Source organism: Polypterus senegalus, chromosome 12, assembly GCF_016835505.1.
Source record: "Polypterus senegalus isolate Bchr_013 chromosome 12, ASM1683550v1, whole genome shotgun sequence".
Taxonomy (NCBI): domain Eukaryota; kingdom Metazoa; phylum Chordata; class Cladistia; order Polypteriformes; family Polypteridae; genus Polypterus; species Polypterus senegalus.
Window position 1 is genome coordinate 57293332 of NC_053165.1, and position 72089 is coordinate 57365420.

The 72089-nt window shown below is 37.5% G+C and overlaps 1 protein-coding gene across 1 annotated transcript; it reads left to right on the plus strand.

The window, feature by feature from the left end:
• Positions 1–11533: 11533 nt before the first annotated feature.
• hic2 (hypermethylated in cancer 2) lies at positions 11534–58653 on the plus strand. Its single transcript, XM_039771545.1, has 2 exons — positions 11534–11790; positions 55921–58653. The coding sequence occupies exon 2, from the start codon at positions 55948–55950 to the stop codon at positions 57610–57612; it is 1665 nt and encodes a 554-aa protein (XP_039627479.1). The 5' UTR covers positions 11534–11790; positions 55921–55947; the 3' UTR covers positions 57613–58653.
• The last annotated feature ends 13436 nt before the right edge of the window (positions 58654–72089 follow it).

Sequence of the window (72089 nt, forward strand, 5' to 3'; positions counted from 1 at the left end):
TATTCTTTTGTTTTAAATACTAACTGCATCTTCATGACCTCACTTTATGCACGTGCATTGATTCCGTATTCAGTTAGGTCATTGGGTTTAAGGATGATTGATCAATTAAATTTCTATTATACTGTATATTATATAATAATCACATAGATTTATTATTATTATTATTATAACACTAAAACAGATAAATACAGGATATAAAATGCATTAAATAGAATAAAAGACAATAAACCAGAGTATAAGACTAAATTCAATGCTAAAAGAAAGCCTAGAAGAGAACATCATTTGTAACATAACACACAAATTACCCTGAGCATCTGGACAGAGAGGAAGTCTGAAAGAAGAGGCAGAGTGTCAGGTTAAGTTAAGCGCCTTCCTAAACAGATGAGTTTTCAGTTTTTTTTTTTTTTTTGGTTTTTTTTTAAAGAATGAATGGAGTCAGATGATCTAATTAATTTAGGGAGGTCATTCCAAAGTCTGGGCGCTATTCAGCTGAAAACACTGCCACCCATAGAGTGCAGATTAGTGTGGGGCACAACAAGATTGCCTGAATCAGAACACCTTAGTGGTCGAACGGGATCACAGTGATAGAGATTTAAAATATAAATGAGAAATTTGCCTTAATGATATCAACTTTAAGTGCACCGGACAGAAGAATGAACCCAGAAATAACTGGCAAGATAAGAGTTTAACAATATTAGGACTGCATGGGGAGTGGCACGGTGCCTCGCAGTTAGGAGACCTGGGTTCGCTTCTCGGGTCCTCCCTGCGTGGAATCTGCATGTTCTCCCCGTGTTTGCGTGGGTTTCTCCCCACAGTATTTTCTCCCAAAGATATGCAGGTTAGGTGCATTGACGATTCTAAATTGTTCCTTGTGTGTGCCCTGCGGTGGTCTGGCGCCCTGCCCGGGGATTTTCTCCAGCCCCCCCGTGTTAGGATATAGCGGGTTGGGTAATGGATGGAGGACTGCATGGCTCCGTGAAGATGCGGACGTCGGGAAAATTACAGTTTACAGTATATCCGAAATGGAGATCACCCACGCCTGTACTGTTTTTCACAAAACCATTGTATATTAGCCCAGATGTAATCAAAATTAGAAGCTGGTTTGATAATTTTAGGAGACGATAAATCACAAGAGTTCAAATAGTTGCTGTACAAGTGGAATAAAAACATCAAACATCTTTAAAGCCATTCTTAAAGGACTAAATAATCGAACAGACTGCAACGTAAGCAAATTCAGTCACAGTTGGCACCCACCTTGGGTACTGTCCATTGAGTGCCCCTAACCACTCTTAAAAATAAAGGTAACAAAACGGTTCTTCAGAGAAATGCCATAGGGCAACCAGTCTTGGTTTACAAAACAACGATTCCAGAAAAACTCTATAGGTCTGTAACAGACTTCATACATAACCCCGAACAGATGATTAATAGAGTTGGGAAACTGCAATGGGTTCATGATTTTTAAAGGACTTTTGCAGCATACAATAAACAACACGGGCGAACTTCAGGTTTTCTTGATCTATTAATTTCCTAGGTAGCCCACCATAAAGTGTTATGTTTTGTCCACATGAGGAACCTTTTTAAACTGAAAACAGTAAATTCCATATGCAAAGAACTCACAACAGAACAAAATGGGTCAGTAGGGTCATAGTGTTTGAGGATGTTTGATCACTGAAATTTTGAATACATATTATTGATTTTAAAGATATATTAGAAAAATAAATAAATAGATAAATTAGAAATTGATCATAATGGTATCATCTTTAAGTGCACCGGACAGAAATGAGTAACAAAGTTAACAAGATTAGGAATACACAACTCTATGACTTTCTCAAGCAGTGGTTTTCCAAGTAACCACACAAACCAGGAACTAGACTGATTATTTGTAAGAGTGTACCATCTAGGACCTCTAAAATAAGTGTGAGTGAGACATTGAAACTCCAGTGTGCCCGGCGTTGAACTGGCATCCTATACTCATAGTAGGCATGATACCAGGTGAATCTCTGCCCTTGACATTTTATTGGAATAAGCTAGTTTGCAAAATGAAAAGAGATGGCAGTTTCACATGAAAACAACCTCCAGGTTAGTTAAGAAGAGGCCTTGGAGTATATAATTCTTACCAAATTGTTTTATTGAATTGTGTTTCATCATCTCATTTTGTTATTTGAATAAAAAGTATCAGAGTTCCAATAAATGATTTCACTAAAGCAAAAAATCAGAACGCTTTCCCAATTTCAAACAACAGATAAAATAATACTTATAAACTAGTGGATAATAGTGATGAATGTTATTCATACCAGTGGTATTGATAAACTAATGCGTAAAATATATTCGTTTAAAATTTCCAGTGCAATTCAATTTATTTGCAAAAATGAACGTGTCGGTTAATTGGGACATTTTATAACTGAACTGGTGCTTGAATTCCGAGTGGAGACTGAGAAACAGAGCAAGGAAGTAAAAAATCTTGTAATGCAAACATCCCAACAAACGTAACAACCGAGAAACATGTATAAACGCAGAATGGGCAGCATTTTCCATCTGAATTACCATCATCTCCCGGTAATGTGTGTAATTAATCTCAGTAGAATATTCCGTTACGGTCGTGTTGTGTCTGCGATGCTCCGCTTTGTCTCCAGGCGCGACTTAAACACATGACGTGTTGCCAGCTCATTTAAGATATATAATCTCGAGAAGTGGGCGCCTGATAATTAAGAGACGCGGGCGGCACAAACGACGCTATGATCACGACGCTTGTCGTGCCCTTTCAAGAATTTAGCGAAGTCCTTTTGTTTCTTTTCCATTTTGTCTTGTCCACCGCGATTGTCCTCACGAACGGACTGGTGATCCTCGCAATCGCGATCAGCAAGGCATTGAAAAACGAGAACAGGTTCCTTTACATGATGAGCACATGCGTGTCCGACTTCGGCTCGGGGGCTTGCTGGTATTACCTGGGGCTTCTCGATATCAGGGAGGGGCCCATGGAGGGCGAGAGCACGTGCTTCGTGTGCCCCAGCTTTTTAGGGCTGAGTCTGCTAGTGATTTTAGCCGCCCAAGCGGATAGGTATTACGCTGTAATGTACCCTTTCCATTATCACCGAAGAATGTCGCCGATGGCCACTAAGGGCCTCATTGCTTCTCTTTGGATCCTGGCCTTTCTCACGCTCACAGTCAGACTGTTAGTTAGTTCACAAATAGCAGGGCAAATTTTAGCTTTTACCACATTAACGTGCAATTGCAGCACCATGGCCATTATGATTGGCTTAAATGTTAAACTGTTTATTGTTGCCAAATTTCAGTTAGACCGAGAAACCCCATCTCCAGAAAGGGAACAGACGAGATCTTCTGTCTACTTCATAGTCATTGTAGCTGCAACTTTTCTCGTGATTTGGCTGCCGGTTTTTCTGGTGGTGCTCCTTAGCAAATTTACGCCACTAAAATATCCTACGTTCCGAAATATTGCGACGGACCCTTTTAGGATTGTCCCAAGATTAAACTGCCTTCTCACCCCACTGCTGTACATAAGAGGTTGCAGATCTCTAAGAATGGTCATTTCACATAAATTCTGCAAGTGCGTCCCCTGGAGTCACAGGTGAGTGGGATTTGCGGACAGGGCCGTGTTAGAAATTAGGCCTCGTTATTTTATTATTATTGTTATTATTATTTTTGAATAATTCAATAAATAGACTTTTACTTTGCATTGTACTCCAGCTCAGTAGGATCTATTGTTGAGACGATTAGCAGCCGTTTCATGTGTTATTAGCAAATGATTTTCGCCATTCAGCTTTAATTGTCGCAATGCAGCGCCTATCGTTGAATGTTCACGTAGTGGAGCATCTCCTCAGACTTTTTAAACCAGAGGCCTCACAAAATGTTATAATACTAGGCCAGGCCCCCGTGCTGCGAAACTGAACATGATCTTGATTCTTGGTTTTTGCTAACAGCAGCATGATTTGGGACAGCAGTCCAATTATTCAAAGCAAATGCTTATTGTAAACTGTTGGTGAATATGCCATCAAATATTACGTGATAAATTAATAATCTTTTTTCTTGGCATATCACCTCCGTGAACTGAAATATTTTTTAAGCACCATCACCTGTTTGATCCTAACTTGTAAAGTACTAAGGCACAACAATAGATATTTCTTTAATCTCACCTTCCTAATATATCATTTGGGAATTTTCTCCAGGGATTTTTGCCCGGGTCCGTGTTTTTTTTTTTCATTTTCTGTGTATATGTCAAATGTTTTTTAAAATTATTTTATTGTAAAAACAGTAGTGCGATTTCGTATGAAATGAAAAGTCTTTCAATGCTTTATATTTAAAATATAAAGTTACATTTGAATCCAGATCAAAAGCAGGAGGAAATAACTCACGAGTTACTGTAAATGTTCTGGTCAAAAAAGAGAGAGAGAGTTCATAGTTGGTTGCAATTCAATGTAAAGGCCGAGTCTACTCCATGGCTGCGCATTTCTAATTCTAGATCCTACCCTGTATTTTATTTTTTAAGGACGTAAATTACCGAATATTTCCAACTCCGTCAGAAACAAAAGCTTTCTGCTGTTGATATCAATGACACTAAAATACAATTTCAAATACATGCATTTTATTAATAATGATTGTTAACATTAGTTTATCTTTCTAATTGTATATTATTTTACACTAGTCTGCCAATTTCTAAAGTTGTTCAGAAAATGATGTCATAGCAAACACATTTGCATTACTTTGGAAGATGACTACTTTCATGCAACAGCGCATTTTCAGCTACGCGTATAAGTGAAAACTATGTGAGACCATTTAAAGCAAACCAACAAAGGAGATTTTTTTAAGAACATTAACCACACCTGGAGTGCCGCAGTACAATAGGTGACATTTGTGCAGGGATGGATTTGTGTTCCGGCAGCATCGCGTGAAAGGCAGGGGCCAACTCGGCGTCATCCCACGGCTCAGACTTGAGTGAAGTTATTTAACTATTGAAAGGAGTTGGACATTAGTGCAAGATTCCGGCTGTTAGCTTTGTAAGTCGTTCTGCAAGACAGGGCACACAAAAACTCGTTAAGAATAAATTATGAGCAAAAGCTAGAAAAAAATATAGACAAATAGAACAGAGACTGACTCTTTAGGGACCTGCATATCTTCGATTTATTTGTATTGTGGAGAAAGTATATGGACAGCATTGACGAGCTTTGTTGGGCTGAATGGCCTGCATTCGTCGGACGTTGTTCTAATGGTCAGTCAGACACCCCGGTAGTAAGTATGTTTTTGGGATGTAGTAAAGTACCCTATGACACAGGGGAAAAGTACATGGGCTACAAGCCCCTAAACTACATACATGGGGGAAACAGCGCTAGAACAGAACTGTGTATATTTAGAAGAAACAAATGTTGGGGTTCAATTACAATATATTGATATTGATTTAGTACAAATCGCATTTTAGGACCACTTAAGTTACCGTGCCGTAATTTTCCTACATGTTATACAGGACTATCAGTAATAATTATTCAGTTGTTCATAAACCTGCTGTAAGGCTTAAGAGGTATTTTATCCATTCCTGTATGTCCGATTCTTTTACAAGATTTAAAAAGAAAACATCAAACACTCTGCGGTGGGCTGGCGCCCTGCCTGGGGATTGTTCCTGCCTTGCGCCCTGTGCTGGCTGGGATTGGCTACAGCAGACCCCCGTGACCCTGTGTTAGTATAATGACTGACTGACTGACATCAAACACTGCCTTCTAAAATTGAAAAGTCACTGAAACAGCAGAGGATTGGAGCAACGAATTCGATCGCAGGTCTGTGGGATTTACAATGCCAATTACGGCATACATTTCGTATTGGGTTGTCTGCGATGAACGAAAAAGTTAAGCATCGTTTCTAGTGGGATGTGTCTCTTATATTTTCCCTCCGCATTATTTAAAATTGCTAAAGACCTGCGAATCACTAAGTACTATTTGAATGGGGTTTGAACGGAATTTTTTAAAGAAAATGTACATTAAAATACAGCTTTGTTGGGAATGCTTAAAAAATCACATAACATCATCGAGAGGTTTAATCCAAGTTGTGTAAGTTATTTAAACATAGATAAGTAACTGCAATATTCACATTGTCACTTATAATGGCTATATAATATACTATATATATATATGTGTGTGTGTGTGCTGTGTTCTGTCATTGTGCTATCTTTCTTCGATAAGAAAGATTTTAACTGATAAAAAGTGTAAATGAAATTTGAAAGTAAATGTGCTCTAAAAACACAGCTAACTGCTTTTATTGGTAGTGCTTAAAATATGACAAAATATCTTATTCTTAATCAAAGCTGTGCAAGTTATTTAAAGACAGGTAAGTAGTTAAAATGTTTCCAAATGCAATTAAAATGTATTTGAAACGTAAATGATGAATAAATGCCAATGTAGTAAAAATATCCTGATTTTCCCCATTATTGTTTTTAGGCGAATAGGATCTGTGAACAATTCAGCCACAGAAGGGGCCTGCAAAACATAATAAGAAATAAGTGTGCTTCTTCCGAGCTATAGATGTGCGTTATAGTCCAAGTAACCTGCAACAGACTGCACACGAAAAACCCATGCTGGAGTATTTCATTTTTATTTTTATTTTTATTTTTTTTTTGCAACTGAATGTTAGACAGAGAAACTGAAATAACTCACAACTTGTACCCAAACAGCTGTATAAAACTGAGACAAATCAATAACAAATCAAAATGATGAACTGAATAACGCTCTGAAGTCAACTGTGGTAGGTCATTTCAAGGAAAAATAATATTTCATTTTTATATGAATGACATTTGTACTCTCAGACACAACTTTGTTAATTTTGATTGTCAAATCACACATTACAGTGACATTATACATAACCTAATGACACATGAAATGTATGAGCAAAAGTTTATCAATAAACGTTTATTTCAATAAAAATCAATGAAAAATGATATGCGTTCAATATTTTGAAATCACCCAGCAATTCTCATGCTTTTGATTAAATTTGAAACTTCTTTGTCACGGTACCATTAAAGTAATTCTAAAATTCAGCTCACTTATCCCTAATGTTGCAAATGGCTGATTGACTGATTTTAAATTTATTATTAACATATGACTGCAGATCCCTAGTTTCGGCAGCCATTACTTTACTGTCATAATGGTAAACTCTCTAGCTCATCACTCATACTTAAATACTAACTGGTTATTGAAAAGAAAAAAATCTTTTTTCTAATTTGCAATTAGCACAGCTGAAACCATGTAATTCTGTTCAATAAAGACAATAAATTACCTTGTCGTGGTTTTCAAGTAAAGTTTAATTCTGGATCCAAACATATCCAAAACAAGCAACTTTCTCAAGGAAAATGTTAGTCTATTGTTATTTTCCAACATGAATGTTATTACATGTGGCAGAATGAAAAGAAACAGAAGATTTCATTCAAAGATGTCCACTGTTTTTTTGAAGGAAGAAGGCAAACTGGTTAAAAATTAAGCAGAAGACCCACGTATGTATAATGAACGTATTCTGTATTTTTCTCTGCTGCTGATTATATTTATAATGTGTATTATTGTATAGACTTCCTTATAAAAACATCTAAACGATACTAGAAACACGAAGATGTGCATTAAAGACAGGAAAAAAATAATGATCAGAAATGCAGTGGTCTCAATTGAGATAACTTCCAGTTGTCATTTTATTAAAAAAAAAAAGAAAAAGTCAACTCGAGAATACGTATAGTGTACTTCAGGAAGTTGCCGAAACTGCAGCGCACGGAATTTAATCACAGCATTCAAAACACACCCCTGTATTTCTGATTTCCTAACCGCCGACCTGAGAACCGTGGAGTTTGCTCATAAGTAGCCACGTCATCGCGACTTTTCGCAGGATATGCCGCATCTACTGGATGCTTTCCTCCTTCATTCCAAAGAAATGTTGCTTAGGTTGACTGGGCCGGTGTTGCCGAGATCTCCAATCGCCATATGACGAAATGAGCCGTTTCAGAAAATGAGTGAATGGAATTTTGATTCAGAGCGAACTTTAAACGTTATTTGATTGCAAACATAAAGTGCAATTTCTCGGGACACCACAAGATGTCAGAGGACTTCTTATTTTTTCACGCTGGTGGATCGTACAGTCTAAAGCCACTGCAAAAGTGTGTACTGTGGCAGATCAGTATCGAAAAATAAAAGTTACAATAAAAGTTACACTATCATTTAAGCTGTGTACGAACTTACAGTTATAAGTACCTGTATTTCAGAAACGTTCCAATTATCTTCTGTGATTTCAGCTATAATTACCCTTTATTATTCCACGAATTCCTCCCATTACACTTATTTTTCAAATCATAGGACCGCGGGGAGACCGCAGCGTGTCGTATTCAATTAATGTGTTTCGAATATATCCGAAATGTGTAAAAATGTTTGATGAGATGCTTTTTTTATGCGATATTAAACTGCATTATAGACTTTCATGAATTGCGCTGATTTTGACTTTTCGCGGCCCTGGTTTATATAGATAGATAGATAGATAGATAGATAGATAGATAGATAGATAGATAGATAGATAGATAGATAGATAGATAATGTGTGATGTATTGGCGCCCTGGCCAGAGCTTGTGCTTGCCACGAGCCCGATTTTACACGCATAGCCCCCCTGTCCCCTCCACCTTGTTCGAGATTATGCGGATTATACGGTGGATAGTTAGATCACTTCCATGACTGTAACTGAAATTTATACTGAGGATGTATAAGAAATAGTAAATGATTACCGTACGTTTTCAGTACAATTTATAGTGTGATATAGCTGGAAATTGACAGTTAACCCCACTATCATGTAGGATGGAAAAAACGGCAGTCGTTAAAACCTTTCCAGGAGTTCTGGAATCATTGATGTAAAGCCTCGGGGTAGAATGAAATTTGAATTTGTTGAAAAGAGCTGGAGGCGGTAGGCGGGTGGGCCATTGTCAAGGGAAGCCTGTTCTACTGTACATGATGTCAATTTCCTGGGCGAAGAATGGAATCGAGCTGCATTTGCGGGCTTCTCGGCATCCGATTACGCGTGCGCGAAGAACGGCAGCGTTTATAAAAAGAGTATAATAACCCAGCGTGCACTAAATATAAGACAGTGCGGGAACCGAGTAAGGATATCTTCAGAAGAAAGTGATTGCGAGTACACTGTTATATCTGTGAGTACCGAAGTGCGCGTCAGGAAGTGGAGAGAGGATTCACAAATTCAAGGAAACGTGTGGCATCATCATTATTAGTATAAAGCCATGAAGACGACAAGGAGACTGTCGTTCAGTGGAAGGACTTATGCCATCTAAAAACAATGGTGAAAATATCCTAATTAAATTTCTTCCTAAAAACAAGGATATATATACATACACACATATATAATTAAGATGTGCTGTTATTAAGAAAAACTAAGTCAACATATGAAGAGGTAATAAAAAGGGTTTTCCAGTACTGAAAAGGAGCAGTGTAAAATATGTAAACTCTAACTTTTTGTGGATATGCTTACTAAAGAATTATACACATTCCTCCTTATATTAGTGTATATGGCATACAATATATATGAATTAACAGGAATTGAAATTGAAGTAATTAAGTTGATCTCAACAGCACTGCACTGTATAAAGTAATGGAACTGATGTGTAGGTTAATTGAGCAATTATTTATTTATAGTTTATATACATGTACTGTCTACAGTCAGACTGAAATACTAAATATAAATTAACTAGGGCGGGACACTGATCAGCCTCTGCCTACTGGCTTCAAAGACTAGGGTTCAGATCCCTGCCTTGTCACTGTGGGGTTGGAGTTTGCACTTAAAGTTCTCAAAGATTGTTCCCCCATATTCCAAAAATGGATGTGGGCTGATTGGCAAATCAAAAATTGGCCCCATAATGCACTCACCCAGGGTTAGTGCCAACTTTGTACCTGATGCTTCAGAGAACAGGGTTCAGTTCACGTGACCTTCACCATAATAGATGGGTGCATTATTTGTAAGCCATCCATGAATTTTGAACTAATAGGAAAACAGGTAATGATTTTATCTTACTGCTCACATAGTTAATGACTAAAGAAGTGATATTAAAATCTTTTATTTACTAAGTTGGTATTTTGCTCCAGAGACAAACTTAAAATGGGTATCTGAAAATAAAAATACATTTCTGGTATCTCATATTAAGCGACAGGGACTCAAGAGTGAACTCTGTGGTTTATAGTCCAATCACAAGTGAAAAACTGCATGTTCATAAACCCACTGTTGTCTTCACGTATGACCCCAAGCAATAAATAAGTGCATTTGAGTATAGGTTCAGGTTCAATCTGGCATTAGTTTGAGATCACCACAAATGGCATTACGTAAGCAAAGAATGATTAATAATTTGTCATAAATAGATGGCCACATGGAAAAAATCCTTAGCATGTTGCACTTATGGTCACACCTGCCCTATCCAACACAGCTATATTTTGGTGTTGCTAATGAAAATGCCAATGAAACTTGCAAAAAATCTTTGCAAGCCTTAAAATGAAACTCACATAAACAAAAAGAAAATCAACAAAATTCTAGTGTAACATAAGGGAGCCCAAGCAGTTTAAATCACTTTTAGCATTCCAATTATTTTTGTAAATGTATAAACAAGCCCATATTTGCATGTAGTATTATTATTAATGAAAAAAACACAGACACACCCACCACTTTGTTGTGAAATGTGGCGTGCACAAGCCTATCTGCATAGTAATGAATACAAAGCAAGAATGGCTAGCACCTACCATGTCCATGCCACTGTACACAAATACTTGACATGCCAATGAACATGATAGCATGGACAGTGAGGGGTCCAGAAGGAAAATGAGAGTTCAACACACAACAGAAAAAAAGAGCAGCTGGAATTAAAATAGGGGTCCCTGTGTGTGAGTAAATTGATGACTAATAATGATAGATAGATAGATAGATCCAATAATTCTGCGCAATAGTCCCTTTTTAATATTTGATTTCTACCTTCCCATTGATATTAACTTTAGATTTTCCGTGAACCGTTTTCTGCACTGTCGTTTTGACGTGTACATTAAAATGATTTCTCTTTCAGTAAGTCGTATTTTTCTCTAGCGTATCGATAACAGATATTCTGTTATTATTCTTATAATACAATTCAGCCTTAGGTACGCTTCTCCGGGCACGGACGACATTCATTGTGGTTGGATTTCCGACTCAATTGGTAATAAACTGTTTTACAGAGTGCTTTTTTTATTTATTATTTTATTGATTTTATTATCATTCTTCAATTATTTCAGAGCGTCCTGTGACCCTTTCAAAACGAGCAATATGATTAAACCCATTTCTAGTCTCTGTGGACTGGGTGCCTCAAAGAAGACGTTGTGGAAATGAAAACCAATTAGACTCATAAGCGCAATAGTCCAAATGTAGCAATCGGAGCTCATCGATATTAATATAAGACGTCGCTGGGCGGGCGGGCGCGCGCGCATTTAAAAGCCTTTCTCCTTTTTAAAGTGCAATCCGCAGCGCGAGTGCGTGTCGCTGAGATATCAGTGAGGAAGTTGGCAGCAACGAGGGATGAAAAAAGACGGGTAGAGAGAAAAAGAGAGAGAGAGAGAGAATGAGAGGGATGGTCCGGCGCCGGCTGCGGGCTGTTTTTTCCCCCTTCCTTTTTTTCTCCAGTTGGCTTCTATTCAAATTTGGGTCAGGGGTGAGATCTCGACGTCACAAGCTTGCAAGATGGCGCTGGGAAGGCTGTGAGATGAGAGGGTGGTAAACCGAGAAAGCGCTTACAGATGTATTAAGGTACCTTAACGTTATCTTTTTGCTTGTATTTTTTGTGTTCGGTGTTTGGGTGTGTGTTTCCTTTGGGCTCGTTTCTGCTGTTTTCGGTGGAATTGGTGCTTTTTGGAGTAAATGGTGGGGTTGCAGTCGTCGTGCCAACAAAAAAGGGTCTTGTCTTTCTGAGTGAGTGCCTACTCGGGGAAGCCAGTAATACCAGCTTGGCAAGATATGGCCAGGGCTTTGTGTCTTCGTGAACCTGCGGCAGCAGCAGCAGCAGCAACAGCGGCGTCGGCGTCTCCCGGATCTTCGAAGCGTTTCGCGGTCACGTTTGTTTAGAGCTTCTATTGCATTTGAAAGATAGCGTCCCATCAGGAAACTGGCATAATATTCTATCCTAATACTTTAAGTGCCGAAAAAAAAGGAAAAAGCGGAGCCTGCTGTAGCTTTAAGAAGGGGGCAGTTTCCCCCCTCTTGTTTGGCTATCCGAAAGGGAGGGGGGTGTTTTTCACGTATATTATTTAATAATATTATTGTTATCGATAGGCGTTCCTATTTGATTCTTCACTATGTTTTTTATTGGAGTCACTTCGCTTTAAATATGAGTTCATTTTTTTTATTGGCGACGCTTGAATTGTATTGGGATAAATAACACATAATAAGCAATGGGCGCAATTCGATGAATCAGGTAGAGTATCGATTTTTTTTCATTTTTTTTAACTCGGTTACAACTTAAAAAAAATATTGTGCATGTGCACTTTTCTTAAGAGTGCTCGAACCGCTCCAATTTATTTGAATTTGTACAACTGCGCAAATAGAATGCTAATTCTTTTGTTCATAAAAAAATAACTTGGACGTCAATTTTGAAACCCATCCAAACAGAGAACCGCTCGATTTGAATACCTGGTAATAAAAGATAATTGTGCCCTCATTAAGAAAACAAACTCGCATTTATTTCCTGGTATTTAGAGCATGACCTTATGTATCATTTAGTTAGCTGAACCTTTGGAGAAAACGGAGCGTTGTGTGCGATGCTTACGATTCAGCTGCCATTATTTACTACACGCGGGTATTATTAATGTGTAGACCTAGCGTAACTGCCCTGATATGGACAGGGCTTGTGTGTCTATCGGGAATGTGGGCATTTGGATCCGTGCAAGCTCGCTCTTGTGTCTGTACGGGTGGGCAGACACCGGCGTGTGCGGCTGGACCTCTGTGGCTGAGTTGTGGAGCTCCCTAGCCTCACGTTTAAGTGAATGGTCCTTTCACTTTGGGACATGAGTATCTCCGAGACTTAACAGCTTTGTTTTATATCACCCATTTCTTCTGTTGTATATAGTCTATTCTGCTTCTGTCATATGTGTGGTAGCATCACTGTATGTGTGTGTGTCTAACAGGTTATATATCTGCAGAGGGGTGTGTGTGTATTTTTGGAGGAGTGGGTGTGTGTATGTATGCATGTGTGTGTGTATATAACAAATTAGTGTATGCTTTCTGAAAAGTATATGTATACATGGATAATTTTTATATGCATGTTCACTACCATGTGTCATTGATTATTTTGTGCCCAGTTGTATGTTCAAGGCAAGGTCACTTTAGTATGTGTATATATTTATATACATAAAAATTAGTGATAGTATATAGGAAAAGAAAAGCTGTATTGTCTTATTGAGTTATTAGTGTATATGTTCTTTTAAATACTCGGTTAAAAACTGCATATATACTGTGTATTATGTAGCACACTAGGCTGTTATGGTGCAGTGCAATTAAGAGTCAGAATAGAATATTGTGCATTGAATTATGTCCAAAAGTATATTTATAACTTGTGGTTACCTATATAATAATGGTTTGTGTGTGTCTATATAGACACACACACACATATATAATATGAGAGACAGATGTGTTAAATAGCGCTTTACCTTTTTGATGTCCCATTTTCTGGTAGGACAGTGCTGTTTCACTTCTGTAATCTGAACACAGATAAACATGTCTGTGTCAAAAATGGATGTTTAAATTCAATTTCATGCATTTTTTTATTTAATGTGCAAGTTGTTTGGTATGTGTTGCTATAATATATTTTATTATTGTGTAGAATCCGTATTTACTGCCCTCCTTTTACAGTGAGGTGTTTTGAAGATTATTATTGGTGGACTAGTATCATCACATGTGCAGAGGAAAGTGAAAGTTTCACTTTCATGTCCAACAAACATGCATCCATTTAGCTTATCAAAGAAAGACCGTGTGTCAGAGAGAGTCTCCGTTTCTGTCCCGTTGTTACAGTACAGATTTCATTCATGGCCTCTTAGTAGTTTGCCTTTTTTTTTTTTTTATTATTATTTCCTGACACTTTTGTTTTTAAAGAGTTTTGCTTTTCAGTTTAAATGACTGAATTTTATTTGAATTGATTTGATGGACTTGGAAATTCCTCTAGTTTAAGATGAAGTTAGTGTGGCACTTTGTAACTGCATGTTGTGATTTGTATTTAGTTACTTCCACCAGTGCCACTGGAAAATTGACTTGCAGATTGGCAACATTGTCCTGAAAGCATTATTTTATAACCCTTTTTCTTAATGAGCTTGCATTTGAAGAGTTGATAGATTTGTTTCTCTGCCAGTTGTGTCTTTATACACTTGTAAAGTAAAGTGAATTGGAGTCGTGTTCCTCAAATTGAAAAGCGGTAACCCTTGTTCTTTGTCAAAAATTAATTTTTTGTATTTCTAGTTTTGCAGTGTGTTGGGTTTAGTAATGCTGTTAAGGGTGAGAGATCAGAATTAAAGAAAAACACTTTTCCAAGAAGGCAGTTTAAAGGAGTTGAATATACAGTAACTACACCATGGCCTAAACTCGCATCTCGGGCACAGCTAGTAAACTGTGGTAAGCTTTGTCAATGAAGATGTTCAGAAGCCGAGCATGTGCTGCTAATGTTACCTACACTTGTTTAAGGTGGTGTTCACTATGAAGGGTGCTTTGTAAATTGTTGATTTAGTTAGCTTACCTTGGAGTTATGGTGACAGTAGAAATATGGATACTTTCAGAGAGAGAATGGAAGTGACGCCAGACTGGCAGCAATTGAGATGTGTAGAAGTGAGCAGGATGACGGGAGCCCAAGGTTTTGTCCAGATTGTGCCTTGGGTCCAGTTAGTCTCTCTGTTAATGTTCCATGACTTCCTGCCATCTTTATGGATGTGCTCAATGACGTTCCCAGCTGCATAAGCCTTAATAAGCATAGATTTACTGTCTTTTAAATATGTTAGTGGCTGCAGAAAGAAACATGAAGTGATTTTGCATCTCCCTCTAAATGCAATTATTGGAGAGTCTCATCCGTGTTACGTTTTGTCCGAGAGGTCATTACTAATGCAGAGAGTTTCCAGTCTCAAAGCAGGTTGCATTATGTTAAAGTAGCACACCAGTCAGGCAATTTATAGTGCCCAGTTGGGGGTGGGTTAAAACAATGGAGTGTTGAATCACAGTGCTATCTTCACTTGCTGGCTAAAGTACTTGTAACAGACGTTACTTATGCAGATAGCTTAAATACTGAAATCTTTCTTTCAGGTTATTATTTCAAGTAAATCTAAAATGGCCAGGTAGTAATTGGGTATATAGTATTAGAAGATTTATAACTGACCTCTCCCTCAGTCTTTTTAGTTCTTTCTTTGCACAGTGCATATTCTGATGGCTTTCAGAGCACTGAGCACCTTCACCTCTGGGCTTGTCTACATGTTGTGGCTGTGGCGATGACACTGTTTTTCTTTGCTCCAAGTTCACTTTGCAGTGACTAGGTCCAGGATGCCTCGGGACATGCGTGTGTTAACATGAAGGGGAATTCTGCTTTGTACACGTTTTGCCTCCCCTGTACCTTTTTATACTATTGTATTTATTTTGTTCCTGTTAGCGAGAGTGTATTGTACAATTTGTATTTTAAGAGGTGTGAGACATTAGTTTCTTGTGCCTAAGTGAACGTTATTTTTGTCTTAATTAGAAGAAGCTGGTCATCTTTACAACAATTGAATATGCTGGTGGTGTTTCCTTTTTATGAGACCACAGCTGGAGGCCGTCCGAGTAGTGCTTACTGTCTATCCTGCAAGATATTCTCAGGTTTTTCCCGTTACTGGTATAGGTTTGACTTTATGTTCAGCGTTTAGCTGGCAGCTGGTTTTGTGCCTTTTCCAGGTCATCGTGTTGCCAATGGACTTGTTTCCATGTCATTAATATCTTTAAGTTATATTTAACTATTTTTTTGCGTTGTCTTGATTCAAACCACCACATTTCTGCACCATGGCCCTAAGTGACTGCAAATACAGAAGCAAATGCTTTTATTTTGTCTTTACAAAGTCATTTCTGCAGCTTTGGTTTCTTATACAGTTATTTTTACATGGTTGTTGGATGACCTTGTAAAGTCTGCTTGTTTGTCACTTCTTAACTATCTTCAGCCTGATAAACTCACAAATAACATTAGAGATGTTTACTTAAACAAACTAACTGGTACGTCGGTGCTGATCTATGTTTCTGCCTAACTGCAGACATCTCTTTTCCAGAGTGTCACTACTTGGGTTCTGCAGAAGAATGACTTTTGCAGACCTGGCCCCAACTACTTTAACCAAAAGTGATCTGCAGCCAGTCCCTTAATCTGCAAAATTTAACTCATCTGTTTGTGTATAGTTGTACGGGGGGATTATTTTCATTGTGCAAAGCACTTTATGAAGCCCTATACTCGCTCCTCAATCTTGTTTTTATTTTGACAAAATGCACCGGACATCTTTTGGGCATTGTGGTAGCCGCACTTTCCTTCTGTGGAAATGCTATTGATATTCTGAGAAGGGAACTCATTTCTGTTGTACTATAGGAAAGTTCTTGATTAAGGTTTTTAAGGTAACTGTTGTGATTGGTGATAAAGTGCATAATGTTTGGTGCCATTAAACAAACTCCTGTTCTCTACCCCTCCCAACACACAAGCCCGTCTGATGGTTTTTCACAGCTATTGGCAGGAAAAGCGTAACAATAGGGCTTCTTCCTACCCAAGTTGAAAGTGCAACTTGCTGGTGGAGTTAAACCATGTTTTATTGGGGTGGGGGTGGTGGCAGTAGCTGAATATAAGTAGTAAAGATACCAAGCTAAATTAAAAATTTAGCATGCATATAGTTAAGAAGGGTGGAAACTAAAGACGGTAACTGTGGCTGAAAGAGGATGTGTGTCTGCGCGCACGTGCGTGTGTATATGATGAGGCTGGCATGTCTGAACTTATTTGCTCAGCTCTGTCATAAGTTAATGATGGATTGTGATTTTCTCCAGTTTGCTTTAAAGGTAAATGTCCAACTCTGTCTTTCTTTCTAAAACTAACAGAAGTGAGAAGTATATTTTTTGAACTAATCCTTCAACCTAGTTGTTATGACGCTGGCCCAGTGTTTTTAACCCCGTTGCTGTGTTTTTTTGTTTTTTTTTTTTAAATATAAGCTTTTTCAGCAAATTCATCCACGCGCTGGTTTAGTTATGAATTAGAGGCTTGAATGGACACCAGTGGAGTGTTGGGGGTTACTAAATGTAAAGTTGGCCTTGCTAACTCTTCATTCACCTCAAAGGCTAAGGTGATGGTCGGCTTGCAGGCACAGTCCGCTAAGCCACAGCCTCTAGTCAATAAGTGTGCCTCTTATATTCTATTATTCCACACCCACCTGAGCATTCATGTCACAGTGCATTTTAATGAGGACTTCCTGTTTGGAGTCCTGAATGAGCAGCTGTGGAAGGTGTTATTTTCTCTCTATCATCCTTTCCTTAGTTTGTACTTTGTTTTGTGGATGATGTTGGAATAGCTTATACTGTATTGTAGAGCATGCAGGTTAAAATCAAATCAATGATGTTTGTGTGTTGTGAATCTTGTTACACTCCAACCAATATTTGGCTTAAATGACAAATTTGTTCTACTTTAAATATACAAGTAAATCTGCTAGATGGTCTACAATGTTTGATAACCAATTTTAGTTTAGCCTGTTCCTTGGCATCATGAGTCATTATGGGTAAGATGGAGCTCACTGGCAAGCATAAAATTTTGTGGTTTGTTCTACAGAATTGTTAATCATTAAGTGGCTTAATAAAAAATACATTTGTTAAATATAATTTTTCTCTTTTTTTTTGCTTTCAATGATAGCCAGACCAGGGTTGTTACACAAGATGTCTGTTGGCAAATGGTGGACAGATCGGCATAATGCCAGGAATTTTCCCTGGGGTATAGCAGCAGAAGCTGGCAGTTTTTTTATTAATGTACCTGTCAGGATGTAAAGCTTTTTATTCACAAGTGGCCCATGGAGGCCAGTGAAGAGAAAAAGTTCCACAATATTATTGAAGAATACCACACAAATCCTTGCATAGTAATAAAGTAGCTCTCCCTGAATGGTGCTAACCTATTCTTTTTTGGGATACACAAAGTTTTGTTTATTTTTAAGGTGGTCTTCAGAATCCTGCTTGAGACGTCATATCCTTCGAAATGAAAAAGTACTAATAGCATGTGAATATCAAATCAGTAAAATGTTAGAAATGTTTATATTTTGTCTCCATTCCCGGGCAATTCTAGTACAGGTAGTCCCCAGGTTACGAACATCTGACCTACCTACGCCTTACGAATGGGGCCACAGCTGTGATGCATGCACCTCAGTAACTGCCGTGCTGTCATCTTTGGTCTGGGGACACTGCAAGCGGAGGCTGGAGGGGGTTGATTTCACTGCTCGCGTAGTATAGTGTCCCTCGGGCGGCTCCCTGCGGCAAGCGGTGACCTGTGGTCCATAGTCACCGGGGCCACAGCTCGTGTCCAGGACGGAGGCTTGATGGGGCGGTTCACTGCATGCCCACTACACCGTCCAGTCAGGAACAGTAGCTGCAACGAAGACAGGATGGAGCGGAGGGAGGTGTTTCACTGCCTGCCCGCCACACATGGCTGCCCTGTACGTTCTCGTTGGGCGGATGGTAATGCTACAAGCGGTGACCTGGTTGTGTCTGAACGGAGGCCATTGAGGATGAACGGGGCGGCGGGGGGTAGCATTGTAGTGTGCCTTGGGTGGCTGCCTTGTTGAATGGGGGTGATTCACTACCCACCTTTGGCCGCACTGTGTTCATTCTAAGTGGGCGAATGCTGCAGGCAGCATACTATAGTGGAGGTGACTGTGAGGTGGGCTGTTGATGAACCACTCCTGTTCATTCTCAATAGTAAGCCTGCTTGTACTGTTACTGCATATAGCAGGAAGTTGTCTCTTGTCAGTACATCAGACGTGTTGACGACGGGTGCCTTCCTGCTGTGATAGCGTGTACTGTGCTGTGCAGAAGAGCTCATCTTAAACTTTTGTCATCACCCTTCAAGAATGTCTCTGAAACACAAATCTAATGCAAGTGCTGATGATACAGTAAAGAAGAGAAAAACCATCACCATTGAAAATAAAGTAGAAACAATAAAAAGGTCAGAGAGGGGTGAAACTCCATCATTCATTGGCAGAGCACTTGGTTAAAGTCGGTCAACAATAGCATTTATTACAAAAATGTACCTTCAATAACGTAAATTCAACTTAAGTACAAACCTACAGTCCCTATCTCGTACGTAACCCAGGGACTGCCTGTACTCTGTAACCTGGAGGTTTGATTTGTTTAAATGTTTCTAGATGGATGCATTACAGCAGACACACTCCAAGCTTTTATGTAATTTCTGAAGATGGACATATTTTCATGTGGATTGGTATTTCAGAAAGAAATCTGTTAAAGCATGAAACACCTGCTTATATTAAAGGAACACGTGGAATGTGGGAGCTTTTCTTGTTACACAAGGTGCTTTATGAAGTGATGGTTATATAATTGACACATAACAAAATTCTTTGTTTTCATGACTATTTTGGGGAATGAATAAAAGACAAAATAAGCACCACTGTTGATTAGCATATTTTAACATTATCTGTTTTTGTCACGCATTTACTACAGTCTTTCATAATTATAATGGGTATTTTTCTCTGTAATTTGAGAACTGTAAAGGTTACTTTAAATTATTCATACTAGCTTGCACTTTTGGAAAACCCTTTATGTGGGTTTTTTTTTTTTTTTAAACGTTCATTTTATTTTGTTTATTTACTCATGGGTTGAGCTTTATTAATAGTGTACAGTATTTGTGCCATTGCATTATGCATGCCTGCATACATGTTCAACCCTGCTTTTCCAGAGCCTTTCCTAGCAGTACTGGGCCCAATAAAAGCAAGAACCAACCCTGACTGGGGGTCGGTCAAGTCCATAACAGGGCACTGTGGGTTAGCAGTTAGAAGTGGGGGGAAAAAAAATTACATTAATTTCTCAGGGAGGTATGTATGGGTGAAATATGTATATGAAAGAATTACAGTGAAAGTTATCCTTTGCGCACTGTATAGTTTGATTTCAGTAATAGTGTTTCCGTGTTATACCTTCCATTCCGTACCATGCCTGGTTTTTGTTGAGAGAGCTGCAGGCGCAGGTAATGAGGCCTTTTACTGGACCTGCTGAACCCAAGCCTGCAATTGTGGGCAGTGGCCGTAACAGATACCCCAGAGTAATTATATGCGACGCATCGGGTTACAGCAAGATGAAAGATATTTGGAGGTTAGCCCAGCAGTTCACGTGCCCCTTGAGGCTGTGCCCTGCTGCAGCTTATCACATGCGCACGTATAAAAATTGTTGTGGGCTTTCACAGTGGAGGATGAGCCTCTTGAATTTCTTCATTGTGCCACAGCTGTGCATTAGGTTTTATTTATTTATCTGTTGTTTCTGAAGGGGTGCGGCTATGGTGGGGGTGAAAATAGAATGTAGAATTTTCTTGAAACTGGTCACTCAATATGGCTTTATGGCTTCTGTCTACCATTAGTGGATAGGAAAATGTAGTGCATGAATTTTTTATTAAGGCTTGAAAAGGATCTTTCCAGTGTGCACGGTGTTTGCGTGAATGCAAGCAAAAAAAAAAAAAAATCCCTTCCTATACCTTCATGCATTTTAATCATAATTGCCAGGAGAGTTCAAGCACTAGGCTTACTTTTAAACCTGCCTATGTAAATAGAACAACTTTACAGGACTTATGTTTGTAATTTCTGGACATGCTATGTGAACAGACAGATCAACTAAAAATTGCACACATCTTTGCTATTGGCAAGTGGCGGTGATCCCCTGACACTTAGCTGTGTTTGGTTGGTCTACCATGCACAGTGTAAGCCAATGTCATGTTATGCGACTTTCTGTCATGCGGTATATCAGATCTGACGAATGCAGTCACAATAACTGATCTCATTGCTGCACATTTACCAACCGGTTGTTGATCTTCCAATGCAGATGTGACAGCCAATAGGTTGCATTTCTGATGGTGTTGGCGATTTACAAAGATTTTAACAGCTGTAGCGAGATCAGCAGCAATCTCTGCCCTTTGTTTTTTTTCCTTTGTCATGGTATGTAAAATACAAGACATCAGACAGACGAGCTGCTCTTCTGTTTGAGGTTCACAGCTGCACAACAGAGCTGGCGGTATACAAAGGGTTAATAGTGGTGGTGTGTTCAACAATCTCAGCCTTTTTTCCATTTTACTTTGTTTTAGTTCATAAAACACAAGACATCTCAGAGACAAGCCTCTCTATTTGTGAGGTTCAAAACACAAGTTCCTATTTTCTATATATTGTACTTCTCGCTGACTGCTCATTGGTTCTTAACTCTTGCACACACAGAGCCCACCCTTCCAACCAAAAAGAAAATAAAACCTGTTAGATTTTATCCAAGCCAGTCACAGACTAGTTGGTCTCAGGAGTTTGGTATGTCATTATTGGCTTCACAGGAGTGCGCCTCTCACTGACTAAGATTATATAAATGAAGGTAATGACTTAAAATCTCTGGAAAAGTTGTCTAATGTGACAAAGCCTTCACCCAAGAGATCATAGCTTAAGTGTTAAGCAGTACTGACTGGCATCCATATTTTGTAGTTTCCTTGAAACTCTGTGGTTTACTGTGAATATCATGACTGTTTATTAATTTAATATAGAAATCTGTCAAGTTGTTTTCGAAGAAAAATATGTTGGAGACCTTTCAAACAACCAGCATTTCTGGTTATGCCTACACTTCAGGTATGGCTAGAGGGTATACCTTTTTTTTTTTTTTTTTTTTTTTAAAGATTGTGAAAGAGGTTTGTGGTAATTTTTAAGTTCAGCACTTTTTTAAAGTTGCTGTTCAACTTTCTTTGGTTCATTGAGAGTGGTAAGAATTTTAAAAAACATTTTAAACTGAGGAAAGATGTTATTGGCATTTTGCTTAAATGTCAATAGGGCTGCAACTAATGATTATTTTAGTAGTTGACTAATCGTTCAATTTATTTTTCAATTCGTTGATTAGTCACGATTATTTCATGCCTGACTATTTTGATGCCTGTGACCTGTGGTTGCACATCCTGTTTTGGGCTCCAGTGCATGTCTTACCTCATCTGCTCATGTCTGTCAACCTGTGAATGTCACCATGATGTCTCTGCATTAACACGATTAAAATGAATAATTATCAAATAGCCAGTGAAACATATGGATTTGAAAATAATCAGATGTTTTTATATTACTGTGACCATCACAATAAAAAAGAAATACATTAAACAATACAAACTAAAGTGCACATAGTCTTTTTTAAAAACAAAAAAAAAATGCATTTTACTTAACCAAAAAAATACATCGTTAAAACTGAAATTTTTTTCATATTAGTAATAAATGACAAAATGTAGACATAAGCTATATAATGTGTAAAGCACGAGGTGCAAAGATCAAATAAACACTTTCACAAAAGGTTCAAGGATGAAAGAGACAAATATATGTGACATTTTGAAGAAATCATTGTATGACCTCAATAGTACCAATCTGAAAACATCATTACACTAATGCAATATCATTTGAAAAACGAACAGATCAGGTGTAAATTTGTTTCCTGTAAAAGTTAGCTTTTTTTACTTTTATTTTCTCAGTCTCGTTCACGCTCTCCCTCCCCTCCTAATCTGGCCCTAACTAACAGCGCCAGCATAAATTCTCAAGAAACGCCGGCATCACATCTCCAGGATGCTTTCGTTTCAGATGCTCCTGTATCGCGATGATGCTGCCATGAAAAGAGAGACCCGTTTTACATAATCTGGATTCAACTTTTTTTTTTATTTCTCGATGAAGTGTTCCCTCACTTTAGAAAGTTTCTGTCTCAATTTTTTTCCCATTTCCTTCCCCCTTCACTATCCGACTCGCCATTGCAACCACATTTATTTTCCTCTACATTCTTCTCTTCAGACGTTGTTCTTCGTTGGTAGGGCTGTGTGCAGTCTTGACACAGAACAACAAACGATACTGCCCCCCAGACGTTCATATAGTGCATTGCAGTTACAAAAACCAATGTGGTTCTTTGTAACTGGAGCCTCTATTGAAGGTTCTGTTTATGATGCTTCGACAATTTTTTGAGTCGACGTTGTCGATTACGTCGACTAATTGTTGCAGCCCTAAATGTGAATTATCTATCTCATGACAACAAAGTTCAGCCTTGTGTTTAGGTTAGTCTGACTTAATTTCCTTTTAGATGACCGTTTTATTTTTCGTCAAATATGGCACAAGGAGAGAGAGAACTGATTTCTTTGTACATCTGTTAACACATTCTGGAAAGTATATAATATGGTTCTACCTTGTCAAGGATCTGGAGGGGTGTGAAGATTCTTGTAGGGAAGCGGCTAAAAAGTTTCAACCTATCCTGTGTTTGATCAATGAAAGTTAAAGCTGTTCACTAGTAGACAGTCCTGTTTCTTTATACTTGAAAGTGCATTAGTATGCTGTATATATTAAACGGTATGAATCCTTCTTTTTTTTTTGTTTTTCTTTGCGCAATACTTGTCTCTAATGGAAATGTTTTAGGTCCATCAAAGTTGAAAGGAATTAAAATATTAAAGTTGTCACTTTAAGACTATGGATTGAATTCTTTGTTTTTTTTGCTGGACATTTCTCATTTTATCTGTTATTCATGAAGCATAAAATATATTTTTTTTAGTCATTCAGACCACAAGGCAGCTGCAGCAGTTTTAGCTTAAGGGTCACAAAGGCATCAAATATTATTTTGTTAAGTACGTTTTTGAAATGAGGATGAATATGATGTGTCGTGATTAGAACAGTTTGCTGGAAAAATGTATTTCTGATATAGGTGAAAATGCAAAAAATGAGGAAAAGCAAATGATCTAACCTAACAGCTTTCTAGTTCAAATTTGACTCCCAAAACAATTCAAACTGGATAGAATTTGAAATGTACTTGTGTCATACTTTGATGCTCTGAAAATCAGAATCAGGAATAACATACAATTTTGAAGATTTTCTTAAGTTTGAGGGGGGTGCATGAACAGGAACCTCTTGGGTTTTCCATATTATCACCTGAAGCTTTTCTGAAGGTGGTAGTTTCCATTTGTGTGAGAGTACTTAGTTTCTGATTTTTACTGTCACCCAAGCAAATGTGTTTAACTATATTCCTGATGGCTGTGATGTACTGCAAGACCTTGAGAAGTGGGGGTGCACTCCGACGGTCTTTACGTGCTGTTTTCCTCACCAAAAGCAGTTTATTAGCTTGTGGTTTGGATGCAAAACAAACCCTCTGGTTTTGCTTTGCCACTGTTAGGAATGTAAAGAAAGTGCCCCCTTCTCCCAACCCCCCAAAATTCTCTCTGAAATTGGCATATAAATACTGAAATGTGTCAACTTATACACTCCTTTAAATTATTTCTAGCACACACTAACTGTCCTTATAGTTTTGGAAGCAGTAAATGCAGGAAATCCTGGGTTTCAGATTTGTCTGTAAAAGTCTTTTTATTTCATTTTTTTTTTGTGTAGCAGCCTGCTCAGACTTGTCTTAGGCATGTGAGTATGGGATGGCAGGTGTCTGTTTTTGTCCCTAAACCCCCAAAACAAGCTCTTCCTAAGGTGCTATACTTCCGAATGGAGATTCCTCATTTTCACTCTTTATTTGTATACAAAATAAAGGTGTATTTCCTTTTTCTTTCCACCAAAATGAAAGCTTTGAATGCTTGCTTTTTATTTATACTAAGAAGCAGAGAGCATCGGTCTGAATAAATTGAAGTTGTTTTTTAATTATAAAATCCTTTTTCATAACTATTGCTCCCCTTCACTATCCTTTTTTTAAATTAATAATGGGTTGTCTTATTTAATCTATGCTTCTTCCCCATCATGGACTGTGTCCTTGCCTTTCAGGTTGTCTAAAACAAGGATGCTTGTGTGTGTGTGTTTTTTTATTTTTTTTTATAATCTTCTTTTTTTCTTGATCTGTATTCATGTATTTCCTGAACCCACCTAATCAAATGAATGATCCCAAATGTATATGCATATACATTTATACATAAGTGTTTCAGCCTTGGATTGTTAGTGTGGGACTAGGTGAATTGTGATTCTTATTTGGGGGGGGAAATCCAACATGATATTTAATTTTAAGACATGGAGGAAAATCCTGCTACCCTATTTTAAAAGTTTTCATTATTACCAATGATATCTCATTATGATGTTTGCTTAAGGATTGTCTGTGATTTGTGCATTCTTTGAGACATGATGATGTGACCAAACCACTGTAAATCACAAGCATGTTAGTGTCTCCTAGGTGAAAGGAATTAATAAAATTTGACAAACTGACCGCTAATATAAATGCCATACCAAGCTCAAATAACAAAATTAAGTCTTTGTTCATCCTCTGTAATGAATATGGTTATAGTTGTCTGCCCATCCATTGTTCCATTCTGTAATCTGCGTATATTGTTCGGGATTGTTGGAAGCTTTTACATATCACAGCAGCACCTTATACTAGGCAGCAGCCATCCCTTGATGGAATGTCACACTTGTTGACATCCTCACATTTCCTCCTACATGGACATTTGCAGAGAAATAATGGAAACTTCATAAAGGGAAATCTAGCAACAGTTATGGCAGGTAAAAATCAAGGCAAATTTTAAACCAAGGGAGTTAAAATTGTGTCTGATGCTAGTCTTAAATAAAATAAATAAAATGCTCTCTGTGCTCATTTAAAAAAGACAAATCTGATGGTTCAGTGTCTGACCTGTATATTAATAGCAGCCTTGAAGTGCTGCTAGTGTGGCTTTAAAAAAAAAAAAAATTGTATTTAGAAAATAATAATTTTGTGATGCCACTTTGATTTTTCAAAGGCAAATAAGTGACCATTAGTACCACTAAAATTTCATGAATACAGTAAAAGCATGTACAACAATTGTACTGGAGCATCTAGAATGTACCCTTTTTCCTCATGATGCCGTTACTGGTGTCCTGGGATAGACTAAAGGCATAAGTAGTAGTGAGTGTCTGTTTTCATAGGAATTCTGAAATACTTAACCTTCTACTGAAAGATTAATTTCATGAAGGTAGCCTTAGCATTTCAGGGTTGGACAAATCTGTAGTCCAAACACCCAGGACTACCACTTTTAAATTCCAGACAAATAAGCTTTAGACTTGCAAAGGCTAGTGAACCACCAGGTGCTCCTTACTATTAGCCCAAACACTGCTGGGTGTGAACATGCTTTTGTGTGCCTAAACCTTACCTTTTACCTACATGAGGACAAATTTTAATGCAAGTGCATATATAGATCACTCGTTGTGTACTATATATACACTATAAAGAACATATTGCACCCTGAAGGTCAAACTGCTGATGGCTTTTGATAGAGACACTATTTGGACGGGTCAAACTAAAGTCTGAAAACAGAATTTGAGAATACAATGTTCATGCAGTATTTCCGTTTATTGTTGATGATATTTTTCTGTACATTGGAAAAAGCACATTTAAAAATTGTCTATTTATTAATATGTTCTATTCCATGATGCTGATTGTGTAGAAATTGTAGTAGAAAAATGCAATGCATTAGTTTACAAAAAAACTTTGCAAATAAACATTGCTGTAAACAACTGCAGGTAACCATCCACCTTGTATATAAAGCTGAGCTATCAAAGTGTACCTGGTCTACCAGAATTGCAAAGCTGATAACCCAGCAGGATACCGTATGCGTTTAAAATGTGATGCTTGGATGGTGACAAAAGTAAAACGGAGAGATCTGGAATACTTAGCCCTCAGTAGTTCGTGGCAGTTCAAATTTGCTTTGTCAGCTAAATGTTACCTTTTCAGTCAGTGTTTATTTAAGCAGCTACTGTTTGTTGCATGAACTGATACAAATCTCGGTCTCACAACACCATATGTCATAAACCCGACAAAGTGACAAATGTTACAAAAACAGTAAACCTTTTTCTAACGATATGTGATAAATGAAATTACCCTTAATAATTGTATTTACTACTTAATGTGGTACTGATACACTATAATGTTGGGCGTTTGACTTTTTACAGATGTAAGCAGTATTTTCACATTGAGAATTGAAAAATTTATATGTTTAGTACATGCACTTGTTAAGAAACTGAGTTGCCCATGGTGGTCATAATTATTTATTTATTTATTTCTTTAACTGTATGAAACTGATGCTGAAATCTCGCATACTATCTTATAAAAAGAAACGTTCAGGCCTTGTGTGCATATATTTTTAATTTGTTTTACGTATTGTCAGTTTCCTTTTGCAAGAAATGTTGATCTTATGGTTTTATATGCATGTTAATATACTTGCCAGAATCTAGTCAGGTGCAGTTCCCGTGTTCTGAAATTCTCAAAGCCTTGCCCTTAAGTGTTCTGATGGACATAAATGAATACTTGCCAAGTTGTGCTTTTATGTCTTGTGTGTTTGTTAGGACTTGTTTAGAAGCTCATTAAAAAAACAGTACAGAACAGTGGTTAGTTTATTGACTTGCATGATGCATCTTTTTAAAAAAAAAAAAAAAATGCTTTGTATAGTATAGCTTTTTCTTTCTTTAATGCCAACTTAAATACCCTCAACAGATAATCCTGTCAAGTCACAATTGAATTTTAAAAGGCGGTTGCTGGTGCAGAGTTACTTGCTGGGCCTCTTATCTTTATCCCCCCCCCATCCCCCACCTAAAAGTAGTATGCTAATGCCTGGCATATAATGTGGCCAAGGCCTTGTTACACTCCAGAGCTGAACAGTCATATCACACATGCACGTCTTAGGAGTGCTGCTTAAACAGAATGCATCTTTTTTTGGAATGATGAGAACTGGACTTTGGGTTGGTGATCTCAGTGATGATGAAATAACTCCTATAAACTGCCAATCCCTAGTGGTATCAGTTGCCCACATAACTGTAAATATCATTGCTTTGCCTGTATTACTTTGAGGTACTGTGTTCATTTTCAGAATTCAGAAGCTTGTGTTCATGGTTGAATGCTTAAATTCAATATTTGTCGTGTTGTGGCTTTGTCCAGAATGCCTCATACACACTGTCAAATTTAAGATGTGTTTGCTTTAGATAAAACAGTATTTTGTTATTTATATTACTCTTAATGCTACATCTTAAAGTGAGTGTCTTTATAATTGCACTTGTATATGCTTGCTTGTTTTATAAATTTTATTGTTTTTATATGAATTGTTGCAATGTTTTTTTGGCCACCTGCCTTGGTAAATGTGGGGGCTGAATCTGGACATGGAGAGAAAGTGTACAAGATAGGTTTTTTAATGGGTTTTGTGAACAAGCTTTGTAAATCCTTCTTGCCCAAAACACTAAGGTTTGGTTTTACATACCCTCCTTTCCTTTGTGTGTTTATGCCACCTGTTGAGTCTTAATACTTTTTGGCTTCAGCTCTCTTAGACATGTTAGTGCAGTTATTTCCATTTGACTTGATTTCCAGAATGAATTTTTGTTTTCATAAAATTGAAGGAAACCAGCACGCCAAAGTCTTTTGTTTTGTAATTGTTCTTGTTTTAAATAAACGAAACCCCCCAATAATTATATGCCTCATCACACCTTGGCACAACATGTAGAGGCCTCCTTCCTGTTTTGGAGCAAATGTCTCACCCTTGCACCTGGCATAAACACTAAATGCATTATTCTTATTTTTCAGGCAGGAGGCTCACTAAGGCTGCAGTTTTCTTTTTTTTTTGTATATGTGACTGTGTGTTGGTGTGTGGTTTAGTTTGCCTTGCTTGTCAAACAATCTTAAAACTTGAACAAAATTCTCATTTGATCCCATGCGCCCAGGGTCATCCTTGCCAGCTGGCCCATTATTCACATGACTCCTCGGGATGTGCGCTGTCACTGTTTACTCCCAGTCATATGCCTTTTTAACATTCCCCTTCCCTTTTTCATGTATCTTTTCATTTATATTGCAGGTTGCTAGGACTGGGCAGAGTGGTGGAGTATCTTTTCGCAGCATATTTCCTGTTTGTTTTGTTATGTACTTGAAAGTGGGTGATAGAATTTTTTTAAAGCAGATTCAACATTGTTAAACATTTTCAGTTGCAGTAAAACCCTATTATCTTCTGTGCATATAGTATTGGAGGAAAATATGCCTGTCACCATTCTACTTTGTTGTATTCATCATCAGCTTTTGTCCTTTGGTTTTAAGGAACATTTTAGCAGTGTTAGAGGGTAAAATGTGTCACATGCACAGCTTTTCAGTTTCTTCATCTAGCTTTAACTCTGGAAAATAGGGAAACGTTAATATCTGACACTTGGCTGAAAAAAGAAGAAAAAAAAAACTCAATGACACACTCCCAACATGCCAGTGTTGTCTGTAGTTGTCTTTCCCATCAACACTGGGCACAAAGCAGAGTCAGCCCATTGTAAGTCATAAATACCGTTTATGGATACCAAATTGTGACACGTTTCTTTGTTGTAATGCTGGCTCCTTGGTTACAAAAGAGTGCACCATTCCATATCTGTCAGTAGCATCTATGCTGTTTGGCGCTCATTTTTCGTTCTTGTTTTCCTAAAGCAAGGTTTTTGAATTCTGAACAGATGTGTGGTTGGATTGCCGCTTCTTCCAAACTATTTGTAATGGGAAGCAAATTCTTAATCAGCACCATCCAAAGAGTGTTAAGGCAGCATATTTTAGAAATAATATATATAATGTGTACTTAGATTCAAAAGCATCCACCATTTCCCGTTGCTATATACATTGTACACCTGGAAATCTTTCATTGGCCAGCCTTAAAATCTGTGATTGGTGCTTTTGCATATGAATTCTTACCAGAAAAGAAACCAGTTCCCCATGAGGGTGTAATGTATGTGTCCTTTATTGACGCAGCATGTCATTCGGTTTCCAAGAATTTGATTCATATAGGTTCACTTGGACATGCGTACTCATGTTGTTATCTTAATACCCCAACATTTTGTACATTTTCCCAATGCTTCCTTGTATTTTCCACATCAAGGGTATACATGTATCTAGAAGTCAGTCTGCTCCCAAACCAACAGTGTTTCTCCAACATTTCTGTAGTATAAACAGGCTAATGTTGTGCTAATTCAGTTTGAAATGATTTATCTTCCCACCTTCATTCATAGGCATAGGAATTGGAGTGCAGTATAATTGTGTGAAGTAGATGTGAAATTACTTTAATTTGAGTGTGAATTTTACAGCTACAGTTAATGGATGATAAAGCTATGGTACTTCCAGGACTAGAGAGCTATAGGCTGAGAGCAAAGAACAGTGGATGAGAGGAATAGTAATGCCACCATTGGAGCAGTACTCTAAGTGAAGCACTAATGTTTAACATCTAACTCACTTCAAATATGCTGCAATAATGTTTCAAATAGGCTGTGTTCATTTCCAAAGATTCTTACACCACTTTGGCTGCTGCAGTGTGAGAACTTGTGTGACAAAATGGTTAAAAGTAAACATGTCACATAACACAATCTTCCCCATAACAAACACCAACACCACCCTACCCACCCACCACCACAACTTCTATAGAAAGTTTTACTAATGTATTGCCTTCTGCATTAACGGGATGGCAATTTGAAAAAGGTACCACCTGCCTAATGCCAAATTTTTGCCAGCCGATCTGTGTGTGTTTAATAAGACATAGGATGAACAAAGTATTTGCTGTGGCATAGGGATGTTTGATTATGTTTGACTTATGTACCCCACAGACGTTGCAAGATGGCAGCTGTTAGGTCTTTTCTCAGGATAGCATGTTTCATTTCACCTTTGATATAATGAATTACATTGGAGTGTTCTCCCTCAGTTACCAGATCTCATTAAGTGCAGTTTAAAACTGTATTCTAAGAAGCATTGTAGAGTTTCCCTAGCCTTATGGTATGTTGTTTTAACAACATCGCATGATTTTCTAGATCTGACCATGTGATGAGCTGTCCAGGTAGTTGTTTTACAACTTGTGCATCTTATGACAATTTGACTTATGGCCTCTATTGTGTTTCATGGGCAAGTGGCAGTTTTCACTGTGATAGCTCTGTATGCCATGATTCATTCTTCTCAAGCTCAGTTTATTACCTGCAGTGGTTTCAACTACATTCAGTTACGTTTGTTTTGCAATTACAGGAAAAAAAGGCAATTGATCTCGACACAAAAATGAAGGTGATCAAGCAATATGAGGGAGGAAAGAAAGCGAATGCAATTGTATGTGACTTTATCCCATTTTAACCGGTGTGCACCACATATGCTCTACTGTTGCGTTCTGGCTTTGAATCTGGTTAACCTCTGAAGCTTCTGCATTTTTACTCTCGATGTGTTGCTTTGTGTGGACTGCCACAAAGGAGTAATGATACGACACTGATCTCCTTTATCTGTTAATGTTTATTATTAAGTCTGAAATGTTAAAACTGAAAACATACGAGTGCTTAAACTCTGCTGTTACAACTCCTTTGATCACAGTTAACACAATAAAAACCCTGGGAGAGGCTCACGCTGATGATGTAACATAATACAGACAAAGAGAGGATTTGTGAAGGGGTTAAATGTTTGGCACCCATGTGAGCAATAGTAATGAAGAAAAAAAATAAATGAGAGAAAATTTACACAATGTGCTAAGAATGATGTTGATAAAGGATATAAAACAATATGACTTAAGGAACTTCTACATTACTATACATACGGTCAAGTTTAAATACATATACCAGTCTGTCTTGCATCCAGATCTACTTTCGACCAGTCTATCGAAACCGAATATGGTCGTAAGTTGACGACAACCTGTGTTTACAATCCAATCCACTAGTTTTTATGTTCCTTAGTCTGTTGTAACCATACCTTATTTTGAATGACCAGAATGGAACTTGGTTCAGTCATGAGCTGCCATAACCATATCTAACAAGTTATGATGAATTCAGTGTGTTGCTATCTTTTTGGACGCTAATGTTGGCACTCATCTCCTTTGTGCCAGTTTTATCAGCCTTTATCTGCCTATAGCATTAACCATCAACTTCCATTTCAAATTGTCAGTTGGATTTGGTTTTGGTGGATACAAGTTTGATGATGTTGTGTGGGTTAATTGCAAGAATGGTAGCAGCCTGTCACCCATAATTCACTCAGAACAAAGAAAATCTTTATATAGTGGTGTGTGTGTGGTGGTTTTTTTTTTATTCCCCCTCATTAGTCTTCAACTGAACTGCTCACACACAATTGATACCTGGCTGTACATACCATGTGATTGTGTCACGGATGGAGTAGTATGTTCTGCTACTCCAGCACAGTGTGCAGATCATTTAGTGTTTTGTTTTATGCATCACAGTTCAGTTTTGATACTGGATGAGACGCATGAGACTAGAGCTCTGGCTGCTCAAAATGCACCGTATTGTATTTACTAGACTATGCATACTACTTTGTATTGGGCCCATTTCAAAAATATGGGAGTGGATATCTGCTTTTTGTAACATACATCATTTCCAGATCAAATGTAACAGGATCACCTGATCCTTATTGCTTATGAAGTGGTCACAATGAGTGTATGATAGATGTGCTCAATGTCTGCTTTATTCAAGGCAGTAGAAACAATATATATACACACACAATTTTTTCCCTTAAAAGCCCATTTATCCATATGAGCGTTTTTGAGGGGTGGAAGCTATCTGGGCAGCATTGGGTAAAAGGCAGGAACAACTGTGTGGTTAAAGTGCCGTTCCAAAGTTAGTAGGGTACTTTGGTAAAAGTGCCACTTCAGGACACCAAGAAGAGAGAATTTGAGAATCTTGGTAACAGTAAGTCTAGACTGCCACAGTTGTATTCTGAAATGAACAGTAGTGCAGTGTGAACAGCAAAAATAGTAGCTCTAACAACCACATGCTTTGCTAAAAGTAATAGATCTTTATGTTGACAATAATGGTATGTGTATTAATAGATTGATCCAAAGTTTGTTGGCCCTGTACCTAAAAGACAGCCTTCAACATTAATTTGTTTATCCTTAGAATTTGTAAGCAGTCCTATCCCGCAATCAAAATATCAGTTTTGTATTATACAAGTAGCAGCAGAGTCATTAACACCCATGTACCAGTAGCATTTAGATCTGCTCTAGTCTTGTAAAATTGTTTTTGGATTGCCTTCGACAAAATCCGTTGATTGCCTCTGTGAAGTATTGATATTTATTTCCATTGCCCATAAGAAGCAGTGGAGATGAAGTACATGTCCAATAGTCTTTGACCAGAATGGAGAATTAATTATTGAAGATGAGTCCAGACTGATCGACATAACGCTAGTCTTGACAACAGTAGTAGGTGGTCAGTGGCCTGTGTCCTAATAATAAACATAATCTTTGAAGTTCCACTTTGCAAGTCTTTGGCCTGTGGTCGAAGGCATTAATTGTCTGGAAAACTTTGGTTTTGATACTAGTACAACATTGTCACATGATCGACTTGACCTCATATAGAAATGTTTCTTTTGGTCCCATAAGTTCCTCCCATCAAGTGGTGGTCTTTCTGCAATTGTTGCCTTGTGACATCTGTAAAATAAAGATGATGCTATGATGTGTCATGCTAGCCACCTTGTATCATGAACACCAACAATTTGGATGTCGTCATACTTCCTTGGTTGGTAAGGCATTTGTCAAACAAGTTGTTAATCTACTGACCCTGTAGCGTTAATGATATTGAGAGCAAAGAAGTAATTGCAAAATTAAGTCATTATTTTGGATTGCATCTTTAAACATATAATTTAATACAGTTCATGAATAATGTATTAATTATTGATATCAGTTCTGGTGTAATCAACGCATACATGAAATAGTACATTAGATATAAAAGGATCATCGATGTATTGATTCTAGAATAAAGGGAAGCCAGGAGATCAACAGTTCTCAGATTTCTGTGATTCACTGTATTTTATACAGTGAGCACAGGAAAAGTGGTGTTAGGGTCACGTTCGTTCTCAATTCCACCACAAAAAAACCATCACAAAAACACAACATTTTACATGGAAACTATTCTGATTTCTCTATGTTACAAAAAGATTTGTGAAAAATTTTGTCACTTCTGTCAACTTCTAAAGACAAATGCTGCCTCTCGTTAAAGTACGTTGAAGAGGGGAGCTGAACGGGCTAGTCATATAATCACTTCATTGGCTGTTTTCCACATGTGTATGAGCGGCATATGGTTGCTATTGTGAAAAATGTTTTTTTTTTTTTTTTTTTTTTTGGTGAGGCTGTATTGTTCAATATTGCCACTCATAATTTACTGCAGTCTATACCTGTTTGCAATATAAGCATCTATCAGTAGATATAGTAATTGATTACAAACTTGTACTGTCAAATTAGCAACATGGTGCTAGTCCACTTAGCTGCATGATGCTCTTGGATTTACTCTCCTACTTATAAAATTGCCTTTGACAGCTACTTTTAGGTTTTGCAGATAGCTTATTTAGTTTTGTTTAAACTCTTTTGCCTGCAGGTTTACTTGACAGCCCTTAATTCTTATCCTTTTTGTATGCATATATTTGGACTAGTTGTACTCTTGCATCTTTGTTCTTAACCATGCAGTATGCTTGAAACACTGTAACTGAGTTTTACAAGTTTCATGGAATCTTTTATATTCATTTTATACCATGACAAGTGAATTGTATAATTTAATTAACAAGCAGCGAACAATGCTTAAATAATTATGGCAGTTCTAGCCAGTGTAAACCCTAAAGCACACACAAGCCATTTGCATTGTGTGGGTGTTTATTAAAAAGTAATAATAATTCAAGTTTGAAATAAATACATTTCTGGTTAACATTAGATTTACTTGTAAATTGCACCACAATTGTTTTTCACTTATGCTTCTGCACATAGCAAGCCATTTTTCACATAATGCTTTCCTTTGATTAGCCAAAACTTGAATGAGATATCTGCAATATATAATAGTGTGGTGCTGCGTTAGTGTGCATCTACAGCGAAGAAATGGGTTAATGGTTTTCTCCACGTTGAAAAGGGTAGAAGGTTAAAGACGCAATGCTGTGTCTGTATGGCCCTCATTAGGTGTGCCTGGCACACACACAAAGGTGTTAAACTCCAAATCTGAAAGCATTTTTGTGTAGTAATTTGACAAGGATGTGTCTGTCGTTTTTAGTGTTTTAATATTTTGTAATGGAGAGGGGAATCCTCAAACTCCTTTTCTGTTACTTGTAGGTGTTTTGGGGTTGTTATGGTAGAATGATGCTTGCTTTTCCAGTAGTAATACTCTTTTGTGATTGCAGTTCTAAAGATGAGTCAGAGGTGGAATGATACGTGATACCTACCTGTACAGTGCTTTGAGTTTGTATATCCACAGCCTCTTCTGCACAAATCCAGAAACAGGAAGGGATGATTGCTAGGTTACGGCAAGGTGTAAGCTACCATGCTCTATATAGTGTGTGTTTTGTTTATTTGCATAGAAAATGCAATAAGGTGCACATTTCTTTTTTTTTTTAAATGTGTGTATGTCTTTGTGTGGAAAAGATGCAGTGCATTATTTAAAAATGTGACATATTACACTTCTCTGTGGTATATTTAAAGAGTCCTTACATATAAATGTTTATATTGGTGGTCTGTGGATTACCTGTATTTACATATCTGTGGAAAAAGCTCTAGTGTGTGCAAGACCTTAGGCATCAATAATCCTTGTTGTACATCCCAACAAGTTTTTTGAGTGAGATTTGTGATTGTGAAATTGCATTGCAAGCTGAATTATATAGTATATAGTATAGTATATTATGACTAGTTAAAATTTCATTGTAAAAATCATATTTACTGTAATGTTTAACTCATAAACCTTAAGTGTTTTCTTACATGAGTCTGAAGGAAAAAAAAACCTTTTAAATATTAAGTTCCTATATTTAAAACATTGTGGCTTGAAAGGTGTGTTAACACTGCAGTTCTCGGAGAAAGGTGTCAAGCACTCCACTTCATGATCATGAAGAATGTTCAGGCTTTCAGTCACTTGGCTTTTTTCTTACATCCACATATGTACAGCCTCTAACTGTTGCTTAACTTAAAAATCTTTAGGTTACCATTTGACTGGGGAGGGAATTGAAGTGCTAGGAGTATTTTGGTCCACTTTAAAAACGTTGTTTTCCATTGTTTGCATTTTCCTTTGAATCCCTTGATCACATTGCTTAAACGTTTCAGCAAAATAGTGACAAAGCACTTGCTAATCATTTCAATATCACATTGAATATAAACATTGATTCCATTTGACCAACATATGAAGATCCTTAGTGTTTCTAGGGACAGAGAGATAGCACAAGTGTGCACGCTTATGCATGGTAGCGACATAATGTGTTCTAGCCTATGATAGAACAGGGCAGCAGTGCTAGACACACATGCATTGACAATATAAGAAATTTCAGTAAGCCTACCTGATATATTTTTTTTTTCTCAACCATCCATCTCCCTTTCTTTCCCTTTTCAACATATTAGTTGTATGCAAGCCTGTTTGTCTAGTTGGAAAAAGAAGATGGTGGCAAACTATAACACAGCTCTTTAAGTAGCATTTTTTTTGCAACTTGCGGTGTTAACCGGCTTCACTCAGGAAATTTAAGAAATTGAGCCTCAAATAAAGTGCTTTTGGTGAATTTGATGTATCAGAAGTACTATATAACTAAGTACCTTTCTGTATTTTTTCAACTGCTACATGCAATTGCCAAAATGCAAACAATTCTGATGTAGGTCAATTCCTGCTTTTCTTAGTGACATAATTTTTTGTTAGTGATCCTTACAAAACAGAATTTTACAGGAAGCTATATTCATTTGAATTAAAAAGGGTATTCAGTAGGAGCAAATTAATTAAGTATATATTATCATTATTAGATGTTTAAAATTTTCACTTGTTACAATGTTCACTGAAGCATTTGTTTTTTAGTCCGTTCTATGGTCAAGCTTTTTTTATGTCAAAAGCCGGACTAAGTTCTAATATTTGTATTTTACTCTTAACTTATTACAAACAAATAACGTTTACAGGCTGCACATTTACATGGCCCATGTAATGAACTGAACATTTTAAACATTGTACAGAAAAAAACAGGTGTAAAGAAACAGTTTTGTGAACTACAAACAGTATGGACTATGGAAAGCATCTTCAATCAGAAAGGCAGATTGAGTTCTGGAGGGTCTATAAAAGGACATTGCCAGTAGTACTGCTATTCAGGTAAATCAAATTTTATTTGCCATATGCAATTTATACATACAGAACTATATGCAGTGACTGTGTTTTGAGAAAGATGTAAACAATTATGCATAACTTTATTAAATTTATAAAATGTTGATTTATGTTACAAAGGTGATTTAAAGTTGATTCTTTCAAAGCCTGAAAACTGCAAAAAATCTATACTCTCCATTAGCATCAAAGCCTAAAATCAGTGCTGCCCCATTATATAATGGATATGAATAAATGTCTGCTTACAAAGAAAAAGTTTCCTAACTTTCTTAGTTGAGTATTGTGCTATTCTCTTCTTATCAAATTCTGAAAAACCAGCATCTCCATCAGCTATAGGAAAAAAAAAAAAAAGATTCTTCATTCTGTTCAATTGTGGCTTGGCTGTGTGTGTGTTTTTTTTTTCTTTTGTAACTGCACCATGTCTAAAAAATCTGTTGTTGAGAAAAAGATACAGAAGCACTGTAGTTCACTGAGAATAAAATTGTTATTAAAAAGTGGATGAGGCAAAAAACCACAGCAACTGCTATCTTTTAACATGCTTCATTTGTGGATTGTCTTATTTCAACTTTGTGAGCATCAACAAAATCCTCTCGAGCAGCTCACTGTTTTGCATGTAGCTCACCACCTCATCTTTTTCCTGTGGGAGCTGCCCCCCGTACTCAACCCCAGTGCCATTTCTCTGCATCATTACAGCTTCAGCTTGTACAATGGTGATGTTCTTCATGCAGCATTCATTTGTATTGACTGCATGCCATTTTTCTCTCCATGATCATAGCTGAAGAAAAAAAGAATATGCTGCTAATGAATACCCCCACTCTCTTCAGCTTTACTGCCAACAAACATTGACAAATTTAAAAAAATGTGTTGGCTATTTGTCTTTTTTCTGTATCATTGCCAAGTTTCACTTGAACCTGTCAAACTGTTTCTGAGAGTTTGGGCTATTTCTTTTTTCTAATGGAGATGGTGGATTTTACTCTTACATCAATACTTATTAACACTAGAATTACAAGAGCCTACGAAAAAACTCGTAATTCCGTCCCACCTTAAACTGCTTCTTAAATCCCTTCACACCTCTCCGCCAGCGTCCTTTGTTCTCTAAATGTGCTGATAAAGAGAAGCTCGGAGCAGCCGGCTATTCCATCCCCCACCAATTTAGAACGTGCACGAACTTCTCTCAGCTCATGCCTTGATTGAGTATCTGGGAGTGAAGTGGAGTTTTAGAGTGGAAATAATAGATCGTTGTTTGGAACACACGCATTTCATGTCTGTTCCGTTTCTACAGTAATCTGTGTCAACACATTGTTAAAACAGAAACTTTTTTATATTCTAGTAGTAGATGACAAAATGTAGGCATAAACTATATAATGTATGAAGCCTGAAGTCCAAATAGCAAAGAAACATTTTCACAAGAATAACACAATTGCACTTTTATTCAAACATATAACTGCAGAAAGAAAAAGCCGCCTTAACATGCGACATTGACACCAGTTTATTATAACTGACTCCGTGGTTCAATAGATACAGGCCCCGCTTGGGAATCAAAGGGTCACGGGTTCGATCCTGTGCTCCTCCCTTTTGAGAAGTAAACTGCTCTTAGTCTTACTATTTTTCAGTAAATGCATACATTTGATTTCAGTCTGTAACAGCCGGTGCAATTTATGATCTTTGTAAAGGTTAGCTTTTTTTTTATTCACTTTTCACTCTCTCAGTCGTTCAGAATCAATCCATACAACCCCATCTGACACGGCTGTTTTCACTAAAGACGCTATAGCTCTGCAGTGTACCACGATGCATACTAACACCCGTCCCCCCCCGGTTCTGACACACAAACGCTGGCGAAGCTGCCTTCTTCGTATCTCACCGTCACTTGCTTTTCTTTTTATTCAGTTTTATTGAGTGTTCCTGCCAGTCCCCGCATGTTGCTGTATGCTTTTTCTTTTGCACCCCAGGACATGCAGAAGAAAGAATGGTAAAGACCAGTAACTTCGGCGCTATATGCAATCATCAGACACTCCCCATCTGCCCGTGTCGCTCAAACACAGGAACATATATTGGTGTAAAAGTATAACAAAAGTGCACTTTTATTCAAGTGCACTTTTTCCATCGCCTTTTCCTGTAAGAAGCAGTGTACACACTTCTCTCTATGCTGTGGTTTCTATTACACACCTGAAAGAAAGACAATATATGTGAAAATATAATCGCACTAATGCAATATTATTTGAAAACGAACAGCGTCAGATCGGGTGTGAATTTATGCAGGAACTGGAAATTCTCTGATGCGGGACCTTCCCCCAGGGAAGAAAGTACAGTGTCAGGTGCTCATTCAGTGTAATAGAAACCATAGCACAGAGAGGTGTGTACACGGCAACAAGTACACGTGTTGTAAATGTAGGAAGGACGGTCCTTGGGTGTGTGGGAACTGTTAATATTTGAATGTGATGATTTTATATAGCACGGAATGAAAATCTGCACTTCTTAGCATTGCACCATGCAAGATGTCGATCAATCGCCTACTGTATCTTGCTTTCTTTTTTCTTCGGTTATACAGGTAGTTTTGAATAAAAGTGCACTTGTTTTGTTTGCGAAATGAAGTGTCTGCGTGCACTTTTCGTGGCATTACACGGTATTTTTGAGCATGCCCGCTTGAGCAGTATAAAAGTATTGAAAAGTATAACAAAACAACGGGCAGATGGAGAGTGTCTGATGATTGCATATAGCGCCGAACTTACTGCTCTTTACTATTCTCTCCTCTGGAGTACAAAAGAAACAGAATACAGACGCGCTATAGCTCTGTGCTGTACCACGATGCATACTAACGCCCCCCCACCCGGTTCTGACACACAGACGCTGGCGAAGCTGTCTTCTTCGTATCTCACCGTCACTTGATTTTCTTTTTATTCAGTTTTATTGAGTGTTCCTGCCAGTCCCCGCATGTTGTTGCTGTATGCTGGATATGTTCATATGTATTGTCTTTTCTTTCAGGTGTGTAATAGAAACCACAGCATAGAGAGAAGTGTGTACACTGCTTCTTACAGAAAAAGGCGATGGAAAAAGTGCATCGTGGTACACTGCAGAGCTATAGCGCGTCTTTAGTGAAAACAGCCATGTCAGATGGGGTTGTATGGATTGATTCTGAACGCGACTGAGAGAGTGAAAAGTGAATAAAAAAAAAAGCTAACCTTTACAAAGATCATAAATTGCACCGGCTGTTACAGACTGAAATCAAATGTATGTTTTTATACTAAAACAGTAAGACTAAGAACAGTTTACTTCTCAAAATGGATGAGCGCAGGATCGAACCCGTGATCCCTTGATTCCCAGGCGGGGGCTGTATCGATTGAACCACGGAGTCAGTTATAGTAAACTGATGTCAATGTCGCATGTTAAGGCGGCTTTTTCTTTCTGCAGTTATATGTTTGAATAAAAGTGCAATTGTGTTATTCTTGTGAAAATGTTTCTTTGCTATTTGGACTTCAGGCTTCATACATTATATAGCTTATGCCTACATTTTGTCATCTACTACTAGAATATAAAAAAAGTTTCTGTTTTAACAATGTGTTGACACAGATTACTGTAGAAACGGAACAGACATGAAATGCGTGTGTTCAAAACAACGATCTATTATTTCACTCTAAAACTCCACTTCACTCCCAGATACTCAATCAAGGCATGAGCTGAGAGAAGTTCGTGCACGCTCTAAATTGGTGGGGGGATGGAATAGCCGGCTTCTCTTTATCAGCACATTTAGAAGACAAAGGGCGCTGGCGGAGAGGTGTGAAGGGATTTAAGAAGCAGTTTAAGGTGGGACGGAATTACGAGTTTTTTCGTAGGCTCTGGTAATTCTAGTGTTAAATACCCTGTCTTAGTGGATATGTACTGCCCTGGATATACAATCCTGTTAAATTTCAGCTTTTTATCTTAATGGATGATAGTGTCAGAGAGAGCGAGAGAGAATGAATAAATGAATGAATCTTCTTTCTCATGGTGCAGAAAGGTTTCTTTCCATGTCCTGGCTAGAGTCTATGTAGTTTTTAGAGTTTGCATTGGACTATGACAAAAGGAAGCTTAGTTTGTTTGTTCTGATGTGGTGTTGAGCAAAAGATTACAAAAAATGTCCTGTGAATATAAAAAACTATGCCTGAGAAATTTTGCAATTGAATTGAATTGAATCTAGGGCTGGCCATGAGGCAAATTTCTCAGGCAGCGCTTTGCTCAGGATGGCATTTTCATGTGTGTTTTTTTTTTTTTGTATTTTTTTCCTCTAACATTATGACACAATAATAAGTGTGTACCTAAATTACATGCATATCCAGTACCATATTTATATACTACCTTTTATTATGAAATAAAATTTTCATTTAAAGGATTAGAATTTCATATTATGTGGTTCTCCGTTATACGCCGCATGTTAGTTTGATTTATACATACTAACATAGGTGCATGGGAGTCGGGGTTATGGCAGCCCTGGTGCGATGCTAAAGAAAAGTTGTGAGGGTAAAAGTTATGCCCTCGTTTTTTTTTCTCTTTCAATTACTTGATTCTGTAAGAAGTTTGAATCAATGTTATATCACATATGCTAAATAAGTTATCTTTGCGTGGAACAAAAATAAGGCTTTAGTACAGGCATTGCTAAATAATGGACCCACACCGAGTGACAGCACAATCTGGACTGTGACACATTTCTGATAAATGAATTAGAATGGCTGATAACATTCCTGCAGCAATTTTCTTTTTCCCTTTTTGAGTTAGAAGCGTCTATACTTGTCTCTCAATGGAGAGAGAATCAATGTGATTGTTACAATGTGAGGGAAAAACGTACAGATGCCGCAGAAGGAAATAACAGAAACAAAAGAACGAGGGAAAATGGCTTGTCCTAACCAAAGGAAAATACAGTAGATACAGAAAACTGAACTTTTAAAGATGAATGGACAAAGCAAGTTCTATTCATTCTTTTTTTGCAGGTTGTTCAAAAGCAGTTTGTGTGAAGTGTTATGAAACCATAGCTTTAGTGAAAGTAGCAATGTGAAACACCACTAGAAGAGAAAACATGGATTGTTTGTGCAAACATATCCGTGGCAGTCTGAAGTGAGAGCACGTAAAATAACCAGACTGAGGGCCCACTATGAAGAATTAATCAGAATCCTCTTGCATTCATTCCTGCAGTGTGCAAATGGATGTTCAATTAAAGTAGTGTGGATTTTGGGACAATGTGAAATATTTTTTCTTGTTATATTGTTTTCTTTTACTTAAAATGTGAACGTGATAGGCCTACTTTTATTTTTTTCTTAAACAGATATTTGTTTTAGATGTCCTGTTAAAGATAGCTATTTGTATTCCATACAGCTGCAAGTCCTATAAAATTCAATGGGTCCACATGTTTAAATTCCTTACTGAAAATTTAGTATAAATATATTGTGGAACTGCTGTGGTAATTATAACTTGTTTACTTTTTAATTGATATTCAATGAATATATATAGGGATCTGAATCATGACACAAGTGTGAGGTTCAGACCTTTTAATAGGAGACAATTTTGTTGGTCAGACCTCCTTTAAATTTTAATTCAATACCCTTGCTGTAGTACCTCTGTATTTAACATTATGGTCTGCCCAGGTAGCTTACAGTGTTTACTGCCATAATGTAATGACAAAATTCTGCGAAATAGCAGTGTAATGCTTTATCCCTACCCATTTTTTTCAGTTTGTAGTATCTTTGTTAATTTATGCAAAGAATGCAACATAACCATGCAAGTAATACAGTATTAGCTTTTAAGTTAGATAGCAGCGATGGAAATCTTTTTTTTTTTTTAGTGTGCCAGCAACAGAGGTCTTGGTAGAGCAGTGTTTTCCAACCACACTGTTTGTAACCCCAAAAATCCCAAGCACACCATGATTCTACCAACTAAAAACAGCATTATATCTTGTAGATGCAACAAACTGTCTGAAAGGGGCGGGACAGTGGGGCAGCAAAAAAAAGCAGCTCAGAGATTGCCGTTAGCAGACACGGCAGTCATTGAGCACTTAGGACACATTTCCTAGCTGCTTCATCCCTTTGCCTACTCATACAGGTGGTCCTTTCTCTGCCTCACACCAGTGACCCGGAGTCGGAGTCAACTCATATGCCCACTGGCCCTTAGTTCTGTGAGAGGTCCTGGCAAGCACACACGCATGTACGTGGATCCCCAACACATCTCCTGGCTGCTAAAGTGCTCTCTAAGTGCTGTGTCTGCAAAATGCCGATCACAGAGCTGCTGTTATGTCTGCTTCTTCAGTTAGCCCCATCCACCTCGGACAGGACTTGAGACCTAGGGAGCCTGTCACTCTCAGGTTTGGACCTGGGGCACTACACTGTTATTTCCATGGCGCACCAGTTGAAAAAAAACTTGTGCAGAGTATAATTATCAAGTCGTTGATGGTGTTTAACAATTGAGGATGGTATTTGTGAAGTTCTAACAACTTGCAGGGAAAACTTTGGGCTTGGTGGCAGGATTGACACTCTAGCCGCCCTAAGAAAAACCGCACACTGTTCCATTGTGGTGTTAAGATGTCACCTGCCGCACTCCGGTCCCAATCCAGGTGGTTCTTTGTTTGACGAATATGGCAACACTGTCAGCGCATGCTCCCAAGCTACCTACTAACAAGTTTTAATGTATGCCCATTTAAGAAATTTGTATGATTTCAGTTAAATCAGTCTTTAGCAGTGCATTCAAAGTCAACACTCATTTCAGTCATTTAAATCATTTAATTTTTACATACACTACAGCAATTTGAGAATGAATATATTGGCCTTGTTTTCTTTTTTTGCTTTCTTTTCAACTTGTGTTTTAGGAAGGCAGTCAAGTTCAAGTTGTACTTACTCAAGTAGTATTTTGTTAAGTTCAGGTTTAAGGTCTTTGTTTAAGTTTAAATTATGGCATTCATTTTTTTAAGTTTGTTTCAGTGTGTATTTATTTCATGTTTTATGTATGTATTTTATAATTACATGTTTTAATGTTGGATGCAAATAGTTGCGATCAATTTTTTTTAATTGCTTCCCACCCTTAATCAAAACATATTTTCAATGTCAAAGTTATTTAGGTTTTTGTTTTAGTCTGATACTTGTTGAAAATCAAACAAAAAAACTGTAGCATGCCGAACCTCTGCACACATGTCACTTGTTTGTTAGTGTTTTTTCCTTTTAGTACTATCAGTGTACTGTGGTGTGATGTGTGCGAGGAGGTGAAAATTTCCCTCTGCTTCATATAGTGAGTCACTTGCAAGAAATGAACTTGGAGTTTAGCACCGTATAGCATTACAAAATGACCTGTGCTCTCTCTAATTTAGTGTATATTTTCACTGAGTGTTCGTCAAGAAAACTCAGCCAGGCTTAGTGAAATTTCTTATGTTGTCAGTGCGTGTGTTCTGCTACCCTATTCTGTCAGTGGCTGGAACACCCAGTGTCACTACCGTGTACATGTTCTCTCCCTGTCCTTCTGTAAGAGGCACTATTGATCTTAATGAGAGAGTCATATGGACTCACTGTAGTAGATGACACTGAAATTATTATTATTTTTTTTTTTAAATATTCAATGTTTTGTATTTTTTGTGTAACATAAATGTGAGAAAATTGTTATGTATTTTTTTTGCCAATTTTAACTACTGGAAAACATAACCAACTTTTTTGTGTTTTTGCTCAGCAATGATTTCACTTGAACAGTATAAAATTGCTGATAGTATTTAGATTCAACAGTTCAAATATCCTGGGCTGTTGCTGTATAGTTAAATATTTGACTTTGTAGTGGTATCCTACACTCGAGCTGGTATGTGAACAGATTCTATGAACTACATCCCTTTGCTCAGCTCTTCACATATTAAATCATTTCTTCTTTTTACTGATTGTGTGGTTTGCTGTTCATAGTTGTGATTTTTTTTTTTTTTAAGATTATAGAAGTACAGTGCAGGGTTATGTGGATAATTTTTAGTGTAACTATTTTTTTGTGCAATGTTCCATTTTCTGTGTAGCATTTTACAATTATTATACTCTACTACCTCATATTGTCCATGTACATTATAACTATATGATTTACGCTGAAGTTTGAATTTAAAATGGCACACTTATTTAAATCTTTCCTTTACTACTCTAGTTGGCACAAAATCTACAGATTGCTGAAACTGGGAATGCAAAAGCATCCATTCAGGCCTTCTGCTCTATTATGTGACTTTGGCATTTAATCTGTTGATGCTCTGCTTCTTGAAATGTGTGACTTGGTGTGTCTATAAAGCACCCTCATAGTATGATTATTGAGGTTTGTCTTTGTCAACTTAAGAATGCCCACCACCTTCCCAAGTCCTGTGCCACAAAATCTTAGAAGCTACTTTATTTTTACCTAACCTCAGTTTCCACAGTGGTTAAGTTTATATGTAAATCAAACAGGAAAAAACAAGGTCCCTATTATGTTTTTTTAGTTGAACACAGAAAATTGACAGTGAAGAAGAGTTTTAAAATCTTTTAAACTAATAAGGTAAAGAGAATTAAATATACTATGTTTTGTAATTTTTTAGTTGATGGGTGTTTCAGATTATGAATAAGAAGTGTTGATGAATGTATTGATTTTGCAGGGAAAGTGGAATTTGTTAGTAATTAAGCTACCCATTTTTATTTTTGGCACATCATGGTTCAGTAGCCTGTAGACATTGTTTATTTGAATGTAAATAAAATGTGAAATTAGAAAAATGTTTACACTTCAAGAAAAAAATCTGTGTTTTGTTTATTTTTAACAAGCAAGTTATTTTAATAAAGTAATTCAGATCTAAATGTATCTTACTATATTGGCCATTGAAATTTGAGTTCTTTGAACAGAATTGGTCAAAGTATATAAGCCCATTTGGTACAAAGCTTGACACTTTGAAAACATGAATATATATATATATATATATATATATATATATATATATATATATATATATAAAATAATTCATACTACAGTGATAGTGACAGTTCTTGTACTTAGTTTCAGCTGTCTCTGATCAGCAATAGACTTGTAAATGAGGGTTGTATTCAGGGCTCACAGAACTCCTTCTTGGCAATAGTTAGCTTTGAACCTCCTTTTGGGGCACATGAGAGAGCAGCAAGTTTACAGGTGCAGTAGCATGCAGTAATGTTTTCAGTTCATTTAATGAAGCACAATGCAGAAGTTTAGGTGTATCGTGCCTTCAGATTAAACCATTGGAAACCTCTTGGTGGATGTGTTTTCAAACAACTGAAGGCAAGCAGCTATGAGTAGCTCTTGAGTTAAATGAATGCATTGGAGATGGATCCATTGTCATACACTACATATTTTAACTGGTAAATTACAGTCTAAATTCTCATTAGAGTTTTGTTAATACCGAAACTTGTTTTTCAAGCAAGAGTTTCTAGCCTGCGGTAGATCTCTATAAAATTAAACCTACTTCTGTTGGTGAAATATTTACAATGAAGCGGCCAAAATGTGGTGATTGATGGTATCACAGGATGCAAACTTGTAACTCCAGAGTGTTGGGATTCTTTGGGTGTTTTTCCCAGAGTGTACGCGTTCCTTAGTGTTTTTATTTATTTACTCACTGCAGTGTTTTAGTTTAAAATCACCTTCATTTTTCCAAAAAAAATAAATAAATAAATAAATAAATAAATAAATAAATATATATATATAAAAATAAATAAATAATATAATATATAATATAATATAATATATATATATATATATATATATATATATATATATATATATGGTTCTTGACTTCTTTTCTGGGAACTCCATGTAGGTAAAACCAGTTTTGCAAGCAGTGAGTCATTTTACATTTAATCGATCTTGTTTAATTAGCTGTCCATTTTTACTTTTTGGTGTTCTGCATTTGGAAAAGCACAGCTGGTTGACAATTACATTTAATAAGAAATTTAGAAATCTCTGTATCTTTGCTTTTTTTAATTTTCATATTTATGCTCCTTCAAATGTGTCGTAATAATGACAATGTTAGAGCAGGCAACCTGGTAAATGACAAATGCTGGAAGGTTACACTTATTTTACCATTAGACTCACTAATCTGTCAATTAGTAAAATAAGGATTAAATAACCAGAATACCTAGAAAAGCAAAATCATTCTCCTGCTAATTAAATCTTAAAAACCAAGTTTAAGACAACATGACATTATCCTTCTGTAACTTACATAAATGAGTGCAATCTTGTAATAACTTAATTTTGTAATTTCTACATTTATCATTGATGCAGTACTGAAGCTGGGAAGTAACAGCAAGTGTTCAGTTAAAAAAAAAAAAGACACATTTGTTTGGAACAAACACTTAACTGCCACAGGGGTTCAACAGGATGGATTTTGATAGCCACTGATATAAATTGTACAGTCATTTGCTGAATTATTAAGTATTTTTGCACTACATGGGACATTGAATCTGAATGGGCCTTGTTCCCTGCCTGTATTGTTGAGGCGGCTGACTGGAGCTGTGGCCGCAAGGTGGTCGGTGGCTGTTGTGGCCGCAATCCCCGAACCTGTTGGTGGACACCTGTGGTGAGGGATGCCGTCAAGCTGAAGGAGGAGTCCTATAGGACCTTTTTGTCCTGTGGGTCTCTGGAGGCAGCTGATAGGTACTGGCAGGCCAAGCGGAATGTGGCTTCGGTGGTTGCTAAGGCAAGTACTCGGGCATGGGAGGAGTTTGGGGAGGCCATGGAGAGACTTTCGGACGGCTTCAAGGAGATTCTGGTCCACTGTCCGGCGTCTCAGGAGGGGGAAGCAGTGCAGTTTCAACACTGTATATGATGGGGATGGTGCGCTGCTGACCTCGACTCAGGACATTGTGAGTCGGTGGGGAGTACTTTTGAAGACCTCCTCAATCCCACTAACATGCCTTCCAATGAGGAAGCAGAGCCTGGGGACTCTGAGGTGGGCTCTCCCATCTCTGGGACTGAGTTCACCAAGTTGCTCCAAAAACTCCTTGTTGGCAGGGCCCCGGGGGTGGATGAGAGATGCCTGGAGTTCCTCAAGGCTCTTGATGTTGTAGGACTGTCTTGGTTGACACGTCTCTGTAACATCGCATGGACATCGGGGACAGTGCCTCTGGATTGGCAGACCGGGGTGGTGGTCCCCCTCTTTAAAAAGGGGGACCGGAGGGTGTGTTCCAACTATAGAGGGATCACATTCCTCAGCCTCCCTGGAAAAGTCTATCCGGGGTTTCTGGACAGGAGAGTCCGTCGTATAGTCGAACCTCGGATTCGGGAGGAACAGTGTGGTTTTTTATTTATTTATTTATTTATTTATTTTTCCTCCAGCCTCTGGAGTTTTTGTTTTGTTTTTTCTGTCCACTCTGGCCATCGGACCTTACTTATTCTATGTTAATTAATGTTGACTTATTTTTATTTTTTATTGTGTCTTCTATTTTTCTCTTCATTTTGTAAAGCACTTAGAGCTACATTTTTTTTTTTTTTTTTGGTATGAAAATGTGCTATATAAATAAATGTTGTTGTTGTTTTCGTCCTGGTCGCGGAACAGTGAACCAGCTCTACACCCTTAGCAGAATCCTAGAGGGTGCATGGGAGTTTGCCCAACCAGTCTACATGTGTTTTGTGGACTTGGAAAAGGCGTTCGACCGTGTCCTGTGGGGGGTGCTCTGGGAGTATGTGGTACCGGACCCCCTGATAAGAGCTGTTCGGTCCCTGTACAACCGGTGTCAGATCATAAATACAAGCGGCTGAAATGAGTTTCCTCCGCAGCGTGTCTGGGCTTTCCCTTAAAGATAGGGAGAGAAGCTCGGTCATCCGGGAGGGGCTCAGAGTAGAGCCGCTACTCCTCCGCATCGAGAGGGGTCAGATGAGGTTGCTCGGGCATCTGATCAGGAAGCCTCCTGGACGCCTCCCTGGTGAGGTGTTCCGGGCATGTCCAACTGGGAGGAGGCCCCGGGGGATACGCTAGAGGGACTGTCTCCCGGCTGGCCTGGGAACACCTTGGTATACTCCCGGAAGAGCTGGAAGAAGTGGCCGGGGAGAAGGAAGTCTGGGCCTCTCTGCTCAAGCTGCTGCCCCCGCGACCCGACCCCGGATAAGCGGAAGAGGATGGATGGATATTTTTGCACTAATTCTAACACAAAGTAGAATCTTTTTTGCAAAAAGCTACCACTTCAAATTTTAATTTAATAGGTTAGTGACTAGAATAGGTTGGGCATAGAAAATGAATGCTTTTCAAAATATATATATTTATCCATTTTTTTATTCTCCTTTATTACAGTCTCTGATGACAGCTGTGATATCCAGATCTAATGGTTATTTTGTAATGGCATTTTTTTCAAGTTGAATGATCAGTTACCTCATGGTAGTGTAGATGGCTACTGGTAGAATCTGGTAATTCTGAAGGGGGCAATTTAGCCCTTTGAGTTGGTACATACAGTGCTTGCCTGTGTCATCTATTCATTTAGTGTAGGACCTGTCAACATTAGTTATACGTGAGCAAAATGTAGGACATCTATAAACTTTTGTGTCCCTCTTCTTGTCAAGGCTCTTTAATTAAAAGTAATTAACTCTGTTTTAGACTTGGCCAGCTATTGAAATCTCTCAATGATTGGAGACTGGTGGATTTATTAAATGTTATAAAAAATAAAAATAAAAAAAATAAAAAACTTGTAAAGAGTAAATGGTTCCAAATCAGCTATCGCTTTGAAACCTTTTGACCACAAAGAGCATAATTTTAAAACTTTCTCTTTTCTAAAATTGGTCAGGTACCTGAAAACAAGTTTTTTCAAAGTCTAAGCCTCCCAGATTGCACAATAGCTATTTATTATTTATGGAGCTATGCAAAAAACATTTATTTTTTGCTCACTGTGGTGTTTGTGTGAAGTCTCTTATGGAGTATTGTGCACTATACATTGGAGCTTTTAGTCACAACATGCACAATGAAACGCTCCTTACAGGGGCATGTGGTAAATTTAACATGGTATGATCAATTTGGTAATGCATAAATTACAGACTTAAATGTAGATACTAGATGCATTTAGCACTAAATGAGTTTACTTCAATTTAAGAGAAGGTTAATTTACCACAAAATCAATTTAGTGAATCATTTGCATCAGTTCAACTGTCTAGATTACAATTATTGTAAGGTCTTGTTACATGACATTTTCATACATTTCATTTGATTCATTAACAGCTGTATTTCCTAACAGAGGTATTTGAGAAAAGCATGTCTAGTTCTTTAATTGTAAGGTAGATATATAGAAAGTATGAGGAAGCTTTCTTCAACTATTGACATCAATATTAAGCAGAAATGTTGCCAGCATTTTTATTTCTGGACTAATTAGCTTAATGGCCCAAAAATCACACTCTGCATTTTGCTGAATACTAATGCACAATTGCTAGGTGTTACAAATGAAACAAGCACAGGAACAGGACTCTACAAACTTAATGTGATAAGACACAAGATATTAAAAGGCCCTTAAATTTCCTAAGCAACATGTCCACTATAATACAATAGTTTAAATAAATTATATATTTTAAAATGCCATTTTTTGCCTGCTTTCTTTCAAATCGTTTGCTTTTTATATTTAAAAAAATATATTTGAAAAATATCAAGGCTTGGGTTTTTTTTTTCTTCTAGTAGCATACAAGTTATCTAAATGCATCCCATATAATAACTGAGTTGAAATGTGGATCCACCTACCAACTTATAATAAGGGCTCCATAGCCATGCCACTTCTCAGAGTGGGAATAATTCTTGAACTGAAAGAAAACTGGGAAGGATGATTTAGCAGCTTTTTAGTTTTAGCAGGATAGTGCCTTTAATTTGCTGGGTGGAAAGTGCACTGGAAATTTCTGTAGTTAAACAGTCTAAGCATGCTTAACAGAAATATAAGTGGTTTTAAAATTGAGAGCCAAATGGTCTTAGTTGAAATTATGTATTTATACATATGATTAATGTTATTAAGCCATTCTGCCCAGTCAAGCTAACTTGCAAACTTGTAGTGTGTTTTTATGAAATAGTTAAGTACAGCATACTGAAGAAGTATCAATCTGCAACCTTGGATGTCAAAGCAATATTAACGGTGTGTGCCCTTCTGGCGTCATTCCACACCAAGAATAATTTGCAAAACATGGATTGAACTGAAAGAGGCTTGAGGATTTTATTTTTTTATTTTTTTTTAAATCAAAAGTAGTGTACAGACAGGGAGAGACACCATATTCAGAAAAAAAAAAAATAAAACAAAGTAAACATTTTAAAATTATACTAAGACACCCCCTACTCATCTTTCCACTCGGTTTCCCTTAACTCTTAAAGGGCCAGTCTGTTAAATGTCTTTCTGGCTGGTACTAGCTTGGACAACTCGGTTTGTTTTTTTAATTTGGGGTTGTGCACCATTACCGAATATCCTTAAGGACAATGCGATGACTTCTACCAGTCTTCTTAGAAGCCCCCTTACTAGAAATGTTTTCGTCCCTATGGGCTAGGAGGCTTTCTGCCAACTCCACACCACCTTCTTTTTTAGATTTTTATATATATATATTGCTCACAAAAATTAAAGAAACACATTAGATACATCAGATCTCAATATGAAGTTGGATATCTATACAAATAACGACAGGGCAATGTCTTAGGAACAAAAGGATGCCAAGTCTTTTAATGGAAATAAAAGTTTTCTGCCTACAGAGAGCTCAATTGTGTAGACACCCTAAAATCAGAGTGAAATGAAGATGTGGCAGGCTAGTCCATTTTTTCAAAAACTTAATTTCTGCTACTTAAAATGCTTTTCAGTATCTTGTTGCCCCCACAAGCTTGTATGCATGCTTGACAACGTCGGGCATGCTCCTAATGAGACGACGGATGGTGTCTTGTGGCATTTCCTCCCAGATCTGTATGAGGGCATCCCTGAGCTGTTGTACAGTCTGAGGAGCAACCTGGTGGCGCCTAATGGACCGAAACATAATGTCCCACAGATGTTCTATTGGGTTTAAGTCAGGGGATCGTGAAGGCCATTCAATTGTTTCAATGCCTTAATCCTCCAGGTACTGTCTGCATACTCTTGCCACATGAGGCCGGGCATTGTTGTGCATTAGGAGGAAACCAGGACCTACTGCACCAGCGTAGGGTCTGACAATGGGTTCAAGGATTTCATCTCGATACCTTATGGCAGTCAGAGCACCATTTCCTTCGCAGTAGATGTCTGTGCGTCCCTCCATGGATATGCCTCCCCAGACCATCACTGACCCACCACCAAACCTGTCATGTTGAACTACGTTGCAGGCAGCATATCATTCTCCTTGTCTTCTCCAGACTCTTTCACGTCTATCACAGCTGCTCAAGGTGAACCTGCTCTCGTCTGTATAAAGTACAGGGCGCCAGTGGCGGACTTGCCAATTCTGGTGTTCTTGAGCAAATGCCAGTCGAGCTCCACGGTGCTGGGCAGTGAGCACAGGGCCCACTACAGGACGTCGGGCCCTCTGGCCATCTTCATGAAGTCTGTTCCTGATTGTTTGGGTAGAGACATTCACACCAGTGGCCTTCTGGAGGTCATTCTGTAGGGCACGAGCAGTGCTCAGCCTGTTCTGCCTTGCACAAAGGAGCAGTTGTCGGTCCTGCTGATGGGTTGAGGACCTTCTACAGCCCTGTCCAGCTCTCTGAGAATAACAGCCAGTCTCCTGAAATCTCCATGTTCTGGAGATTGTGCTGGGAGACACATTAAACCTTCTTGCTGCAGCACGTGTGGATGTGCCATCCTGAAGAAGCTGGACAACCTGTGCAACTTCTGTAGGGTTAAGGAATCGCCTCATACTGCCAGTAGAGATGATTACTCAAGCCAAAACTAGCACGAGTGGAAAACCAGCCAAAAAAGATCAAGAGGGAGAAACTTGAAATGATCTCCACATGTAAAACCAGTCCTGTTTTGAGGGTTTTCTAATTGTTGCCACTTTAGTGCACCTGTTGTTAAGTCCATGAACACCAATACAGCTGAAAGTGATTAACAATGACCTCAGCTGCTTAACCAACCAGAAAATTATCAGACAGGTTTAATTGATTTCATGCCAGGCCCAATAAAAAAAAGTGTTCCTTTTAATTTTTGTGAGCAATATAAATAAATAAATATAAAAAAATATATATATGAGAACCTCCTTGTGAGCTTCTTCATTTTGTGTGCCTCTCTTTGCAAATAGTCAGTTGGTCTTTAATGGTAAACCTGTGCTCTAATCTTCGTGTTTCAGATTCTGTCAGTACCAATTTTTTTTTTTTTATTATGCACTTTGGCTGTTGATGTCTCAATGTGTCCAGCCACTAAAAATGGTGCCCTGGGGCATTTTACTGCCTGGTGAATTCACTGATCTCAGATGGCATGCAAAGGATGTTTTGGTCATAGTGGACTTTTCTGTCTCTTGCAAATGCCAGATGACATTTCCCCTGCCCTGTGCACAACTATTGGCTTCTTCTACCCTAGTTACTCTTCACAGAGATTCACAATTTGTTGTTTTTGATGGGTTAGGCAAAATACGTATTTAAATTGTTGCTTATGAAAGTCATTTTGTACAGCTAATGCAGCTGGCCTATTTGGGAATCTATTCCCATCCAAATATTGCTGAAACAGCAAGCTGTAGAGAGGAAAAAATGAGGTGTGCCAGGGAAAGAGGAGTCAGAAGAGAAAGACGAAGATAATGAAACCAATGTTAAGTGATTAGAATTAAGAATAGTAATTTAGGACGGCAGACATATTTCACAATTGTTCCTCCCGTTCAGACAAATGCATTAGTACAAATTATAGCCATTTTCTATTTCAGAAGTTTGTACTGACATACATTGTTTTTTTTTCCTGTTTTAAAGTTAATTAGCTGCTGCTTTTCTTTAATTTTTTCCTCCAAGGCTCCCAGATTGCTGACATTTTCTTAGCTTGCTTTCTACTAGTAAGGTTACATGATAACAGTATGTATGAAATTCATTCAAATTTTAAAAATGAAAACCAATCACATTAACATGTTTCAAGAATTGAAGTAATCCAATTCCTGATAAGCGTCTAACCAGTTTGTGCATTTTACGTCTATAGTGGTGTTTTTTTTTCCATATTGGTCTTTCACTTAGTCTTTATTGTGGCAGTTGTTCTGTGGTTATGAAGTAAGTTATAGTTAAGTTGAATAACGTCCATAGACTTTGTGTACAGTACTTCTCAGACATTGCTCTCTGGAAGTTAGCTGGTCCTCAAAGATAATGATGCAGCTGATTAGAAAAAAAAACGTTCAGATTGGATTTTGCTTATTCATTACTGTTCGCAATACATCCTAAAAAATATTATTGTTTTAAGTATTTAAATGGGTATTTGGAATGTAAATAAACTGACAACTGCATTGACATTTCTTAGTAATGTCTGAATTAGTCCACGCCTGTGCCAAGCAGAAATTGCTATGTTTATATAGGTTTATAGGGTCATTCTTACCATAGTACAGTGAAATTTTAATATGTATGTGCTAATCAACATTCAAGTAACTGCAAAATTGCATTGCTGTAAAGTTGATAATATTTATTGTCATTAACATAATTCATTCAGTTAATGGAATTGTAGCAAGGAGCCTAATTAGATAAAAGAAGTTCAAATCTATAACTCCAGTTCCTAAGTGCCTATATGGAGTTCCAGTCAAGTATACAATGGATGGTAAAAGTCATCTTTGAGTTCTCTGTGAATGACCCAGCTGCAGACCTTGATGTCCTATCCATACCATGGATGCTAATCACAGCGTGTAGTTGAATGTCCAGTCAATGACTAGAAAACTGTGTGGCCAGTGTCTGTCTTGCATTGTTTCTTTTGACTGTGGACCCCACAAGTTCATTTACCCAATAGCCTTTAAGGTTTTAAAAGCGTGTATACTACTTGTGTTTTTGTTTGCATGTACACATTGCATGTTTAAGTTTTATTGCAGCAATTATTGTGATTTTTATTTTTATTTTTTCCTTTCTTTTTGCAACTATGTATAGGCCTTTTCACTTGTCAGTGGAAAACATCTAATATGAAATAAATTGACCACTCTGTTTAGTCTGTGAACTGATTATTTTAGAGTGATCCATAGGCATAAATTGATAGCTGGGTAGCCTACCATAGGAGACAATAGTAGTTTAATAACTTGTATGTTGATACATACAGTTAATTGGTTTATTAAATGTGAAATTTCTGTGTGTCTGATTTGGGTACTTGACAGTAGAAATTCCACTGGCATTTTAAGAGGAAATGAATATTTTCTGTAAACGATGTGGCTGTCTGTCTTGTACAGAGAGTGCAGATCATTAAGGAAGTCAATTTTTAAGTTTTTTTTTTTTGAGTTTATAGGTAGCACCATCTTTCTTTCTTATAGTTTTTAAATCTTCCTTTTAACCCTGCAAATGCTTTAATATGATAGGCGTGTCAATCTTATGAACACATGGAAGAAGCTAGCAGTTTGGATGCACAAGAAAATATTAAGTGTTCTGTGCCTGTCTTTACTTTCTTCCTATCCAAAAGCAAATGTCATAGGACAAAATGAGTTTGTTCTGTTTAGTCTTTGAGCATAGTGTTTATAAAATCTTTAACTTAGTGACATCTGACACCATTACTACACTGTGCCTCCATCCTCATGTTTTTTGGCTAATGCTTGATGGGTATAGTTTGTCAAGACGGTAATCCTGTTTTTCCTTTGTTTGTAGGTGGCACAGGTGTGAGAAGAGGTGGAAATGGAACTGCCAAATCATGCCAAACAATTGCTGCTGCAGCTAAATCAGCAAAGAGCCAAAGGGTTTCTCTGTGATGTCATCATAGTGGTAGAAAATGCACTTTTTCGAGCCCACAAAAATATCCTGGCAGCCAGCAGTATCTACTTCAAATCCCTGGTTCTTCATGATAATTTAATCAACTTGGACACTGACATGGTAAACCCATCCGTTTTTCGGCAGATTTTGGACTTTATTTACACTGGCAAGCTCTTATCAGCAGACCAGGCAAGTGAACAGAACTTCAATGCCCTTCTTACGGCAGCTAGCTACCTCCAACTCCATGATCTGGCTGCTCTCTGCAGAAAAAAAATAAAGCGCAATGGCAAACCCTTGCCAACCAAACATAACACCCAACATCCTGGGAGACCTCATCGAAACCAGAGACTATCCTCGACACCTGTCATCCAAAATCGATATTCAGGGTCAAAAGACATTGAGAAGAAGCAGATTACTGAAGAGCTTTTCAAAGACAGACTCTCTGATGATGAGGTCTATGTCACTGGTTCTAACCAAGAAGGCTTGAGCTCCCTGCATGGAGTAACCAGTAAGCATGGAAGCAATGGTAACATCAGTAGTGTTGGAGATCAAGGACTTGGCCTTGACTTGTCAAAAAAGAGTCCATCTGTCTCTGTAACCCATGAAGAGGTCAGTCCCAATGAAAACCAACAGGAATCCCCCCAATCTGCCTCAGCATCCTCAGCCAACAGTGCCTCTTTTGAAGACTCCACTGCTAACCCTCAAAGTGTAGAAGGTGGAGACTCCATGGAAATAGATGGGGGAGATGAGAACCAGTCTTTACCTGACACAGGACAGCGTAAAAGCTTGCATCACTTAGCCATGAAGAAAGAATGGCCAAAGAAGGAAAATGCATATGAGAACAGCAAAGGTGATGAGGAGGGTACCATCCCAAATGGTGTGATTGTTGGCCCCAAGCTGACTGATAAATCCAACTGTGGCTATAGCTCTGAGCATTCCTTTCAGTGCAAGGAAGATGATGTGGAGAATGGAAAGGACATTAGTGATGAGAGTGGACATAGCGAGTCTGAAAGTGGGCACACAAGTGCCAATTATGTGTACCGGCAGGAGGGATTTGAGCCTGTTGCTTATGGTGACAACCTTTATGTTTGTATCCCATGTGGTAAAGGCTTTCCCAGTTCGGAGCAGCTTAATGCACATGTTGAAACTCACACGGAGGAAGAGCTTTACATCAAGGAAGAAGATTCCTATATCAAAGACGAAGCTGAAGACCTTTCCACCCAAAACCCATCATTTGGTAATGAGCCCAGACCGTTCAAATGTTCGGTGTGTGAAAAGAGCTACAAAGATCCGGCCACGCTGCGTCAGCACGAAAAAACCCACTGGTTGACACGACCCTTCCCCTGCAACATCTGTGGTAAAATGTTCACCCAGCGTGGCACCATGACACGGCACATGAGAAGCCATCTGGGCTTGAAACCTTTTGCCTGCGAAGAGTGTGGCATGCGCTTCACCAGGCAGTACCGACTGACCGAGCACATGCGAGTTCACTCAGGTGAAAAACCATATGAATGTCAACTTTGTGGTGGGAAATTCACCCAGCAGCGCAACTTGATCAGTCATCTACGGATGCATACCTCTCCATCATAAGCCAAAGACTTTAAAAGCGATTTATTTTCTTCTTCTCCCTTCTTTCTTTTCCCTCCCTTTTCTAAGACTTTTCTCTCTAACATCTGCAGTGGGCAAAAAAAAAAAACCAAACCCTTCCTCTGTAGATGTTTGTGAAGGTCATGTTGCTTGACAAAGAACTTTAGGTATGCTTAAATGACTCCTGATCCATGTTTTAGTACATGCTGTGAAAGCTATATAGGTTCTGAAATTGCATCACGGCCACTTTGGATGTACAATTTTGGTCATAACTCCTCCCCCAATTCAGTATCGCCAATCAGTCACAATTCTTCAGCGGTTCGTGTCTCCAATGTTGTTGTGGTTGTTGGCTGTTCAACATGAAGGCCATCTCTGTAACCCCTTGGAAAACTGTTAATCATACCCATCCACCATTCCGTGTCTTGGCATGAGAGGTGTGATTTACTTACTGGTCTAGGGTCAACTTAATAGCAGAAGATGGATATGAATTATGTTAAGGCCACAAAACCAAAGCCAGTCACTTTATTTATTTATTTTTTTTTTGTTTAACTTGAAATTGTATAAAGAGTTAATTTGGTCCAGATATTGCAGCTAAGAAAATGCATATCCCCCATTTATTGTGTAGTGCAATGAATTCCCCTACACTTTATGAAAGACAACATGTCACATCAAGACTCTCATGTCCGAGCACTGCTCAGGGGTGGCAGGGATGGCTTTTCATGAGTGGGCAGAATTTTTGTTCTTTTTTACACTTTTTTCAGTGGCTGAGGGGGAGGAATAATTCTTTAATCTTGAGGTACTTTGTTTATTAAAGGAAAGTTGTAATGTTTATTTGAATGTTTAAACTGGAAGGTTTGGGGATATCCTTGGTTAGGGGTTGTTTGACACAGGCTGAACTTGTTCCAATTTCTGTAGGTACTCTTTGGTGTACTTGGTGTTCCTCCCCTCACTTAATATCAAGCCGTGTTGTGAATATGGGCTTGAAACCTTGCTACCTCTTAACAGTACTTAAGAACAATAAACCATGACTGGTGGACATCTTTGTTGGGGAAAGGGATGGGGTGGGTGGGGGAGGATGGTTGGTGTAATTAAGTGTACAAAGTATATAAAGTACAAGAAGTTTAAGAGAATGCTTTAGTTTGCCCATCTTTCATCAAAGGTTTTGTCTTGCTACTTTACCAATATGTAGTATTTTTATATATATATATATATATATATATATATATATATATATATATATATATATATATATATATATATACACATACATACACACACTTTTTTTTTTTTTTTTCTCCTCTCTCTCTCTCCCTTCCCCCCCAACCCCTTCCTCATACCTTTTTAGGTAAGCAGGTTGGAGGTGTATTTTGCTAATTTGTACTGTAATAACTTTAAATACTTGTTAGATTAAGACCTATTTAGTCCAAAGAGCTAATGCACGCCAGCAAATAAACGCAAAAAATATACAACTTATACCAAAGTTTTAACATACCTGAACACTGAACAGTCTAATCAGAAACCTTATACTTTTGTTGTTCTTTACTTAGCAATCCAGTTTCTTCCAATTAATTAAAAGAAAGTAACCGAACTGATGTTTTTTTAGCTGAGTCAATCGCCTCACTTAAAACCAATGAAATGGTTATTGATCTGCAAGTGAAACTTCTGTTGAATGGTGGGCACCTAAAACTGTAACATTTTTTGCAGTTGATTGGATGTTTACAAGAAAGATGTATTTTTGTTTGCCTGTTTAACAAGATTCCCCTCGCTCCGTTCGTCTGAGACCAAAAATTTTAGTAAACTAAAGTTTAAGTAGTAAAGTGTGATTCTTAAAGCTTCCACTAAGGGAGTCTGAACAGAACAGGGCAGGACCAGATGATGGGTGCAGTGGTAGTTGGGCTAAGGAGGTGGATAGAGAGTTCATCCAAAAAGTTTTTTGTTTTTTTTTTTGTTTTTTTTTTTTGGGAAAGGTCAATATTCAGTGGGCATGGTGCCATAAGGTATAAGGTTTGCCACATCAAATTTGGGTGCAAGTTTCCTTGGATGCAGATTTGTCTAAAGTCTGTGTCAGGCAGATGTCTTAATATTGTTGTTTTAACATGGGAAGGGGTCTTTAATACCTCTTGCCAAAATGGACAAGTCATGCTATTACTGCAAAGAAATATCTAGTTGTATTCCAGTATATAAATTATGTAAATATACTGGATTTGGTGGAGGCATTGCTTTTGCTTTATTGTATTTACACCACCTTTTCCACTCACTTAAACCCTCACAATAAATTTTTTTTGTGCAGGAAGTAGGTGGGTTTGGTTCCAGTAATTATCCAAATTCAATATATTTGTTTGGGGGTAGGATTATAATTTTTTTTATTATTTAATGAAACTGAGTCCTGGAATGGTTTTTAATCAAGCCGTCTTTCAGACACTACATAGAATAGACGTTCTGCTTGTGCCTGCTTCCAGCATGCTTGGAACTGGCTTGAAACATATTTCTACATTTGATATTTTTATACTTTTTTTCACTTACTGTTGCTGCTTTTGTATATACTGAATAATATTAAATAATTTGCATCACTGCTATGGCCATAGTCTCCTCCCTAAGAGTAGTGGTACTGCATCATCTTCACTACATATCTATTTGTTAGCTTTGCACCCTGGTGACCTTTTTGAGGACAGTCCTGCATCCTTAGCACAGCCCTAGCCCAAAACGCAGAACTGTGTGTAGGTTTTTTTTTTTGTTTTTTTTTATATAAATAACCATTTCAGTGAGTCAGTGACTCGGAATCATTTTTTTTTAATATTTTTTTTGTCTCAGCACTTAAAGCAGTTCAGCAAAATGTCTGTGAAAAGCAAGGGTATTGTAAGGCTTATATCCTTATGTCTAAGAAAGTAGGAGCAACTGCAGTAGAGCAAACTATTAAAGAAAGGAAGAAAAAAGAAAATTCCAAACTGTGACAGTAATAATAATACTCAAGCTTCAGGGATGGTCTGGCACTCTATGGTGCATGACTCTCAACTACATTTGTAAGACATAGTATTGTAGCGAACGTTTTCTGTATTTTAATGATGAAAAGGAAAACACTAGTTTCTTATTTAAGATTTTAAGAGAGGGGGAGGGGTTTACTTTTTCAAATTAACGCGAATCGCCTTGATGAAAGGCGGGGCAGCTGAAGATGAGGTTTAAAGAGGAAAATAACAAAAAAAAAAAGTAGTGAGTAGTTCCAGAATGTTTTCAGAAAATAGTAGCAAAGTTGTATAAAGAATTAAAGAAACGAGAAAAAAAAGCTCATACCCAAATCCACAAACTATTTTTTAAACCAAAGCACATTTGAATGAGTATGAAACCTTGCGTGGCTCAAAAATGGAAAAAAAAAAAAAAAAAGGAAAAATTTCTTGTGTATTTATCTCATTGTTTACATAAACTTTTTACAGTTTCAGACCTCAGCAGTTGTGGGGCCTGTCTGAAATATCTGGTTACTTTTCAGTAAATTTCTGCCAAAAAAGAGGTGTAAAAGTGTGATTGAGGGGAAGGCAATCGAGGGGTTGTGGGGTGGTTATTCTATATACTTGCCCCCATGTTCTGAATGTTTTTATTTTTATTTTTTTTTATTTGGTCTTTTTAAACATATTGAGTGGCACTGTTAAGTTTTTGACTGGCCAGAATTTGTTTTCACCTTAACCTCCTCAAAAAATAAATTATAAAGGGAAAGTTGTGTCTTCATGAAAGGTAACATGAATTTCAGCTGGCCCCACTTCTTACAAAGATGGTGCAAACACTTGTTAACAGTGTTCTTTTTTTATCAGATGTTTTATTATTGTCAGTAATGAATGTATTTATTTCTCAGAACCTGTGTTCACACTTTTTGCTAAGGATTCATTTAGTTTGTGAAAAAAAAAGTGTAAGCCAGGTCTCCTGTTTAGTGTTTTTTGTTGGGTGTTTTTTTTTTGTTTTAATGACGGGATTTCAAACATTAAAAGATCTCAGAGACTCTAAGCATAGCCATACACCACAACCTGTGAAGTAATTACAAAAAATGGACTTTTTATATAGTTGTTTTAGTTTCTTTCTTAATGATAATGAACAGTTTTGTTTGTTCAATTTAATACCTTTATCTTGGCTGAGTTGTGCACGTCCTGAACTTGGCTTTACTCTGCGTTGGTGGCACACGGTCCTGCAATTGCTGGGAGTCTCCTTGTGTCATTTGCTGTTAGAATGTGACGACAAATTCCAGGTCTAGGCAGCGTGTGTTGGTATTTTTTTTTCTTTTGTCCTTTTTTGTTTTCTTTATTATTGATTTCTCTTGTGAAAAGCAGGGGTGTTGCCAAGCAGTGACCGTCCAAGGCTGTCCAATATTTAACTGCAGAAAATAATGAACGTCACATTTTTAAGAAGCCTCTTTTTTTTTTTTTTTTATTAACACTTCCATAAACTGTACAAATGTGGATTTTAATAGCTTTACAAATGCACTTTTAATACTTTATTTTTTTACATTGTTTTGATTGTTTTAAGGCTTCGAACAAGTTTCATTTTGCTTTCAAGTGTCATTATTTTTGTATTTAATTGGTTTATTGTTACAAAGCTTTAAAAGGAAGGGGAGTTGCTTTAAACCATTTAAAAGGCGCAAGTGGTTTCTGTTTTTGCTTTCTTTTAAAGAAAGTATGTCATTAAGTGATATTCATGTGTGATTGGGATGTGTTTTTATGTCTATACTAACCCACATCCCTCCTCTTACTCCTTTCACATTCTATTACTTTAAAAAAAAAAATACCAGTGCCAGTCTGCTGGTCAAGCATAAGTGCTTAAGTCCATATCCCTGGGCCACAGAGCACCTTTGTGTGTGTTGTGTCGATTAGTTTGGTTCCAAGAATGTGTACTTGCTTATATCCCTCAATTTAGAAGATTTTTAAAGCAAATAGGGAAAAATTACTCTCTTTTGGTGGGCATGGACTACATGTGATCCCCATCATCCATACAAATGTAATTTGAATAATTTGTCAGTAAGTGCTCCTTGAAAACCTTGCCTGATTTTAAACAAAATGGCAGATACAACATGTTTTATTTTTGTTTACTAATCTACTTTAAAGCGATAAGGGGGTCCTTAAAGAGGGTTTGATGTGGCCTGGTTTGAATGGTGTAGGGGGCTTAATTTAGTACATTTACTTTAACCATCAGCATGCTGGTGATATTTCTCTTATTAGCTTGAATCATTAAAGCCAAAAAGCTTATTACATATTTCTTTATTTTTATTTTCAAATGACAGGAAATTGTCAATGACATTGAACCCACTACATTTTGTTCCGTTTGCTGATCACCGTTTGAATGTAAGACGAGCATCCCGTCCTTCCTCTCCCCTGCCATTCTTGCACATAACAAAGCCGAATTGTAGATTTTTTTTTTTTTAACCCTCTTGTTATATTTTTCTTTACATTTAAAGCCTTGAATAGTTGTTATTCCAGGTATGTTTATAGTACATTATATTAAGACATTGAAGTTAACAAAACCAATGCTTTGGCTGTCCATTTGAGAGACTTCATAACCCTTGAATGTTCCTAACTGCCGGCAGCACCCCGGCAAAGGTTTAAAAAAAAAAAAGTTCTGTTCCAACTCCTCAGAGAGCTTGAATTCAGGTCAGGGCTGCATAGTTTGTGCAGCTCAAAACTCAACGTGTCATAGAAAATATAATACATTAGGAAAAAGTGTGCTGATCTCAGCATTCACAGTCTTGCAGTCTTAATGTACAGCAATGAGAAAACTGTTATTTTATGATCTTTTCATTAAAAGCTTGATTGAAAAAAATGATAACTTTTGAGTGTCTTGTGATTTATTTCCTTCATCCCATCCTTTATTCCAAGAGAGTTAGTAGTGGAATCATTTGTGCTGCTGTATTTTTATTTTTTTTGTTTGATGCTTTATTTTTTCTTTTCCTTTACCAGAAAGGACTCCATCATCCCATTTTTCAAACCTGTTTAGTCCAGTTCAGAAGCTGAACCCAATCCCAACAGCCCTGGGTACAGATGAAGAACCAGCTATGATTATAACACTCACACACCCACAATTGCCCATAGGGAGCCAGATAAGAGTTGCCAGTTGATGGGCACACCTTAAGGATAAAACACAGGGGAAATGTGCAAACTGCACCCAATGAGCTGGAATTTGAATCCAGGGCTATGAGGCACAGATGATTAATGTGGCATTCTTAAAAACACACTTGTGATTTTAATTAATCCTGTTCATTTGTACAGCTTATCTTCCATTGATGTTAGATTTACAGACTAGGTTGGTTGTCATTTTTAAACTGGCCCTGCGTCAAGAGTGTGGTTGTCAAAGTGTACCCCAGGATGGACTGATGCCAGATTCCAAACTTGCTCTTGATGTTAATTGTATTTTGTCTAACTCCTCACTGCAATGTATTGGAATAAGAGTGTTTTAAAATGTGAATTAAATGCATTTGTAAATCTTAGCTAAACTGTGTTAATTACTGTTTTTTACCCAAAGTGTTACTGGATGGTAAATTTAAGAATTTGAGTGAGATTTATTGGTTAACCTTCTCCCCAAATATATTTAGAAGGGTTTCTTATGCATTTATGGCATTTTTAAAACTGTTTCTGTCTAGGATGTTTATATATTTGATTTTTTTTTTCTCCTCAATTCGAGTATCTGATATCTGTTAATCAAAGTATGCTTTCTTATTTTAGTTGTTTTGTAAAAGCAATTACAAACTATTCATTTATAGTCCTCTTTTATATCCTGTGTTTGTACAGAAAGGACACTGGCAGATTAAACAACTTATTCAGCCAGCATTCTTATGATTTGAAGTCGTCTTTACCACCGCTTCACACATTCTGTAAAATATGAAATAAGATAAATTACAGATAGACACCATAAAAAGAGAAATTTAGTCTTCACTATTTCCTTTCATAAACAATCCTCCACAGGGGAGTTTATGGTGTCCTTATGGACACGCAAATTAACAAACTGGGCAGCAGTATTCTCTACCAACACATTGCCCCTTGTGAATAGAGGATTTTTAATTATTTGGTTGTGCTGGTGGCTGTCTCAATATTGGGACTTATACATTGGCACAGAAATTGCAAGAGGGCATGTATTTCTGGTAATTGTTTAAATTTGAAGATTAATCTAAATTTGTATTAGAAATTGTTTAGAATGTTCAAAACTCCCTTGAAATTAATTTTTCAAAATGTAAATGAGAACCTGCATTTGTAATGTATGTGCATAGTGTGAAAATGTTACTTATATGTAGACAGTTAATGGAAAAGATTTCTTGTTGGTGAAGGGTGAAATAAGATGAAAAGCTTTGTAGTTATGTACTCTCCTCAATGTGTCCATCTGTACAGTATAGAGAAACAATCGACTATTGCAAATAGAATTTTGGGTTATATTCGAATATCTGAAGTACTGTCTGCAGTTAAGATATTTGTTAAGACAGAATTTTGATGGCAAGAGAGACGAGCTACTAGACCAATTCCAGGACTATGAAGAAAGAGTAAAGGTGTGTAGAATTCTTTTTATAGCATGGATTCCAGCTATTACATTGAAATTAATTCAAACTAGTGGCCATTGATTTCTCTGTAGATATTAGACAATTGTCCCGAAATATTCTTTACTTAGCTACTCCTAGATGGAAACCATAGCGCAGTTTTGACTAACTCATTGGGTCTTCCATATATCAGTGTTCCTTTCAAAGTACTGTATTAGTTGAAGAGTAACTGTCAAGCTGTGGTGGCTGAAATTACTGTGTTTTGCATTAAATGTTGTATACTTTTAACATCTCCATTGTTGTTTTTAAAGCAAATTCCCAAAAAGCAGAGATGGATGTCTTAGAGGCCCAGACTAGGGGCTGCACTGTGTCCTGGGACTGGCACCATGGGCTAGTATTGCTTATGTTTTGATGTTGTTACAACATTTTGACATTGTTGGAATGACACAGCAGAAACAAGGCAAAATAAAAATAGTCTGGCATTCTGTTCAAAGAAGCAGGTTTCTTTTGCAATGCTATAGTAATACATTTCAGAATTAATTTATATTTTGATTGCAGTGTTGTATAATTGTAATTAACTGCAAGCTTTTTTGTTCCATTCACCCTTTTTCAGAGATCCTGAGCAATCATCTGTACTAAAGTACAAGAAAGAAGACCTAATGGAGAAAACCGCAGGTTGTTTCAAAGTCATAGTTTTTCTGAAAGGATTGTGTTAAAAGCTTAGATCGGTGAACTAGTCAACTGAATTATTTGTTCAAGCGCTTATTTTTTATTATAGTTATTTGTATGATGTAAAGCATTTTTTTTTCCACTCGTACACTTGGTTTCTATTTCATTTCATTGTCACTACATATGGAGAGCACTATGTGAATTGTACACTTTTTAAAATTTAGTTCAATTTTCATAGTAATTTCAAACCCATTTACTGGAGTACGGTTTTGAAATTTTATGGAAATATTGGGATCAGTGCTTTTAAAATAATTGGCCTTCCATTTTAAAAATGTTTAGCTAACTGCAATAGCAGCAGATGAGTAACATTTAACAGTGTGATAAATTGTTTAAAATGTTTTTGTTAATTTAATAGGAGTTTTGTCCTATGTTGCTAGGATACCTTGCAGCTCCTCCTGAATCTGAAAATGAATTAAAATATTTCAGTAATGAAAATGTGAATGAATTTTAATCTATTTGTAGAGAAATATTTCAAGGTTACATGCACATTTTAGTTTTTGTTACAGTGGAAAAAGAAATTGATGATATTTTTAGATACTTTATTAATCCCAAGGGAAAAGGAATGACACCTTTTATTTAACTAAAAGATTACAGCATACTGTAATCTTTTTAGTTAGCCAATAAAAGGTGTCATTTTGCTTGGCTTTTCTCTACATTCACAATGGCTAACACGGTACAACAACCTAGTACTACTTAATCCCAAGGGGAAATTCAAAAATTCCAGCAGCAGCATATTGATAAAAAACAATATTAAATTAAAGAGTGATAAAAATGCAGACAAAAGGTAAAAAGAGACAATAACTTCGTATATGTTAAGTTCACCCTCCCAGGTGGAATAGTGTGGGGGAGGAACGATCTCCTCAGTCTGTCAGTGGAGCAGGACAGTGACAGCAGTTTGTTGCTAAGCTGCTTCTCTGTCTGGAGATGATAATGTTCAGTGGATGCAGTGGATTGTCCATGATTGACAGGAGCCTGCTCAGCGCCCATCGCTCTGCCACAGATGTCAAACTGTCCAGCTCCATGCCTACAATAGAGCCTGCCTTGCTCACCAGTTTGTCAAGGCGTGAGGCGTCCCTCTTCTTTATGCTGTCTCCACAGTACTTAACTGCACTGTTTCCTGTAGTGTAATTAAGTGGATTTATCAGAAATCATAGTTATAAAACACTGTTGAGGTCCACAAATTGATAGTGGCACCATTGAGGGTTTTTTTGTGTGTGTGGCAGATTTAGTTTATCAGTCATGCATATCATACATTTTTGTTTCTTGGTAGGCCGGTTTTTGGTGACTCAGATAAAGTGTTATTTTCTCAGTGTTCTATTGATGTGTGTTTTTCTGTTTTGAAACATTTGATCTGTTAAGTATAAAAATATATTGAGTGTACTTTGGCTTGTTAGGTCAGGAAAATCACAGAGAAATAAACTGCAAATAAAGAGAACTGCGGCAGCCGTTCACCTGGGTTTTGACACCCTTGGCTGTGTGCAAACCAAATTAATAAATGTTACCTATAATATCTGTGAGTGGCTTAGCTTCTCTCATCTTATTTTGGAGTGGAAAGTCCATAAGACTGGAAAATACCTTGATATAACCTTGATGGCACTCTTTCATCCAGCTGGCCGCCATCAGTGTGGCGTTTGTTTCTGTCGGTGTAATTCATAACCCCTCGCCACATCGAAGTCCTGTAGTCTTTGCCTCTTAGGACCCAGCAGCTGCCGTCCTCTTGTAGCTGGCAAAGGGTCATTAAAAATTCAGACTGATACCCTGGGCTGCAGCTGCAGGTGGGGGTTTAGGCGGGGGAGGTTGCTATTAGGCACTGGGTGTGTTGTAACACTTGGTCTCTTGAAACCCAAGTGTGAGTACTTATTTCCTGTATACCAAGCCTCCGCATTCACTCGTGAAGGCTAGCTTGGCCTCTTTGTGGTTCACATCTGAGACTGAAGTGGGATCATACTGAAGGTGGTTGGGATGGTATGTTAGAGTAGCGCATTTTGGCATTTTCTGATGTAAACCCCTGGGCGAGCATTGCATGCACTCACACACACAAAGGCACACAAAGACAGAGAGGCGAGAGAGAGAGAAGGAGGTCCTGAGGGGAGTTGGCATCCTTGCTGGTCTTTGAGAGCTCTTTTCAGGAAGGCCCCTAGCTGAACCTCAGCCTGTGTCACATGCCAGATGACCCTGAAAGAGGTCACTTCGAAGAACAATGAGCAGGGCATTGTGTTCCTGCATCCATTGGCACCAGAAGCTGCATTCAGAATGCTTTTACCATGAGGTTTCTCTTAACAGCCGCTCTCCGTGCTACCTCCCAAGCCCTCCCTCTTTTTTTTTATAAATCTGTTATGTGTGATGGAGTATATGTTCTATTTCAGAATATTAAAGTATCTCTGAAGGAAAGTGTATTTAGAGGGTTTATTACTTATTGGCATGATGAATTTAATAGGAGAATTCATTTACATATTAATGTGTATTTATTAGCAACGTAATAATAACTGCATGATTTTGTGGTTTAATAATTATACATTCACAGTCCAATTGCAGATCCAGAAAATGAATATCGATTAATGGGTTCTTAAGTACATCCTCATTTTATGTAGTGTATTTTACCAAGCCATGAGGAACTTTTAGAAGGCCCAGGGGAGTACAATACCAGATCACTTTGCATCCGTGCATAGGAAGAAGAAAGGCAAAAAAAAAAAAATTGGCTGATCAGTCACGACTTGTTTTTGGTTACTGAGAGGAATCCTGCTTACCTAGCTGTGTGCCCCACAATAATGTCAGACCACTATCGGTCAGGAATGTAAGGCCTGAAACTTAAAGCCAAACATTCCTATATCCCTCCACTTGGGATTGGTCAGGAGTTAGAAAGAGAACTGCTCTTTGAGTCATGGCTTCTCAATTTCCCTAACCCACTACAGAACTAACCTGTTGTCAGTTTCTGAGTTGTCTGCTTACTACTTTTGATTATTGCATTAATGGATCAGTACTGTTTTGGTACTTGTCAAATGAAATGAGGTTGGTTTAAAAGGCTCACCATGTTTCTGTAATGGCTTGCAGAAGTTCAGCTCTTGGTAGGGTGCTAGGGCTATTGAGTAGCCACTTAAGAAAAAGATTTATTTTTTTTTTTTGTATTGTTGAAGAGCATATTGCACCTCATACGGCATAAAAGAATATGAGCTAGGTGAGAAATGTAAACTTTCTTTGCTTTTCTTAAGGTATGAATCTCAAAATACCAACGTTGCTTGGTAATTCCCCATTCCCCAATTATTGTGCACCCTAAACAAATTGGTTAACATTTATGTGCTTGAACTGTTAAGAAAAAAATGATGTCAATTAGGGTGATATTTAACATAAGGTGCTATTCACATTGAAAATTGCTACATTGCAATGTCACTGGGGCACCTATTATTGCTGAAGTATTTGCATGTGTCAATATAGTAATGGTACAAATGAGAATAGACATTAATTAAGGAAACATTTAGATAAAGTAAGTATTCTCTCAGTTCTCTGTAGTTGTAGATTACAGGCAAAGAGTTTACATATTTATGTTAGTATGTGCAGTTTTTATTAAAGCATGCAGTAATGTCCTTTTTGTACCATATATGTAAATATCCGTAATGACTGTATGTGTGTCAGCAAGATGGTGAAAAATCTTCACTATAGCACTGCTAAAGTTAGTGGAAAGTAAGGAATAAAAATACACATTCACATAGATATTTTTGGTTTAAAACCAGTCACTGGGCCCTATCATTAACTATCTCAGAGATGTTCTTGATATAGAACCTTTCACCATAAGTAGTATTTGAAACTACCACAGTTAATCGGTACATGTCAGTTTATAGATCTGAGGGATTTTTTTCCCCCTGCATAGGCGAATAACATGAAAGTGCAGGCATCGGGTGATGGCAATGCAAGGTTCTTTTATGGATATCCTTTCTTTTTTCTTCCATCTCTCCTGGAAAATCCCCTCACACACTTTTCAACTCAGAAATTAGGAATTCCCCTTTTACTATATAGTGTAATTGAATTTTATTACAAAGGCCTTCTCACTGCCATTTTTTCCACTTTAACAGTAATACTGTGTTGCTTACTACTCATCCAAGTTCTTATTTTTAGATTTCTTATTTTATATGGACTTGCAGACATTTGAGGTCTACACTGGTTGTTTTAATACCATCACATAACAAATTAATCCTAAAATGTGTTTCTTTAATTTAACTGTGGGCCCTTGCTAGACCAGATGTCAGGTGCTGTGTTCTTGCTTTATTATACTGGATGCATATCCAGTACACCCAGTGTTTGAAAGAAGTGAGGAAACTGATTTGTTTGTCACAGCAGAAGCATGGATTTTTTTTTATGAGAACATTTATGGAGCCTTTACGAAAAGAAGAGTCCTAGAAAATTGCGGTGTGACCGTGAGTGGGTGAAGGAAAAAACAAACAAAGACCCACCCTGACCATTTTCAGGAAAGTACTCTACTGACTGCACCACACAGTTCTTGGCTTTGCTCCTGTAACACTTTGGTAAACTCTTGACCCCTTGCCATTTTCAGCTGCTTCTACCATCAGAGAGTCAGAGTAAGGGCAGCACAGCTGCTCGGCGCCAAACTGGGGTGGGTGAGGAAGGGAGGGGTTGGGGAGTCTTGTGGGACACCCCTGCCAGCTGCCAGAGCTGTTAGAGGAAAAGGGGAGGGTAGAGGAGGGTAACATAAAAAAAAAAACATTGTGCAAGACATGCAGATTTTGTATCATTTATTCTCTAGCATACTGACTGAATACTAACGTGCGACAGACATAGATCCGTGCTTCTAAATATGTAGACATGCTTGTTTATGCACTATATTCTTTTGTTTAGTAAAGTGTCATTGTTTGTGAGGTATATGTACATATTTGCATGTGATGTGCAATCTTTTGTGAAAGAACTGTGTAAAAGATTTTCTGTGGAACCTTGTGTGCCAGCAGTTGAGCACTTATGGCAAGAACCAAATTTAGCAAACTCTCCCCAGTGTAGCAATTGGGCACAATTATCCAAAACATTCAGATACTAAACAAACTGAAACAACCCCAATCCCACTCTACTTGCATTAGTGCTTGAATCCATGAAAAGTTATGCACATTTTCAGAAAAATGGTCTATTACATATACATTATACTGTGTGTATAGATAAATCATTTTTAAAATAGAATAGTAATTTCATATGAGCTTGTGAGTACTTATGTATATAACGTTTATGTCATACATGTAATTCTGCATTTATCAACTCTATGGGTAACACTGAAGTAATGTTCAGCACAGTACTCAATTATTACTATGACTGAAGATAAACTTTAACTTGGAGATGGACCAATAAATATTAATAATTTGTCGTATGATAGAAGCCAGCCATTGTGTGCTGAACTCCTTTCAAAAGGATTAAATGGGCTATTACTTTCAAGGTGTACCACACCTTAGTGGCTCCTGCATTCCCATGCTGAAATGCTGTGGTGTGTTTCCATTTAAGTGGGGACTGCTCTTTATCATTATGGTGATGCCCTTTTTCTGTAGCAGTCTTTTGCCATTTGGATACATCCTTCAGAATATATGAACATAGACATATTCAAAAGTGTATTTCTGCTTTTGGCTAAGGAGCTCACAGTGCTTAATAATAGTATTCAGACTGTGAATGTTTGAATGTTGTTCTAATCTAATATTTAGTGTGTATAATATGTTTATAGTCTGTCTGCATTCGTTCTTGCTTGTTATACAAAATCTATGCAAATATGTACTGTGTATAGACCTCTCATATGTATTCTGAGTGGTGTATTCTGCGTAGATAAACAAGCACATTTGTAATTTTATTTCGCCGTTATCTACAGTTGAAAAATGTTGTCTCAACCTGCAATAAACACCATTTACACACTTTTAAAAGCATAATTGAAGAAAGATTGTCAATTGACATACCCATGGGGTACTGAAATTTTTTTTAAAAATGTATTTAACTGTCCAGCACACTAAGATGTTAAACATACTCTTCCATTTCAGTATAAACCAGCTAGCGCGCACCTCCTGTACATAAAGCATGACATTGCAAGGTTTTCTTTTCTCAGAGTGTTACATTTTCTGTTATTGAGTCATTTATTCTTAATCATTGTTAATGAGCAGTGTACACACAAGCTTTGTGAGTTATGAGCTTTATACAGTATGAGCCACCATTTAACACTTGGCTCATTCATAACTGCACATACTGTATAGTCTATGCTGAAATGCATACACTGTTAATTGTG

What these genes read in the sequence shown, in the direction of transcription:
- hic2 (XM_039771545.1), top strand. Translation starts at nt 55,948, where the DNA reads ATGGAACTGCCAAATCATGCCAAACAATTGCTGCTGCAGCTAAATCAG.